Genomic DNA, 72,089 nt, shown 5'->3' with positions numbered 1-72,089 from the left:
TTCAGGGTGCTAGGTGTTTCTTTAAGATTGATCTCTATTCGAGCTATCACCAATTGAAAATTAGGGAGGTTGATATTCCCAAGTTTGCTTTCTAAACCTAGTATGACCATTATGAGTTTTTGGTTAAGTCATTTAGGTTGGCCAATGCTTTGGCTACTTTTATTTATCTTAACAATTGGGTGTTCAGGTAGTTTTTGGATTTATTTGTTATGGTCATCATTGTGACATCTTGGTTTACTCTTAAAGTGAGGAGGATCATGCCAATCACCTCTGAATTGTGTTGCAGACTCTTAAGGACTAGAAATTACATGTAAAATTTTCTAAGTGAGAATTTTGACTAATTGCTGTGACCTTTCTTGGGTGTGTTATTTCTAGTGAGGGGATTATGATTGATCCATTAAATGTTGAGACAGTTAAGTAGTGGCCTAGATCAAGGACTCCAAATGACATTAGGAGCTTCTTAGGCTTTTCTAGGAACTATAGGAGATTTGTAAAGAGTCTCATCCATTGCTACTCTGCTTACAAGGTTGACATAGTTAATGGTTAAGTTTTTATGGTTCGATGCTTGTGAGGGTAGTTTTGAGAAGTAAAAGGATAAGTTAAGTTGACTTCTATGCCAGTTTTAACCCTGCCCGAGGGTACTGATGGGTTTGTTGTGATTGTGATGCATCTCATGTAGGACTAGGTTGTGTTTTGATGCAACATGGTAAGATTATAGCCTATGCTTCTAGGCAGCTTAAGGTTCACGAGTGGAATTGCCCAACTCATAATGTAGAGTTAGCGACTGTGTACTCTGACTGAAAGATCTGGTGCCATTATCTATATGTGCCGCATGCGGATATTTACTTAGACCATAAGAGCTTGCAGTATGTGTTTTCATAGAAGGAACTGAATCTCAAGAAGAGGCAGTGTCTCGAGCTACTTAAGGATTACGACATAGTCCTTCACTACTATCTAGGTAAAGCTAATTTTATTACTCATGCTCTTAGTAGGTTATCTTTAGGAATCTTATCTCACGTTGATGAGGAGCAAAGAAGGTTGGTGAAGGATATTCACAAGCAGGCTAACTTGGGAGTTTATCTCTTGAACTTTGAGGATTGGGGAATGATTATTCAGGAAGTGGTTAAATAATTTCTAGGTGCTGAGGCAAATGAGAAGAAGGCTTTAGATCCTATACTTAAAAAGATTAAGAATGATCTGGGTCAACAAAAGGTTATGACTTTTGAGATTAGAAGAGAAGGCATTTTGAGGTATCAAGGAAGGCTGTGTGTTCCTGATATTTATGGGCTGTGGGAAAGAATCTCGACTGAGGCTTATGAGTATAGATTTACAGTTCATTAGGGTTCAACTAAAATGTACCATGACTTAAAGGAAATTTACTAGTGGAATAATATGAAAATAGATGTGGCAAACTTTGTGACTAAGTGTATGGTTTGTCAGCAAGTTAAGGTAGTACATTTGAGGCCTGGTGGGATATCTTAAGAGATAGACTTACCCATGTTAAAGTGGGAGATAATTAATATGGATATCGTTATGGGTCTTCCGTAGTCTCACAATTAATATGATTCGATTTTGGTCATTATTGATAGAATGACTAAGTTTGCTCACTTCTTGTCTGTGAGAACTAACTACTCAGGAGATTCAGGAGATAGTGAAGTTGTATAGAGTACTGGGTGTCCATCATTTCAGATTGTGGTACGCAGTTCTCTTCTCACTTCTGGAGTTTGTTTAAGAAAGATTTGGGTACACAGGTAAAGCTTAGCACCACTTTCCACATTCAAGAGGATAGACAAGCAGAGCATACTATTCAAACTTTGGAGGATATTTTAAGGGACTGTATGATTTATTTTATGGGATGTTGGGTTGACCATTTGTCTCTTATTGAGTTTCGTTATAACAACAGTTATCATTTTAGCATTCAAAAATCTCTTTTTAAGGCTCTTTATGGTAAAGGTATAGGTCTCCTATTGGGTGGTTTTTTTTCCCTGACTTTGTTCAAAAATCCATGGACAAGGTAAAAGTCATTAGAGAAAGACTTAACACTGCTTAGAGTCTCCAAAAGTCTTATATAGATTTGAGATAGATGGAAATAGAGTTTGAGGTTGGTGATTGGATATTCTTAAAGGTTTTTCCTATGAAAGGAGTTATGATATTTGATAAGAAGGGAAAGATTAGTCTCCATTACATTGGTCCATATCAGATTTTAAGAAGAATTGAGAATATCATGTATCAGTTAGATTTGCCTGTGAATTTGGCTTTAATTCATCTTGTTTTCCATGTGTCTATTCTAAAAGAGTGTGTGGCTGATCCTTCTTTGATAACGCTAGTTGAGGATGTTGGTGTTACAGATTCTTTGTCTTATGAAGAAGTCCTAGTTCAGATATTGGATAGGCAAGTTCGTAGATTGAGAATTAAGGATGTAACTTCAGTGAAGGTTATTTGGAGAAATCAAAAGGTGGAAGAAGCTACATGGGAAGCCGAGGAAGATATGAGATCTAAGTACCCAGTTTTGTTCCCCATGTTAGATGAAAGTTCTTATGGTATGAGTTTCATTTCTCTCATAGCACAATTTTAAATTTGTCTTTGGATTCTACTACGTTCTTGCTGTTTCATGCAAAAAATGTCCTAACTCCTCATTCGGGAATGAATGATCCACAGGAGGGGAGGATAATATAAGACCTTGTAAAATTTAAATGAGTTTATTTTTTACCCTCCCGCATGGGTATTATATAATTTTTACCTGAATTGTGATTTGGGGTGTTAAAAGGGTGTTTTGGGAACGTTTTAGAGTTTTTTGAAAGGACATTTTGGGAGTTTGAGGCAGTAAGTCCCCGTGATAGTGACATGCCACGCCACTATGCATTTTTCGTCTAGTTTTTATGTTTTTTCACTTAGGTCAGGAATTTTGGTCATTTTGCCCCTTAACGACTTATAAGCATCAAATTGACCATTTTCCTTTAGTTTTCGAAGATCAAACTTTATTCTTTTCTTTTTAACTCCTAACCAAGAAAGCTCAAGGGTTTAATATAGAATTCGTCATTAAAGCTCCAAATTCGATTTTCTTTCAATTTCTTCTATATTTTACGTATATTTCTCATTACTTAAACTTGAATTTTACATTGTGATATTTATTTAATTAATATTCATCTGTTTTAATTGATGGGTTTGAAATTGGGAGATTTTGATTGTTATTACTTGAATTTCATTTCTCATGTTTAAAATGGATTATTCATGCTTTAACTTATGGTTTTTGGGACTAAATTGGTGCATTATAATATTGATTAGAATGGATGAGATGGGTTTCCCCAAATTGATAAAATTTGATATGAAAATGATATTAACCTCAAACCACTTTACAATCTTGGTTTTAAATATGAATATTTATATAGTTTAACTTGTCTTTTGAAAACATTGCATTATAATAATGGATAAATGGATAACAATGGTTTTGGAATGCCTTGTGTAGCCATAGTTTTGAATTTTAAATGGAACTTGGGAGTCTAATGGTTAAAGGGACTGGTTTGTCATAATTTAATTAGTTTTCAAGCGTATTGGATGATGATACCATGTTGAAAAATGCCTTAATAAAAACTCCTTGGTTAATGGTCGGGTTTATGTGTAAAATTTTTTAATTTGGGCTCAAAGGGAATTGTGTAGCTCACCGTGAAGGTGTTGTCACGGGGGACCAATACTGAAAACCATATTATTGGTGTGGGGGTCTATATGACTATGTGTCTAGATACATATTATATTTTTGATGGCTATCTCCTTGGTTTCATTAGCCTTTCCTCTATTTGTGCAGCAAACACGCACTAGGGGCCTTCTAGTAGGGGGTCCAAAGCCATATAGCCTATGAGTGACTTTAGGACAGATAGATCTACACAGTTCAGGATAATAGTTTAACCTCTCATGTTCATAACTCTTGTCCCTATCTCAACATCATAAATATATATATGTAATATGTAGATATATATAAATGTTGTGAATGCGATTTTTGATTTAATTTTGGCAATGTTATTATTTTATCCCTTTCCCCTGAGTTACATGCCAGTACTCACCCCACTAACCATCCCTGGACACTGTATTATTTAAAGATGTAAGGTCTGAGGGCTTTTTTCTTACGCTTGTGCAATGTTAGGTGGTGTGGTATGTCTTTTAATCTGCTGTGAAGTGGTGAGCCTCCATATTTTGGAAGGCCTATCATTTCATTAATTTCTTTACTACTTCTTAATGCTTCTATCTTAGTCAGTGGCATGCCCCAACTTAGTTTTGTATTCTTGGTTTAGAGGATTTTTGGGACAAGTGTTGGGTTGGTTGTTTGTTTGATTCTTAGAACATTCATTTGGTTTATCTATCCTTCTTATTAACATGTTTGGTTGGCTTTTGCTATTTTCTTTTATGTTATCTTAAGGTAAGGCTAAGGGGGTTTTCTCTAGCATAGGGCAGGTTTGAGATTTCCCGTCACTGCTAAGCCCTGGTTTGGGTCATGATAGTAAACTACACGAAAATTACAAGGAAACTAACATAATGAAACTAAGGAAGCCATAAGGATAAACTATCCTATTCTAACTATACTCAGGGAACTTAAAACTATATCATATATTGCTGGTCAATATACAAACAAAGAGTAGAGGAATGATATACATATATATATATATATACATATACATATATATATATGTATATACACACATACATATGTATATATATATAAAGGGTCGAGGAATGAATACAGGAAATTACATGGGATGGACCCCACAGTGGGTGGTTTTGGATTTTTTTCCCCACAAGAAAAGTATTTAAAGACTAGTCTTCATTCTTTTCATCTATTAAATAAGTACATTTTTACCCCTCTACACATCAAATGTTTCCAAACATTTCATGCTCATTTGTCTCTCAATTTCTATGTTTATTTCTTCTCTTTTTACTTTTTTACTTTTCCTTGATTCTTTTTCTTTTTTTTAGAGAGAAATGTCAAAAGCCCCTCCAACCTTTACCCTAAATACCAACTACACACTTATACTTTGCTGAGGTTCTATGACCCCCATGAACTATTTTAATGTGTAATTATTTCAGAAATTTCAGATACAATCATTCAGATAATCATAATACAATATTCGTAAACTCAAATATTGGTTATCAGTATTCAGGTTTAGTACTCAGTATTTGCACGATCTCAATTACAGTCTATGCATTTATGCATGTACTCTTGCTCAGTCATACTCATGTTATTAAGTTATCATTATGCATGCATATGAACCCATGTATTTCATCCTACCTCACTAAGCATACCTGATATGGGATGGCCATGAAGATCAAAATATGTGCAAGTATGACACGAGACCATCATCCAAGAAATTATATGTATTTAAGTGTGAATACATTCCTTAAGTGTCTTAAAAACACCACAAGGCAGCTCATTTGATACACTCCAAACCCACCCACTTTATTAAGGGTAAAGTAGTCCTTTTGCCATTTTTTTTGTAATGACTATTTAAGGTGTCTCTTTAGATTTTTTTCCTTAGTTATCTTATTCTTGAAATCACTTATAATATTCAACATCACTTTCCTCTCAAGAAGAGTGTATACCACCACTTTGATATCACAAGAAATGGTTTCTTCTTGTGTTGTGTGTATCGGCTACAAACGAGAGTGCTTGAGTAAATCAAGTTCCTCTTATGTTCCAAAAGAATGTGGTTCTTGTTAACTTGTTTTGTGGAGGTTTTAGAGTATTAATACACTATTTAGTAGCTACATTATGATTTCTCATTGTGTCAAGTTATATATCTTCTTTATCATTTTAGTTTGAGTTTGTTGTTTCCATTTAGTGTCTTGTGTACGGGACTATTTGTGTGTTTGGTGGACCTTTCCATGCTCTTTTAGATACCGTTTGGTATCATTTGGTATCATAGTGAAGGCTGGTTGTGTTCTTGCACCACCAATCTTGGGCTCTTCCAGTTGAAAAATTTAAAAAAATTGTTATCTAGTGACTTGTGTTTGGCCGAGAAGTGTCTAGATTTAGGTGTTATTTTTCTTGTCTTAGTAGTTTCTGTGTTAGCTTGTTGTTTCCCTAGCACACTTGTGTCTAAGGTCCAAGATTTGAGCTTTTGTTTAGTGTTGTTGAAGGGTTGTATGGTTTGAATATTGTTGTTGTTCATAAGTGTTCTTATTGTTGTTCATAATGTTCTTGAGGTGAATATTCAACTAAAGGTGTGTTTGATTTGAAATAGGAAGAGAGAGGTGAAAGTCTTGTGTTTGTCTTGGAAATAGTTTCAAGACAATACCAAAGAGGCAAATAGACAAAGGACCTGCCAAAAAGCTTACTTACAAAAAGGGTGTCAAACCTTTTTCAAAAAGAACCAAAATGGGAAAGGAACAAACCAAAGCCAAAAAGGTGTTTTGCCATTTTGGAGCAAGTTGGTGAAAAGTTTATTGACACCTTATGGCCTTTGAAAAAAGGGTCCAAGGCTTGTGTTTTCACTCCAAAAACCGAACAAGGCCTCACCAAACCAACAATATTGAATCATTAAAGTTGGACTACAACAACTTTAATAAAACAACACCCCAAACGGCCAAAATTAAAAAAAAATTATGGGCCACATCAACAACAAAAACTCAAGTTATAGGACATTCCAATTTTCCTTCCTTGTCTCTAATAGTTTCCTTTCTATTGACTCCTACACTAGTTGGAAACTTAGTAACAACCTACTAAGTTATCAACTAGTTTTCAAGTACATTTTTGTGTCAACGTTGTTTGTGGTACTTTGCTCATTTATAATTCGTAGTTATTCTTGGTTCAAGTGCGTAAAAAACTTCCTTGAGTCTTCCAAACCGAAATCCATTCTAACTCAAGAGTAGAGTCATTCCTAAGAACTCAAGGATTGATAGCCGGCTTACAGCACTTAAAGGGCCAAGTGAGGAAGCCGAGTGTGAAGAGTGGTTTGTGCGTTTTGTAGGTACATTGGCAAATGGAACCACTACACATGGAACCCAAAACTTCCAATGCACAAACCGTGGACCAAAATGTTTTGAATACTTTTATGGCTAATCTTGAATCCTTGTCTCAGGATGTGGCTAGAGTGATTGTAGGTCTTGATAAGTTGGGAGTGTAAAGTGTAGAAATCCAACGGAATTCACGACCCTCAACTCCTCAAAACACATCCCCAACTATTACCCCCGAAGCCGCGTACAAAAGAATATACCCACGGAATGCCATACCTCAAGCCAACTATTACTCACAAGGCGGAGGCCGTAATGGACCGAGCCATTCCCCACATCACAAAATCCCATATGACAGACTTGGAACCTAAATGGCACCCTTGATTACGACTCCTCCAAACCAAAATCAGCCAATCCAAAGACATCCACCACTAAATGCTAATCTGCTATACCAAATTCCAAATGTCCAAAACCCGCCAATAGAAGAAGAGGGATTTGTTAGGGAGAATTGAAGGGGATGGTATGGAATGTATGATGATCCTTATTTAATACAAGATGGGATGAGAGGTAGAAGGGTATAACAAAGAGAGAACCAGGGGCTTAAAGCTAGGGGCGGCCAAGGTATTCGAGAAAGGGATATTGGCCTCTACACCATAAAAATGGGACTTTCGATCTTTAGGGGAGAAAGTGATCCCAAAGAGTTTCTCACATAGGAATCCACATATGAGAGATTATTTCAAGTGAATGATCTCACGGAGGAGAAGAAGAGCTGCTACGCCATTGCTTATTTTGAGGGATATGCGCCACGTGGTGGGAGTATGTCAAACATTTTTGCAACTTATTGATTGAGGGAAAACCCCCTTCTTGGATTCGGTTAAGGTATCTTATGAGGCAAAGGTACCTTCCCAAAAGCTATCAACATGAACTCCTTCAAAAATTGTACAACTTGAAACAAGGAAACAAAAGTGTGGCAACCTACTATGATGAGTTTCAACAACTCATCTTGATGCTTGGTCATAGAGGAGAGCAAGCAAGCCACGATATCATCCGTTTCAAGGTTGGCTTAAACAAAGAAATCTCAATGCATATGACTCTTCATAAGTTTAAAACTATTGAAGGGATCTTCCAAGTGTCTTTAGAGATTGAAAGGGAGTTACAGGAGAAACTGGGGTACAAGCTCAAGGGAAAATATCACTTGGGATGGCGCAAGGACAAGGATCACTCATTGAATATGGAGAAACCAGAGACCAAATTTGTCCAAGCTGATAACAAGCCTCACCAAAGGTACCCTCCGAGAAATGAAAGTAAACCACATTCTTATTCTAATTCTAAGGGTTTTTAAAGCTTTAAATGCCACAATTGGGGACACAAGGCTAGAGAGTGTCCAAACAGGAGAAATATGATACTAAAGAAGGGGATTTTACTTTCTTGGAGAGAAGGTAGGACTTAAGCCAAATGAGATTGATGAACAATATCAAGATAGAAAAAAAGGAGAAGCCGAGGAGTCCAAGGAAGAAGGTGTGGAAGATATTTGGTCATGTGAAGGTGAGCTTGAAGTGCCATGTCTTGTGGTGCGAAGGGACTTGATTACTAAGGGTTTGGTCAATTCTAGTCAAAGGGAGAACCTTTTAAACACCAAATGCCTTATTAAGGAAGTTGTGTGCTCTTTGATCATTGATGGAGGTAGTTGTGCCAATATTGCTAGTAGTACTTTGGTTGAAGTCTTGAAGTTTCCCAAAATACCTCATACTAACCCATACAAGTTTCAATGGTTGAATAAATGTGGGGAGTTAAAGATAACCCGGCAAGTGATGATACGGTCCAAGGTAGGAAACTACTTTGACGAGATGTTTTGTGATGTTATTCCTATGCAAGCATGTAAACTATTGTTAGTGAGGCCATGGAAATATGATCAAGCTACCATGCATGATAGAAGAACCAATACATATACTTTTGACTTCCAAGGCCGTAGGCCTACATTCCACCCCCTCTCACCATTACAAGTGGCCAAAGTTCATCAACACATGAGGGAGTTGGAGGAGAAGTGGAAGAAGGAGAAAAGAGGGGAAGTCAAGAGTGGTAGTGGTAAAGCAGGGAAGGCAGCAATGGTACAAAAAGGAAGGAATTCCTCACTTGTGGGACTTTCCCAAAAAGATCCCTTATTTCTCACTAACGTAGGTACTATCACTTTGCCTAGTATTGCTTTGAGTGTCATAAAAACACTACAAGGCAGCCCATTTATACACTCCAAACCCACCCCCTTCATTAAGGGTAAAGGGGTCCTTTTGCCATTCTTTTTGTAAAGGCTATTTAAGGTGTTTCTTTAGATTTGTTCCTTAGTTAGATTATTATTGAAATCACTTTTAATATTGAACATCACTTTCCTCTCAATAAGAGAGTAGACTAACACTTTAACATCATAAGAAATGGTTTCTTCTTGTGTTGTGTGTATCAGCTAAAAATGAGAGTGATTGAGTGAACCGAGTTCCTCTTGTGTTCCGTAAGAATGTGGTGCTTGTTAACTTGTTTTGTGGAGGTTTCAGAGTATTAATACACTCCTTAGTTTCTGTATTATGAGTTCTCATTGTGTCAAGTTACATATCTTTTTTATCGTTTAAGTTTGAGTTTGTTATTTCCGTTTAGTGTCTTGTGCGTATGGACTGTTTGTGTGTTTGGCGGACTATTTTTGTGATTTTTTAGATTCTGTTTTGTATCAATACCAATATATTCAAAGTACTCATAGGTGCTTTTCTTTGCGCTATAATGTCTTATATCATAGGTTCAGATGCACGGGCTCCAGAGCACCCTTAGCAGTTTAGATTCTCAGCTTTTAGACTAGTGGTGAGTCCTCATAGTTCAAGGACAAGCTTATTATTTGTAGTACTTCAGTTTTATTTTAGTATATAGAGTTAGTTGGGAGCTTGTCCCATCAACTCCACAGTTCAGACAGTTAGAGGCTTTTCACACTAAAGTATTTTCAGACAGTTGTTTAATTTTTCAGTATTTATATTCAGATTTATTTATAGATGTGAACCTTATAGCATATACTTTTGCCTATTTTTGTAATCATTACAGTGTTCGTTACACAGTTATTGTAGCAGGAACCAGTCATGGGTTAGCTTGTGGTCCTTCAGGATCGTGAGCATCGTGTGGCATCTGGGGTACAGACTCGGGGCGTTATATGCCTTGTAATGCATTTACATACATAGTTTGGTTTTGAAAATATAAAAATAGGGGAGGGAAAAGTGTTGTGAACTAGTGTTTAAAATTAACTGTCAGGTATCTTAGGATCTTTCTATTTAAGTATCATTTTTATTTTGTTTTGTGTTTTTGCCTTAGGACATGCAAAAGTTTTATATTGAGTGTGTTGATATCCCATGGAAACATGGTACATTCGATATTAAAATAATAAAATTATTCATTGACAATGGTTATTTTGTGGGATATGATGTGTGTTTTATCTGTTTTGCAGGGAATTTGTAGGAAGTGGCTTGGACTAAAAAATAGATTAAGAGGCTCTCAAAAAATGAAGTACTGATCAGGCTATGAGTCGTCAAGTAGACTTGCAACTCATATCCTAACTCGTAATGATGACAGTGGCTAAAGATAAACTGAGGAATTAATTAAAGAAATACCAAGAGTCCTAAGGACAGACGATGACTCATAGTGGGATGTCATACTATAACTAGTGTCTGAAGCATTACAAATTAATGCTCCAGTGGCTATGAGTGCAGACCATAGTAGTAATGTCTAACTATGAATTGTGGTGGGGAGTTATAAAGACAATAGACACAAGTGCCCTAAAGATGAAAAACTACTAGAGTGACTACGATTAGCAGAGTATGACTCGTAATATGACTATACGAGTAGTAGCCAATGAACATAAAAGGGAGCTATGATAGTAGGTAGCGATTTGCAAGGAGACCTAATGACTCGTTGCCAGAGACTTAACCACTACCGACTTAATTTTCCTAGTCGATTTTAATTAGGATTCCTTTGTTATTTTGAGATTCAATAAATACCCTAGGGTTAATCCTTTATTATGTTTCACACTTTTTTATAATTTTTTCCATACTTTTGTAAACTTTGATCATTGATACAATTGTTCTTGAGTTTTTATCTTTGTATTCAATTAGAGATTTTGGATTTTACTCTTTCTTTATTGTGCGATTAATTATATGTCCTCTTCATTGATTTCCATGTATTTTTGCATAAGCATAAGCAAATAATTTCCTTGACTAGGGTTGTGGGAACCCTAGTGGATTAACTACGTAAGAGAAGTAGGAGATTCATCTATCCTAGTGTAGTTGTGTGTATTGCAATCTTCTTCATATTAATTGTACCCTAAGATAGTATTGAAGCTTGGGAATTTCTTATATTTGATAACGTCCTCACAAGGGTTTTTGAGATTAGGAAAAAAAGGTTACAACAATTATTCGAGGCTATCAACCCTTACCTAATCAACTCAAGGCTCAAAAGGTGAGATTTTTACTGAAGTTATTGACAAAGGACAACAAGGTGAAACCTTGAGACTCACTTGGTGAGGGGTGAGAATTATCAACATGTTCAAAACAAAATTAATAATACATAGCTTTTCAACTTTTCACATAGAGTAATGGGTTAGGTTGATTAAACACGAGATACTTACGGAGTTAATAAGCCAGAGGGAGCACAGTCCTAGTGTTCGTCTTATATTGTTTACAATCTGAAATATTCAAGTTCGGCTACTTGTTACTATTGACTTTAAAATCCCCCCATCTACTTTTCTACACTACTCGTGGATTTGTTTATGTTTTAGAGACCACTCCATGTGTTTTCTGTGGGTTCTACCCCAACCTAGTTTGGGTTACTATATTTGACATCGGTCACAACATACTTCATTGGAGGTTAGTTTTGGGCGACCCTAGGCCTAATAATATATAACTAGAATAACTAAAGAATAATCCAAAGAAAACCATAATAAACTATCAAATCAAGTAGTAAACCTTATAATAAAGGTTTATTAACCTCAACTATGTCTAACATTCTAGAAACCTAGGGTAATAGTATTATAAAAGCATAATCAGCACTTCATCTTAAGGGTCGATTAACACTTCTAATTTCCGAATTCATAATTTATGTAAGGTCACGGTGTTCTACTCATAATCATATCCTAACATCCCTATCTAACATACAACATCATAATACACTATCATAGGAATAAGAGTAGATAGAAGCCTACCTCGATGCCGAAGCCCAAGTCCTCAAATCACCCACAAATTGTTCGTCTTTGTTCCATGACTCCGAGATATTGTCACGCTATTAAAATAGTAAGGTACACTTCATAAAGGAGTAAACGAGACCCATATTACTATATTAAGGTTTGGGTCAAAATTTCAATCAAGAACAAGCCTACAGGGCCTACAAATGGAATAAAAAAATTGAATCTGTCAAGAGGTCCCTCGAATGACAAAGAATGTGTGCCCAAAAGTTGAGCATAAATAAAGCGTAAATCGGGTCTCAAATAAACCCTTATATTTTATAATTTTTAATAACTAAATCTAAGAATTTACAACGAAATATGATGGAAATTGATGGGACAATTAATGAAAAATAACCAAGGAGTGGTAGGCTAGCTTACCTTAGCTTCAATGGATGATTTTCCATTTTTCCTCTCTTTGAGAACTCAATTTGGTGAAGAAATGGTGAAAAAATAGGTGAGAAAAATAAAATAAAAAGCTACCAAGTGCCGCTTAAGAGGATTCTTGACTGCTTACATAGTCTGGCATGATAAGTGTGAGTATAGCTTAAGCGGTGCCTAGGACGCTTAGGCGATGTCTACTTCAGTGAACATTGATCGTTTAAGTGGCCCTTGGCCAAATAGACAAGGCTGCTAAATTAATACAATGTCACTAAATCGAAGAATGTTAAAGTGGTTGCACCAGAAACCCTTTGCTTCAAATATTCTAAGGACAAAATAGACTCCGATCGGGTGCTCGGGATTCGTTTGGAACCTCGTGCACGTAAATGAACTATGATACCACACAAAATCTGATATTACTGACTCAATGGAACTATCAAAACTTTCATCAAAGATAGTTTTGACTAAATGTGGAGCCCGCACCTATTGTTCCATTTTTCATATAATCCACTCGATAGTCCAAAATGAGCCTAGAGGCCTCGGAACCTGAACCAAGGGTCTCTCTAGCCTAAAATCAATATTCTAGAGTTGATGGTGCAGTTAGAATTCTCATCTGAGTTCATCTACTAGGATTTATCATCTAAGACCAATTCCTTATTAACGAAAGTGTTGCGACTCAGACGTACACGCAAGTGCACGTGATCGTTCAAGTAATATAGTGATTCAAACAATCAAATATCATTCCCACGGGGACTAAACAACTAGAAATTTAACCAACTTCTAGTTTCAGAAAATGAGTATTAGGTGTTGTATAGTATCAAGATGATTTTGAAATTGAGAATAACAATGTAAATTAATAAACAAGAAATACAATTTTATGACTAGAGAAAAGCAAGCAAAGGTTGTAAACAATTATGATAAGAATTTCAGGGCTGAGGCTTTTCGACCAATCATACAAATCTCTATTCTTATAGTAGTCTAATTATTTATCAGGTTGTTGGTTAACAAGGTTTAGGCAACGATCTTGATCTCCCAACCTAAAATCATTGATCTATTGAATATTGCAGCTACAACTCTCGCAGAGATACAACAATTCTTCTAGATTCATTAAGTAATCTTCTTGCAATTGAACCAAACAAGGCTTCTAGGTATATTCCTATCCTAGATTCTAATTCAAACCCCTTATTTTATAAAAAGATAAGAACCTTGCTCCTTAATTTCCTTGTTCTAATCTACGATTCTCCTCTCGGATTCACATAGAAATATAAATTTATTCTAATGGTGGCCAAGCATTAAAATAGTAAGCTCAAGAAATTAAGAACAACCAAGGTGATAATCCAAAAACAAACTTATATAAAGAATATCAAAGAGTAATCATGTTCTTGACCTCAACCCCGGAACGAGAGTATTTAGCCACTCAGGTTTGATTTAAACATCAAAAACAAGTAATTAATCATACCCAAAATCAGTCTTGAAGTAAAGAAGTTCAAAAGAAATAATAAGAACCCTAAAAGAAGAATTCTGTGCTTTTTTGCCACTGCTATGCTTCCCAAAAAGTGTTTGGACTTGTGCTTACGTGTTCCTTTTATACTTGGAAAAATTTTGCCAGGTCTGAAACCATGACGCGACACGTCTCTAATCATGTTGAACCAACCAATGCATCACGTCAACATCGTGTTTCCACACTGGAATTAATCTTTCAAAATCAAAATAATTCATATTCTTCACCACACAATGCGACGCGTTGACATCACATTGTGTCACTAGAATTTGCACCTCAAAATTTGGCTGTGTCAAATCTTTAAGCATCGATGCGATACGTTGACATCGTGTTGATGCACTAGAAGTTGCACACGTAGAATTCTCTAAGGCACAAAACTTATGCATCGACGCTATGCGTTAAAATCACATCGATGCACTGGAAATTGTTCTTTATATTTTTTCTAAGGCACACATCTTGCCAGTTGATGTGACGCGTTGAGATCAAGTTGCGTTACTGAAATTTTTCTCCATTTTATTTCTTCTTTCTCGTCAATCCTCAACTTCTTTCTTTTATCTTTATGCTTGTGCATCTCCATATATTTTTGACTTTGATCCACGCAGTTTTTCTCCTCTTTATGATGTGTATCCAATTTTCTTCCAAATCCATGAGAAATTAACCCTGTATCTCTAGTCATATCGGTTAGCCACAAAACACAATTTAACGTAAAATTTAATATAATTAGCACACTTTTTGTTCTCAAAACTAGTCCAAATATGGGTAAATCATGGTGTTTGGGCATATAAATTTACTCAAGATCAGAAAGTTTCAAAACTAGAAAATAAGTCTAAAATTCAAATAAATTTTCCGATAACTGAACCGACAATTATGGTAAGTCATAAATGTTTTGTAGCCAGTATGGAAAGGCTCAAAATATCAAAAATATATTTAAATCAAGTAAATAACATGGAGTTTCACTACAACTGAATAGCAAGCTAGTTGTGCAACTTATTGTTGTTGTCTAGAATTTTTTAGCTGAAGGAATTACACCAATCACCTGAAGTATGGGGTGGTACAAAGTTTAAAGCTATGTGAAAAATTATTAAATGTACCATAGCTCCACTTTTGGGGTGTGGCACAAGCATGGGTCAATGCTAACCCAGATGGGATTGGTTTATGATTTTTTAAGGTTTTCTAAACTCTATATATACTCCCTTTCCACATTTTTAAAGATTAACAACTTATTTGGGAAAGGCAAAAGCTACGGAAAATCTCAAGAATAAGGTCTAATTTAATTTTTTTAATTCTGATTTTTACCATGTAAACTCACGAGATCTCTTCTTCAAAGAGATTCGTGAGTATCTAAACCTCTTAATTTCTAGGATTGTTGGATGAACATGAAAATTATGGCTTAAAAATTATATTATCTAATTTGTTTTTCTTATATTGAGATATTATTTATTCTTGCTTGCAATTATTCATTTTTTATCACATTGTAGGAATATTATACACAGCTTATATGTTGGACTTGAAAAAGGAAACAACAAGAATAAATAGAGGAAATAGGGTGAGTGTGTGAACCTTATAGGAAAAGGGAATGGATTTATCACTAAGGATATAAATATTCCTTGTGACCTAGCTTAGTTGATCTTGGCGATATCTTTATGAATTTGACTATTAATCTATAGTTATAGAAATATATGCATTAGGGATAGTCTAGTAGGCTTAAAGTTGTCGGAAAAAGGTTCAATATAGGTATAATTAACCTACAACTGGTAACTTAGGAAAGAAAATTACACAAATGATTGGAAAGGACAACTAGATTCTGAAAAAACCACAATGCTAGATCTTTTCTCAAATTTTAATTACAAGACAACCAATCTATGAATTGGTTACGTTCATTTTTATTTGCTTTTGAAACATACAAATCATTCTCTACTCTTGGTTACTTTCTGAATAACTCGTCTAAGAATTTAAGCTAGAAATTAATTTGCCAAATTCCTGTGAGTATGATATTTGAACTTATATCATTTATTACTTGTACAACCACGTACACTTGCGTGTGTAAAGAGATGCAATAACTATCAACTTAATTACACTGTGGCAATTGTTCTAGATCCTATGGCTCTGAACAAGTTGTAGTGAGGTTGAAGTGGATATGCTTATGAGCCCAAAATATATTTCCAACTTTTTACTATGATAATGCGACAATTTTTCTTCTTGTTTATCAACATCAGGGAGTAAGATTTCTCCTCCTGTAACATAGCCATACATAGAGATCTCTAGCATAATCTCATCCGTTTTTTCATATATCTCCTTAGTCTTCACATGGTAATTATCTCCAATAAAGAAAATTTATGAATGCTTCTTTGTTTTTATCCATGTGAATATAGGATTTATTCTGAATCCTTTTCACTTTAGTGTTTGACCAACTGTAGCAGCTTCATCATGTTTGCTTGATCTATTATAGATATTCAAAAACATAACATAATTGTTGAGTTTTTTTGGTTCCATTCCGTGGAGTTTCTTAACTGTAATTTTCCTAATTCAAAATTCTTATGGACTCTATAGGTGGTCAATAAGGCCACCCGCATATTTATAATAGACCTAAAGATGCATCAGTGATTAATGTAAAAGCTTCATGTGAAAGCCCTTTGTACCCAATAATTCAATCATACATGCATAGTGCATTGCTTGAGTCTTCACCTTGTAATCTCTATCCATTTATTCAAATATTTCCCACTCATAGTCTAATAAACTTGAATAATATCGTGGAGATAAAAATAATAGAAAAGCAACATAATTAGGTATCATTCCTTCTCAAACCATTTGCTCAAATAGTTTAACAGCCTCAATTCCTCTACCATAATTAGCGTATCCACCAATTACGATATTCTAAGAAATAATATTCATTTAGGGAATCCATTCAAAAATGTTATGAGAATCTTCTATCCTCTCTCATTTCATAGATAAATCCATTAGTTTTGTATATGTAACTATATCTAATCCAAATCCATGCTGAAGTAACCTAGCTAGAGTTTGTTTAGCATGCTTCGCTAAAGCTAATCTCAAACTCTAATAATGATTTAAAATACGAAGTGATCCATTTTGATACTAGTATATCACATCTTATAATACATACATAAAGCCTCCTCACTGTAGCCATGGAGTGCATAGCCAACAATTATAGTATTCCACTCAACTGTAGACCTTTTTTGGCATCTTATCAAAAAAACTGAAACATTCTCTATGCTACCACATTTTTTGTATAAGTCAATTAAAGAAAAAGATATTAAATGATTATCATCTTTCCCCATTTTCAAAGAACAATAATGCAACTATTGTCCCAAATAAATAACATCTAATCCTGAAGAGGCTCAAATTATTGTTGCAAAATATCCTAGAATCAACAGTAGATTCTCTTCCTAAATCATGAAAAATAACCTAAAAGCCTCTAACTAATCACCTAAATTGACTAGTCCTCCAACCATTGTATTATAAGAAATTGAGTTCCTCTCAATTATATCATCAAATGTGCTACATGAATCAAACATCATCCTACATTTTATGTTCACCGAAAACACCCTAATCCATAACTAACCATATAAAAATGCACCCGCTTAACCCATCTAATCGACCTTAACCTAATACAGACAGTTATTAAAGCACCATAGATGCTATTATCTGACTGAATATTACCTTCACATTATAATAACTCAAAAATATCAAGTACCTCATGATACCTCTTATGAAAAACTAGCTTCATTATTTGAGAACTAATTCATAAAACTAAAATTAAATCCCCAATTTTAATTACTTCTAAAATTGTTTCCCATAATTTTTTCTCCTCCTTTTAGGAATGTTTTAACATGGGCCTTGGCCTTACAAAACCATGTTCAGAAAGAGAAGCTTTGATCTAAGAAAGTGCATATCTATACCTTTTTTTGCTGAATAAGGAGCAATGCCCTGAAAGTCAAAATCTTTCCTGTTGAATATTTGGGTTTGCCATGAAAGTTTCATACCTTCCGCTGCTCCTTAGATTATCCAATGGCAATTATAGGTCCATGTTACCTCCAATTCTTGAATCATATTTGGAGAAATTGCATCAACTAGAAATCAATCAAACATCTCTTGCGTGGAAGACATCTTTCAGTTTGGTGTGTATAAAAGTGATAATGGTGAAATGGTGAATTTGTGAGATCTCCTTAACCAACTCCACAAGAATATTAGAATGAAACAAAATTCTTGCAAGTGTTTGAGAAGGTAAAAGATTGTTTTTGGTATGCCAAAAGAGAGAAATCATAGTGTTTTATTTATTTGTTTTTCTTTTTATTTTCTAGGCGTTGGGTAGTTGATAGTTGGTACATAGACGAATAGATGATCTTACCTCCTTGAAGGAAAATCTCTCTATTGCTTCTTCAAATTTTTGGCTCACTGAGGAATAAATTGATTTGGATCATAACTGTATTAGCCTATTTCAAGAAAAGGAAATATTAGACTGGGGTTCACGACCCTATACATTTAATTCTTGTCTCTCAAATAAGTTATTTTAAACATTTTTTCTTCAACATTTAAAGCAATAAATATGCACATGTTAGATTATCAATTAACTCGAAATTATTTGATGGCGATTTGTTAAACATATTAGTTGCCTATTCCCCAGTTGAATGAAAACTATCATGACTATTATGAAGATTAGTGCCAGATCGATAAAATCAACAATTTGTGTTGTCACAAAGGTAGAAAGGTTAGTACCAGATCGATAAATGTTGTTACAAAAAGTAAAAACTTTCACAGAAATATCCATTCTTTAAGTTAGTTTTATTATTTTTTCTATCACTACCCTTCTATTCTTGTGGCCCATAAGGCAATCAAAAAAGAAATTAAATTGAGAAATTAATGATAAAACAAAGCCAAAAAATATTAATAGTTTAATTGATTAACTACATGGCTGGTGTGTAAAGTTTATTGTGTACAAATAAAAATGAATGAAGGAGATATTTTTCAAACTCACTTTTTGAGTTTCTGGTGATCTTTAAAAACTTAGTTTGGAGTTGGCAAAGAAATTAATTTTTTTTTTCTCAAAAATTGTCAATATGAAGGAAAATATTTTTTATCAAATTGTTTTCACTTTAATTCATTTTCAATGTTTGATTTGTGTATGATAAAAATAAAAAAAGTTGAGACAAGATTTTGATAGTTTCAGGAAATTTTGAATACTAATTTGAAGAGAACTTTGAGTGTTAAGAAAATAAAAAATAATATCTAAATGTTGAATAGAGAAAGTGATATGGAGTACTAAATAAAACTTGAGATTAGTTAATGCTCATAAAGAAAAATAACTTTCACTCATAAGTGAGGAAATTTATTTTTCCTCTTTGTAAAATCATTTTGGTAACGAAATACTATCAAAATATGTCTTCTTTGAGGAGATTACTTTTTAACATAAGAAACACTTAAATAGATTTATTTATTTTTTGAAAATTTTGCTTATGGAAAAACTAAACAAACCATTAATAATTATGAATAAATAATAATATATAAACATACACAACTATTAGAGAAGACATGCTCTAGAGAGTGCATATAGCTCAAGTTGTGTAAGGAAAATAGAATGTAGAATAATAATGGAGTAGACCATGATATGTGGTAAAATCAGAACTAGAAAGACACTTAGTCCAGTTCGGATAAATTTAGGAGGATCATTGACTTGATACGTTATTACCTAGATGCAACCAATGGGAGTTCTGCAACTAGGTAGCTTGAAAGATTTATTCTGGAAAATAAATCACTTTAGCTATAACCTCTTCATTACAACCCTTAAACATATCACTAATCAATCTCGAGCCTCACATCGACATGTCTCCAATCAACTTTGAGCATAACTTCAAAGCCTAGGCACGTGTTATTAGGTATCCTTTTTAGTGCTAACTTGTATCTTTTCACAATAAAGCAATGAGTCGACGTTTTTGCATATAAAAGAGCATTATAAGAAGAAGAGAACGCATCACAAAAGTTCAGAGTTCCAAGCAAGCACAGTTAGGAAGAGATAAGAGATTAATATTTATAATCTCTCCGGAGAAGTGACTACACAGTTATTTTTAAGAAAATAGTTTCCTTCGTATAACTTGTTTTTAGTTTTTTATTATGTAATATAAAATAAATTTTTTCATCCAGATGAAAGTACGTAATAAATAAGATATTGTTTGATCTCTTGGTCTTCCTCATATCTATCACACATAAATAAGAAAAAAGGTATCTAGTTTTTAAATATCAATTTCATTTCATAAAGAATTGAAGTTCGTCTTGGGAAATATATATATATATATAAACAAAATTAAAAGTACCAGAAGAAGAGAAGTGAAAAGTTATTGAGAAACCACGTGGTAATTTTAGGACAAACTTAAAAAATATTGTAAAAAAAATTTTCAAAATGAATGATCAAGTATTTAGATTTGAACTACATTATCCTTTTTGAAACAATTTTTTTTCATTATCTTAAAAGTAAAAACTCATACTTGAAGAGTTCTAATAGACATTATTATTTCAAACTTATCTCATTTAAAATTAAAATGCTATAAAATATAATTAAATATATTTTATGTACATATAATAATATTATTAAAATAATAATAATAACAATAATTAATAGTAGTGATAGAAGTAGTAATAGGTGTACGTAGTATGTAGAAGACAACAACTACAACAACAATAGCAGCAACAAAAGCAGCAACAACAATAACAGCAACAGCTACAACAACAACAACAACAACAACTACAATAACAACAACAACAACAACAACAACTGCGACAACAACAACGACAATGACAACGACAACAACAACGACAACAATAATAATAATATCAAAATAATAACTAGTGGTATATCGCCCGTGCTGAACATGAGCCCAATATTTATATCTTATTATATTAATTTATGTGAATTTTTTTATTTTTAATATATTAAAAAAACAATGTTCTTTTATGACTTTTAAAACTAAAAAAGTATTTTATGCTTTATTTATTTGTACTGACTAAAAATTAAAATTTTGATCATTTAGATCTTAGCTTATAACTATGTATTTAATTTTTTTATTTAAATTCAATCATTTAGATCTCAATAAGTGTACTACTTTAATACTCCCATTTTGACACAGAACCCTAACACAGGCCCAACATGAAGGACTTATTATAATACCTCGCATTTTTGTACTAATCTATGAACCATCGTTCTTATGTCTATAAGCTATAATCCAAGTGATTACCTTGTGGATATAATTTTTTAGATCTTTAAACTCATATTTAAAGTACTATTGAGGTTAAAAATGTTCATAGGAGTCACTTAGAGCCAAGTAGAGCTAAGATCCTTTGATTCATCCAAAGATTGGTATTTAATTCTAAAAGCATCTACTTTAAACATATATAACTTGTTATAGATATGAAATTTTTGTTCTTAAGTCCCACCAAATTATAGATAACTGAATTATCTTTCAAACGATACCAATTTTGCAAAAATTCGATGACTGAGCCAAAAGTTATGCAGTTTTTTGTGTGAGGAAGTAAGCCGACGCAATAGCGACACGACGCTTCTAGATCGTGTTACGGCACTATTTTTCATGCTAATTCAGTTTTTTTATAGGTCTAGGAGCATTTTGGTCATTCCCCCTCACCCTAATCAATTTATAACATAATATTTCTGCCCCTAGAAGCATGAAATTTCTCCTTTACTCAATTTTTTTCTCAAGAACAAGATAAAACAAGGTTTCCACAAGATCGAGAATTCCAAAGAACAGATCAAGATCCGGGTTTCATCTCTTAGATAAGATAATCTAAGGTATGTGGGCTTTGAACAAGAAAATTTTTTTAGTTCTTGTGCCCAAAGAACTTGTATTTTATTAAAGATTTTGATGATTCGCAAGTTGAGGTTTATACCCAAAGTATCTTGTTTTAAGTTTATGAACTTGCAAGTGATTTAAGCTTTGAAATGCATGTTTATTCAACCTATTTATGATTTGAATTGAGTATTTATACAATCAATTGCATATCCCTATTGTAAATTGCTATTTTAAAGTATTTCCAAGATAGTTGTCAAGAATTAAGCTTCATTATGAAATCATGATTTTATATATATATATATATATATATATATATATACACGCTCTAAGTCCAAGGATGAATTTTTGAGACTATAAAAGTATTTTAATTCTATTATTTTAAGCTTAAAATTTATTATGTTTTGTCATGATTTCTAAGTATGTTTATATTTTCATGCTTATTGCTGAAATTTCCAGATTTTTAGTTGATTCATCAATAATTATATTATCAAGTATCAACCTTTTGGTATTTTAACATAATTTTGAAGCATGGTCTTTATGCCCTAAGATTTAGTCTCGATATATTAAGAAGATTATGATTTTAAACCTCTCAGATAATTGTTTACCAAGTTTCAAAAAAGAAAACGATCTTTTGATTCAAAGCTAAGATAAGGAATCCACATTGTTCATAAATTTTGAGTTTTAAATAAGAGAAGCATAATTTGTCTTGATTATAAACCCTTATGTTATTTTAAGGTGGATTTCCTAAAAATTTTCAGCAATAAGTATGGGAGTAGTATTTAGCACCGAGTTGAGTTTGATTCCAAAGGTTCATGCCCCGAAACTATGTGCCATCATAGGTTTATGATTTGCCCATAGTGGGCTAAGACAAGTGTTCACTTAAGTTAAGGTTCTATTCCAATAGTAAGGATAGAATAGCTCTCCCTAACGTGGGCAACACGTTGGACTCCATGTCAGCTCATATGGTTTATATTGGTTAGAAGAAACTCCGACAGTCTCCCAAAGTTCTAAAATCCCTAAGATTCAAAAGAAATCCTCTATTCTCCTTAAGATAAAAGTATATGTTTTGAAAGCTAATGTTTTAAGATTTTTCAAGTTCCCAAAGTTTTCCCTAAAGTTTCGAAAATGTCCCCCACTCTTGAAACAAGCCTATTGAGTTAAAGTTTTGAGATAAAGTATTTTCTATGTAGAATGAATTTTAGATTTCATTTAGTTTACAACATTTGAGAACAAAAAAAGAATGCATAATTTAGAACAAATGTAATGACTCACGGAATTTATATTACATGCTTTATTATATCAGGATTTACGAGATTTAGATTTCCGATTTACTCAAGCTATGTGAGTCATTTACATTAGCATGCATGATTTTATAAAGATTGATGATATTGTTTAGTTATTGGATGCACCCCATATACCTAGTACATCCTCAAAGTAACGATCCACATATATGTCTATGTACTACATTATCTCATAATGTAGGTACAAGTTGTAGTATGTGTAGTCAGAATCAGACAACTGCAAAATTCCAGCCAGCAGATGATGAGTCCTCCTATTTTGGGGGCTCCTGTTAGATTTACTATTGTTATTTCTTTGTTATTCTTATGTATTGATTAGTGATAGTTGGGGTCACATCCTAACTAACTATAGTTAGTATAGTAAAGGTTTCACATATTTCAGTTAGAGTTAGTTCTATAAACGTTGCTTTTTAGTTTTGTTTTGTATAAGCAGAGTTGTATTGTATTCATCTTAATGTAGTTTTGTATAAATCAAGTTCATAAAAGATTTATTTTCTACACTTTCCTTCAAATTTATGTCTTAATCAGTTGCTCATGAGTTTTTTAAGTATAAGAATTAGCTTGGGATCACTTGTGGTCCTAAGCATCGTGTGACATCTTGGGATAGATTTTTGGGGTGTTACGAACTTGGTATGAAAGCACAAGGTTCACATGCCCTAGGGTGTCTATGAATTCTTGTCTACTAGAGTCTTGCAGAAAGGTATGGAGATGTTTGTACTTTTCTTCGAGAGGCTATAGGGAATTTTGGAAATGTTTCACTTCTTTCAAGTTTCAAATTGTGCTATAGAAAGGTCATCTAAGAAACTTATACAGATTCTCATCTTGCTCTATTCAGACCACCTTTTCTTTATTTTCAAGGTAACAGAAACAGTCAAGCTTAAATCTTTACCGATAGAGCTTTCTCAGATAGCCCCTACAGATAGTTATGGGATTGTATGCAGGCTCAAAAGTATCTCATCAATGCTTTCAAGTCTCAAACTTTGAAGAACTTCATTAATGTTCATGAAAAAAGTACACTAAGCCCAAGTCAGATGTGATTTTAGATTATTTCTCAGAATTCATAATGTTAATCTGTACTCCCCCATCTATGACTTATTCTTGATATAACATAATTAGCAAGTTCCATTCCTTCCCCAAATAGTGCTCTCAGATTTACTAGCAGAAATTTTAGAAGTCACACAAAGGGCTTGAGAGGAGCTCCCTAGTGTGTTAAGTTCCTTAAGTTGAAAGTTTATGTTCTCACCCATAGGAGTTGTATATTCAAGACAAAATAAGATATGTATTCAGATTTCTCATTATTCCTTCAATACTAATAGTGCTCATAAGAGGAGATAGTATGAATCTAGATTATTGAATAGAGTTTGCATTAAGGGATATTGCAACCTAGATTGTTATGATTCATAAGTAGTAGAACCTTCTTATAGTTGGAAGTATGGGTATAGAAGTATAGTGATAAGAAAAGTGGGAATGACGATTGATATAAAGTATAGAGATAAGCTTATGAATGCTATTGATTTTTACATTATGGTAATATGTCCTATTGTGTTCGTTTAGTGGGGGTAGAGAATGAATTATTAGTTAAGGTGAATTATTATTTTCTTGAAGTACGAAAGGAGTTATAAATGGTATTTATTATGTTTTAAAGGTATAGGGTATTAATGAAGTATTTGGTGGTTTAGTATCATTAATTTAGACCTCCCCTGGGGTTTCAAAAAAGAGTTTTAATTAAAACTTATACAACTCTGAAACAAGTTAAGTATATAGATGGGTGAATAGTAATAATATGTAGAAGGAGGATGTGTTAATGGATTGTAAATAAGATAGCACATATGATTATGACTGATTACTATTGTCATTTAAGGCTTTAGTGGAGTAGTGTTTTTTGATGTCTTATTTGATAGCTTTTAGGCAAAAATGGTATGTACGGTGGGTTGCTAAATCATGTTTAGCATTAGACCTTAAGTTTGAACAGTGGATGGTTATCTAGGTGGGTGTAATAATTTCTTGGCTAGTATGACTAGTTGTATGGAAGTGATCTAGTAGGCTTAAACCATGTATGAAAGAGTTTGAGTTTTATTATTCGTCATTAAGTATAGTGTTGCAAGTATAATGTATAGCAGTATGCCCAAGGTGATATGGGGTTACTTTATTTTTTGGAGATTATTACATGTTGTGTGTGGTTGGTAGTATTGTTAAGTTGCTAAGTGAAAGAAGGCTAGTTATATGGTATATGGTGTTATAAATAGCTAAGATGTTTTGATTGATAATGTTGGGCCTTTTGATATGATCTTGATTTCATAGTTTAGAGAAAAATATAAGTTTTGAGATATGATATTCGCAGAGTATGAAAAAAGTTAGTATGGTCTAGCAAGGGTTTAGAGATATGTATGTTAAGGGTTAAAGTCTAAGTTGGTGAGTGTTTATGTTATTATACGATGACTTTGGGGATACAGAAATATAAGAGTTGAATCTCAGAAGGAGGTATTAGCTTTGGGTGTTATAAGTGAAGGTGTATTCCTTCAGGGTAAGTTTAGTTTTATGTGTATTGAATTTATATCCCAGACTCTAGGTTAAAGTGATTGCAGTTTAGATTAGAGTTTATATAGTGGTTCACAAACTTAGAATGATGGCTTAAAGCTAAGGGGGATATGATAGAATAAGGAACCAAGCCAAGCTTTCAGATTCTAGTAAGGGTGCAAGTATGTTGTAAAATAGACGTAAGGAAGAATGACGCTTAATCCATTCTTGTTTTAGTAGTTTACTTTAGTTATTCTGATATTTAATCATGCCTTATATGTCAGTTCCATGATCAAAGTTCATGTTCATGCACATAATAGAAAATAATATATATTTCCAATTCCTAGCATAAGCAATTCCAGTTCACTCGATAGTATAGATTATGTTCCATGACATCATAGATTCTAAACTCTAATCATGCAGATCATAACTTATGTACTCATGCTTTATAGTATGATCAGTTCACATAAGTCCTGCTATGTTCCTAATGATTGGCGAGATTCATCTTATAGCCATGTATGCCCTCAATTCAAATTACTTTGAAGAATCTATGATATTGATTCTCTATCCCCAGGCCTCAGTTAAGTGTTAATTTTTGTATAGTATCCTTCGATGCTTGAAGGTCTCATATTCTAACCTTTTAGTGACTTCTCCTTAGGTAATGATAGTGGTGATGAGTAAGTGTTTCTTGTTGATGAAAGATCATTGTATACTTATTTTAGCTAAGGCCATATGTGTGAAGTAATATTGAGGCCAAGTCTTTGATACATGTTGTGGTTAGTTGAAAGTTGTGTGTGTATATTCTTGGGATAGTGTGTGGGAGTTATTGTGAAAGAGGTTTAGAGAATACGAGGAGTATGCTATTATGGCTGTTTGTTTAGATGCTCATATTTGGTTATAACAACAGACTTGAATGCCATGTTGGTGTATAAGTAGATGAATATGGTGCACTTTAGTTTCCAACCTTCTAGACCTTGGAATGTAAATCTTTAAGTAAATTCATGATTGGAATTGTCAATAGCACATGTCATGTAAGTTTTAGATTTTTTGGGCGAGGTTTGAAACCTATTTGGAAGGTAAAAATAGTGAGCCAACGCGATATGGCCACGACACATCATGTATCGCATTGGTAGGGAGCAACATGATGCATCACATATCACATCGGTAGTCCAGTTCAATTATGGTGTTATATGTAGTACCCCGTGATTTTGAGTTAGGCTTGACCATGGTGAGAGGACTTAGTTTAGTTTAGACCTTAGTAGATAGGTTTATCAGTACCCATGTGAGAATTAGAAGTTGAATTAAGTGAGTATGGTATTTAAGTAGAATAGTATGGTGAGGGAGTATTTGAGAAGAGTTACTATTCTTGAAAGTAAGAAGTTGCATTTCCTAAGGTCTAAAAATTCTATCCTAGCTTATAATCTATATGTTTATGTTCCAAGCTATACAGTTGTATCAATGTTGTGATTTTGTAGTCAGATCTCTTGTTCAGATCATGCTCAAAATTCTTTGCTTCCTAATGTTAATAGAATTTCGTAGAAGAGTGTTGGAGAAATACTTCATTTGAGTATGGGCAGTCAGTATGATCCAATTCATATAGCCTGCATTTCAGTGTAGCAGTCAATCAGATAAGCTCCTATAGATTTCCAATTTTTGGATTTAGTCTAGCCTTACTACCGAAGTTTCCTGAGTATTCCCATTCCAGGAGGTCATGGGTTTGCATCCATGTAAATTATGAAGTCAGTTCAGCATACGCATCATGCATCACTTTCAGTTTCGGATATTAAAGTAATGATTCAGTTCGTGAGTATCCTGTGTATCATCTCAATCTTTTCCGAGTATTTCAAAAAAATCAGTATCATTCGGGGATGAATGATCCCAAGAGGCGGATATTGTTATACTCTGAGTTTTCATGTTATAAACCTCTCATCTTTTTCTCACGAGATCAGATCCAGCGTAAAGTAATGGTTACTCACAAGTTGACACTCTCGTTTCTATCTCAGCCATATAGCTATTTTTTATTAGACTTCATGCACTCGCATATCAGTTGAGTAGCTTATTATTTTTAAGATTCAGCTATTCAGTTTATTTAAGTTCTGCATGATAGCTTATAGCCTCAGATTTCTCAGTATTTTCAGCTTTATTAGCCAAATTCGAGGATGAATGTTCACAAGAAGGAGATAATGTAATACCCCGTATTTTTGTGCTAGTCTATGAACCATTGTTCTTACATATATAAGCTATAATACAAGTGATTCCCATGTGGATATAAGTTTCATGATCTTTACCCTCATGTTTGAAGTACTATTGAGGTTAAAAATATTCATAGGAGTCACTTAGAGCCAAGTAGAGCTAAGATCCTTTGATTCATCCAAAGATTGGTATTCGATTCTACAAAGGTCTACTTTAAACATGTGTAACTTTTTATATACATGGAATTTTTCATCTCAAAACCCACCAAATTTTAGATAACTGAATTAGTTTTCCAACAGTAGCAATTTTGTAAAAATTCGATAATCGAGCGAAAAGTTATGCAGTTTTTTGTGAGAGGCAGTAAGCCGATGTGATAGCGACGCGATGCGTCGAGATAGCATTACGACACTATTTTTCATGCTAATTCAGTTTTTTATGGTACCAGGGGCATTTTGGTCATTCCTCCTTACCCTACTCCATTTATAACATACAATTTTTGCCCCTAGAAGCATAAAATTGCCCCTTTACTCAATTTTTCTCTCAAGAACAAGATCAAACTAGGTTTCCTCAAGATCAAGAATTCCAAAGAACGATCAAGATCCAGGTTCCATCTCTCAGATATGATAATCTAAGGTATGTGGGGTTTGAACAAGAATAAATCTTTCGTTCATGTGCCTAAAGAACTTGAATTTTATTAAAGATGTTGATGATTCGCAATTTGGGGTTTATACCCAAAGTATCTTGTTTTAAGTTTATGAACTTGCAAGTGATTTAAGCTTTGAAGTGCATGTTTATTTAACCTATTTATGCTTGGAATTGAGGATTTATACCATGAATTGCATATCCCTATTGTAAATTGCTATTTTAAAGTGTTTCCAAGATAGTTGTCAAGAATTAAGCTTCATTATTAAATCGTGATTATTTAAGTACATATATATATATATATATATATATATATATATATATATATATATATTTATATGTGTGTGTGTGTGTGTGTGTGTTTGATTTAAGTCCAAGGATGAATTTTTGAGATTGTTAAAGTATTTCAATTCTATTATTATGAGCTTGAGGTTTATTGTGTTTTGGCATGATTTCCAAGTATGTTTATATTTTCATGCTTATTGCTGAAATTTTCAGATTTTGAGTTGATTCATCAATAATTACATTATCAAGTATGAACCTTTTGGTTTTTTAACATAAGTTTGAAGCATGGTATTAACGCCCTAAAATTTAGTCTTGATATTTCAATAAGATTATCATTTTAAGCCTCTCTAATAAATGTTTACCAAGTTTCAAGAAAGAAATCGATCTTTTGATCCTAAGCTAAGATAAGGAATCCACATCGTTAATAAAGTAAAAAACTCATCATGGTGTCCCATACCACTGGAGAGTGCACCAAGGAATAATTCATCAATGTAAATATATATACGACACACTTCTCAATTTCCATGGTTATCCACATTTCCCATCAACGGTCAATTGCCAACAATTATAATCATCAACCATTTTCTTAATTACATAACATATACCAAGGTACTAATACCCATAATCATATCACTTTTTAGAAAACTATCTCATCGATATACTCGATATACGCACTACTATTAACTAACCAATATTCGTTATTAAACTACTAATTCGCTAGTCATCAAAGGGCCTCTAGTTATTAGCCTAACTGATTCTTTACATAATCTTTATTCATGGGATAGTAACTAATAATTATTCCCTAATCAACCAACATACAACATCTAATTGAGGTTCTCTATTAGACCATAGACGCATTTAAAAAATACTCATTTCTAATCAACATTATAGAACTAATCTAAATCTTGAAAAGGGCCACTAATTATCATTATACTCTTATATATCCAACCATTAACATCTTTTAGTATCTAGAATAATTAATATGCAAATCCTCAATTAATAGATAAACGACATCATAACTTAGTAATCAATATCATTAATCTTCACCTATACTAACCTAGTATCTCCATTAGCCACGTAGCAACCACAATTGAATATTTACCATATTTTAACCAAACAAGGTTCACTAACTAGAATTATAGACTTCAAGCCGTCAAGTAAGATAGTCACTTAGTAGTCAACTAGTCACCACATAACTCACTTAATAAGAAATATACCTTAATTAATTTATCCAATGATACTAACTAGATGAATCCTCAAATACCACACAATATCGCATTTACCAAATTGTCCTAATTCATTATTTGGCATATCTACTTCTACTCACTATTCAACATTAGCAAAAACTACACCGCTAAATAAGTGATTAGTATCAAAGAATCATAACCGATATCCCAATAATAGCATCATATCTTCAAAGCACATACGAATGTAATCATATATGGGCATAACTACACATAAACATATATAAACATGTTTACCATACGAATATAAATATCTCCTCCGAACTTACCGGGCATCATCATATCATCAATATATCTTCTGAACTTACCGGGCATCATCATATCATCAATATATCCTCCAAAATTACCAGGCATCATCATATAATTAATATATCCTCCGAACTTACCAAGCATCACCATATCATTAATATATCCTCCAAACTTACCGGGAATAATCATATCATCAATATATTCTTTGGACTTACTTGGCATTATCATATAATCAATATATCCTCTAGACTTACCCAAATCACCACACATATAAAAGAAAAAAAGACAATAGTAAATGTAAGCCCCATGGGGGATAGAGTGAAAGAAAAGCAAAGAAATACATATCGTCGTACTTCATCATTCATTATCAACACAATATATTAATATGTGCATGAAAAAATATATCTATATGGTATGAACACTCACTAATTTACAGGGCTTGACATAATCATTAGCATTTTCAAGTACAAAGCCTTAATTGTATCTTCTAGAGCCCCTTTTTATTAACATTTTTCACATTAGTAGAACAAGAAGATTATTAGCATTAATATTAGCTTAATTACAAGGCTTGAATGTATTATGAGATAACATACTCTAAGGCCCGCATGGTAATTTAGTCAATTAATTAAGTGATAGCATATTCATTGGTTCAATCGATAAGACAATTCATTACTATCCAAAATTATCACTAATCTAGCAAGTAATCATGCAAAACATTTTCAACACCAACATCATGAATAAACTATTTACCAGGGTTAGCCATTATATTGCCAAAGGTATATTCTATGCATTTAAAAATTATCTAGGTCTCTACTAAAACAACAAAGTCCAAACTTAAGGCGGGTCAAGTTCCGCTTCTAATAACCTAATTTTCTCAAATAGTCTAACTTCTACCTAGGACTAAGCTAAGACATCTAAGTCATGTCATAAAGGTTTATCAATCTACACTAATTCTAAGGTACAATTCTTTCTCAAGTATTACTCTAAATTCAGCCCAAGCTACTAGGGAAATTTTCATAACTATACACAACTAAGTTCAAGTTACTATTTAACAATAGTGATAAGTTCACTTTTATCTAATTAGAGAAACTAGAGTATTCTCATGCTATTCATAAGATAATAAGTCCAACTAACCAAGGCTCTAGACTATAATTCAAGTATTACACTTTATGAGTTTCAATAGCCTAAGTTGTTCAACTAATGCAAAACACTATCATCTACCACTTCAATACTTAAACCCCCAATCTTATCAAGATATCAAAGCCATACTATAATAAAGATCAATCTAACAAGAAGTAAGGCTAACCTACCTTAAATTCAAATATAGCTCACGAATTGGTAACCTTCACTTTCTATTTTCTTAAAGCTTCTTCAAGGAGACAAGCTATCAAAAACATAACCTATGCATCATTATTATAAGGACATCAATACTATAATACCCTGGGTTTTGACCCTTAGAAAATTTTCTAGAATTTTTGTCACTGGACCCAATACGACTCGAGGGTATGAGTCGTATGTTGGGGTATGGATGGTAAGTTCCAGTTGTATACTGACCATGTTGGTTGGTAGTATGGATTTTGGTTACTGGAATGGATACAACTTAGGGGTACGAGCAGTATTGGTGGTTATGGATCATTTGTTTCTTTAACTTAATCTTTTACTTGGTAACTTAAGTTTGATCTGAGTATGAGTGTCTTACCACGAGACATAAGCCAGGGTGTGAGTCATACCATGGGCTCGTATGGTGGACAGAGTCTGAATCTTCCTTGATCATAAATCTTAAAAGGGTATGAATGAATGGTATGGATCGTATTCTTTAGATACAACTTGGTTGGATGAATCACATAATAGATAGTGTGTGATCCCAAGGTTGAGGGTGGGGTATGACTCGTGTGGGTCAGTCGTATTCGTGTGATGAGATTTTGGTATAACTTAAGTGGGGGTATTCTGGATATTTTCCCAGTTATCCTAATAGGGTCCCACAACATTCAAAAATATTTGGAAGGTTATTTACCCTATTATTCCATTCATTAACCCTTACAAACTCTTCTAAAACACTTTATAATTTTTTCAAGAGCTTTTAGGAAAGGAAAGCTAGGGTTTCAATTAAAGGATCAATTTGGGGCTTTCTTTGGTTATTTCTTTCCATAATAATCTTGGTTTAAGGCATTTTCTCTTCCTTCATTGTTACTTCTAATGAAAGGCGTAATTTTTGTAAATGTTTTCATGATTTTATTGATTGTATAATTTTGGCTTTCAAATATGATTTGGTAGTTTTGATATTAAATGGTTGGTTATGGTTTCCCATGGATTTAGTTATGCTTTTATATACATTAATGGTGTTTTTGGATAATTTAATAGTATGGGGATGGTTTAAAGGTAATTGGAATTGGTTTTGGTCATATTATGCTCCCAATGTGTTTGTCAAAATACTTATAAAGATATGTTCATTGCATTGACTACTTTTAATAGAACTCTTGATTGTTTTAAAACTTAGTAAAAGCATTGTGCATGGTTTAAATAGCTTTTAATGGTAAATGGATAATAGTTATTCTTGAGGGGCACATGGAACCCCCCATGTGTTTTAACATAGTAAATAGAAGAGCACTTGAAAGTCCCCTTAAACCTATATTTGGTTAGCTATGGATAATACTTGCTAGTAAAGATTGGTATGGTTATACTAATAATAATGGCCTTGGTTAACAAATGGATAATGGTTTGGTTATTTGGAAATTGGTTTTAATTAGGCAATAATTGTAGGATGTGTAGCAAACCCATAAAAGCTGGAGGTCCCAAGGGGACCAAAACTGAAAACTCATATTTGCTGAGATAAGGTTGGTCTTGGTGACTGCGTGCAAGATGTCACTCTATATTTGGGGGATGTACTAGTCATCCCAAGTTTTTCTTCCCTGATCGTGTGGCTATACATACTGGGGCCCTTTCAGCAGGAGGGGCCGAACCCATATAGCCCATGGGTAGTTTAGTATAACAAAGCTACACACCTTAGGTAAAGGTTTTAAGGGCATGCTAAACTTGGTCCCTTTTCCCAACATGGTTATATATATATATGTATGTTAGTGTGCATATGAATGGTTTTACTTAGTTTTATAAATGGTATTATTTTATCCTTCCCTGAGATCATGTTAGCAGTCACTCGCTAAATTCATCTATTAGCGGTTGTATACCTAAGATATGTAGGAAGCAGTCTTTCTGCTCCTCCTACATAGTGATTGACTTGGGGACATCATTTGATCTAAAGTGGTGAGCTTCCATCCTTTTTGAAGGCTTTATTTCATGTTATGGATATTTCTATACACTTTGATTTTGTTTTGGATATTGGTTTTAGCTATGGTTGGGGGCATATACCAACTGAATTTCATTACTCTTTTGTTTAGAGGCTTTGGAGTACTTCTATGGTTTGGAATGGGCGAGATCAGTATTGTTGTCAGCCTTGGCATTAAAATAAGCTGAAGGGATGACATTATTGGAGGAGATTATTGGTTGTTCCATCCTATTTCATTTTGGGACTAATTATATTATATTTTAGAACATCCTTGGTTATGGCCCTTATTTTAGTATGGTTTGGTATGGTTGGATTATTGGTATGGGATAGCTAGACTTGGTTGGATCAGTCACAGTTGTGATCTACTCCCAGAGTCATTATATGAGTTGTTACACTGTCTTGTTACATTCTTGAAATTCAGCCATTTCAGGGCAGGTGGTTGGAGGTTGGGTTGGGTAATGGGGGTAGTCTTCTGTCCTGGTTAGACTTAGGATACCCATTACAATAAGGTTCAAAGGTGGGTTATGTCAAGTTGGTATCAAAGCCAGGTTCATGTTGAATTGGGACTCCATAATGCCATGTCGAGTAGAGTCTCTTTTAGGGGTGTATTATACACCACACTCACAAGGGCGAGGCTACAAGAAATTAAGCAATGGTTTACTTTCTTGGTATTCTATTTCCAAGTTTGGAGTCTCAATCTTGAAATATCCTCTAATCCTTATTTGTTCGTCTATCAGATCAAGCCTCATAGATTTGGAACACAAGAAAATTCTTCTATCCTATTTTGGGGTAATATTGAAGGGGTGCATCCTACTTCTGGGGTTTATCTTCAATCTCACAGTTTTATCCTTGATAGTTCTAGAATTCCACTAGTTGCTACTAGTAATCCTTAAGGCTAGGTGACTAATACAGATTTCCGTTAGTCTATTTATGTTATTGCTCATCTGGTCACTACTCAGGCTAAGTAAGGTGTGACTACTACTTTGTCTGTTGAGGCCATAAGGGTTGGCCAATTTATGAAGATGGGTCCTCCCACTTATTTTGGATTGCAGGTAGAGGAGGATCAACAGGGCTTCTTCGATGAAATGAAAAATTATATTTTAGGTGATGCAGGCTACTAATGTGGAGGGGGTAAACTTTACAGCTTTAAAGATATTACATATCAGTGGTATAAAGAGTGGTACAGGGATAGGGGTGATGTGGATGAATCAGTCTTGTGGGATACTTTTTCTAAATCCTTCTTAAATCATGTCATTCCCCAAGAATTGAGGAAAGTAAAGATGGAAGAGTTTCTGAACCTCAAGCAGGGGAGAATGTTTGTCAAGGAATACACCTTTAAGTTTCATTAATTGCAAAGGTATGCTCCTGATTTAGTGGCTGACATGTGGGAAAAAATGAGGAAGTTCACCTTTGGGTTAAATCGACATTTGAATCTGGAGAGCAAGACTGCCTTACTGATTAAAAATATGGATATCTCTAGGTTAACTATTCATAAGCAACAAGTGGAGGATGGAAATAGAAAATAAGCAAAGTTTTGAAATAGGCAGGGTAAGAGGAGAAGTTTTTTTGTCTAGGGAGGTGCTCAGTCTCAAGGTGGTCAAGATGGTGGCAAATGGCAGAAAGTAAAGTGGGGAAATTTTGGTTCCTACTCTTCTAAAAGTAGTTCATACCATTTGGGCAACAAACATTATCATGGTGGTGAAAATTTCTAGGTGCAGGGTGCCTAATCTTAGTTAAGTGGAGGTCAATCAATTTCTTCGTGACCTCCTTGTCAATTCTATGGTCGTCCTCATTGGGGTTCGTGCAATGAAGTAAAGGAAAAATGCTTCTCGTGTATCTAGGTAGACCATCAACTCAGGGATTGTCCAATTAATAAGGTTGCTATAAGGGTGTGTAAGATACCTGTGGCTTCATGTTTTGCTCCTACACCTGGTGATGTTTTATCTGGTTTTGTTACTGCTCCTGAATCTAGTGTTTGTCAAAAAAGGTTGTATGTTTTGGCATCTCGAAAGGAATATGAGGTATCACGTAATGTTGTTACTGGTATGTTATAGCTTTTCTCTTTTGATGTATATTATTTTCTTGATTTGGGGCTCACTCTCTCCTATATGACTCCTTATGTGGCTGTATCTTTTGGTTTGATCCAAAAGTTATTTCAGATCTTTTTTCTATTTCTACCTAGTAGGTAACTCGATTATTTCTAAGAGAGTCTATACGGGGTGTATGGTATCTGTTGGTGGCAAGCAGACCTTGGTGGATCTATTTGAATTGTATTTTGTTGATTTCCATGTCATTTTAGGTATGGATTGGTTGCAATCTTGTTACACATCCTTAGATTATTGAATCTGTAAAGTTTTCTTTAGGTTCCCTAGTGAAGCAGTTATAGAGTAGGGAGGGGGAAGAGGGGGTGGGTGTTTCTTTAACTCCTAGGGGGAGGTTTATTTCTTATATTAGATCTCGGAGGTTAATCTCCAAAGGTTGTCTTTATTACATGGTCTAGGTTATAGCTTCTAACTCAGAAGGTCTTTCTTTCCAATCAGTTCAAGTGGTTAATACGTTTCCAGAGGTCTTTTCGGATGATCTTCCTGGTGTTCCTCCGGATAGGAAAATAGAGTTTGGCAATGATATAATTTTGAACACTCATCCAATTTCTATTTCTCCATATTTAATGGCTTTGGCTGAGTTAAGGGAACTCAAGGAGTAACTTAAGGATCTTTTGGATAATGGGTTTATTCTTCCTAGTGTATCTCATTGGGGAGAACCGATGTTGTTTTTGCGCAAGAATGATGGTTCTCGTTTGGATGTGCATTGACTATAGGCAGTTTAACAAGGTGACGGTCAAGAATAAGTATCCTCTTCCAAGGATAGATGATCTATTTGACTGGTTGCGAGGTACCAAGTTTTTTTCTAAGATAGATCTTCGGCATGGGTACAATCATCTAAAAATTAGGGAGGTAGATATCCCTAAGACAACTTTTTATACTCGGCATGGGCACTTTGAGTTTTTGGTAATGTCATTTGGGTTGAGTAATGCTCCAATGGCCTTTATGGATCTGATGAATAGGGTTTTTAGTTAGTATTTGGAACTCTTTGTTATTGTGTTCATTAATGACATTCTAATTTATTTGAAGAGCAAGGTAGATCATGCTAATCACCTCCGTGTGGTGTTACAGACAATTTAGGAACAATAGTTATATTCCAAGTTCTCCAAGAGTGAGTTTTGGTTGAATGATGTAACTTTCTTAGGTTACATTATTTCTAGTGAGCAGATCATGATTGATCCGTAGACTGTTGCTATAGTGAAGAAATGGTCTAGACCTATGACTCCATCCGACATTCAGAGCTTCTTAGGTTTAGTCGGGTATTATAGGTGGTTTGTGGAAAGATTTTCATCGATAGATACTCCTTTGACTAAGTTAACTCAGAAGAAAGTCAAGTTTTCTTGGTCAGATACTTGTGATTGGAGTTTTGAGAAATTAAAGGATAAGTTGACTTCATCTCCAATTCCGACTTAGTTAAAAGGAAATGATGGGTTCATGGTTTATTGAGATATATCTCGAGAAGGTCTTGATTGTTTGTTGATGCAGCATGGGAAAGTAATTACCTATGCTTTCAGGAAGTTGAACATGAGAGGAATTATCCTACTCATGATATGAAGCTATTGGTGGTTGTGTTTGCTTTGAAAATATCCATAGGAATTATCCACTTGTCTGACAAGAAAGTGGATGTTGGGAAAAAAAGTAATTAAGATGAAATCCATAGGTTTTCCCTTTGGGTTAATGGGTTGATGCCTTAACAGGATTAACCCTAATGAGAGTATTATTGAATAATTCATGAATACTTTAAGTTTGAGAGAAGTAAAGGGTGAAACACCCATTAGGTTGAGAAACACTTGGGTAATTTTTAGAATTCAATAATTCTTGCAATTGAATACTCAATTTAGAATTTAAGCACAAACGCACAACCCTAACTGTTTGAACATCTTGGTGATAATAACCCTAGTTAATTCACTCTCATTGAAATTACATCTATGTTAACTCGCATTAGCTGGAATTTTGTGTGACTAGAATATGAAAGAACTCTGTTAACACTTCAAAACTCCCTTCTACCCAGGAATCTTAGATCAATAGTCTAATAACATTCACAATAGTTATTAAACACGATATTCCTTGTGGGATTCGACACCCAACCCAGTTGGGTTCTATATTTGAAAATGATCGCTTATTCTCTCGTAAGAGAGGTGTAATTTGGCGTATCAAATTTTGGGGCCGTTGTCAGGGAATGCGGTTGTTAATTAAGTTTGTGTTTGTTAATTGACCTTTGGTCAAGTTTCACAAATTTTACTTTGGTTTGTTGTTTCTGTTTTGTGTAGGGTAGTTGTTGTGTATTCTAAGTACACAGAGATCGGGTGCACCATTATTACTAATACATCCAGAACCGCAACTAATTAGCAGAATGACAGAACCCGAAGATGCTGACAGACTCGCTACGTTGGCTAGAGCTCAACTAAATTAGCAAAATAATGACCAGCAGGCACATTAGCCTAATCCTGATTATGATGATTTTGGGGATGATGACTTGTTAGATCCTATTAATCGAACATGTTTAGAGAATGTAGCCACATTAGTGAACAAAAATGTAAAAAGAAACCATCTTTTCAGGGCGAGACCTGATTGCCAAGATGTTCAATTTGATCTTAATGATGATGAAGAGAGAATGGACGGAGTTGGTTCCACTGGAGCTATTATTCCTCCACCTCTAGCACCAGATCAAAGTTTAATATTACCAGTATAATGATTCAGCTCTTTCATCTAAAGGGGTTGTTTGGTGGACTCCCTGTAGATGATCCCAATATGTATTTAGTGAACTTTGTCACTATTTAAAAGTCCTTTGATAACTTGGGTGTAGGAAAGAATGCCATCCGCCTGTATTTATTCACATTGTCTGTATCTGGGGAACCAATATGGTGGCTTAATGAGATGACGCCCGATTCTATAACCAACTGGAGGCAATTGAAAGAGGCTTTCCTAGAAAGGTTTTTTCTTCCTTCCAGGAGGGTATAGTTGAGGGATGAGATCAACACCATTAGGCAGCTCCCAACCGAAGCCCTTCATGAGACATGGGAGAGGTTCAAAAATAAGCTGACACAATGTCCAAACCATAATATAACAGATATTCATCTGATGGAGACTCTTTATAGAGCTGTGAACTCTATTACGAAGCCAGTTGTTGATACTGCTATAGGGGGATCATTTGTTGACCTCACTTTTTAGGAGGCCTCGAAGATTCTTGATCGGGTGGCCAAACAAAGTAGAGCTTGGCATACCAAGGAATCTGTGGTATCAAGCCCTACTGTGTCTATTGGCATGACTGCAAAACAACGTAAGAAAGAGGAAAAGCGTGATCAAGATGCAGATAGATCTTTTAACCAAGAACTTATTATCTGTAAGGATTGAAAAAGTGAAAGTTGTTGTAGCCAAAGGTAGAGATGATTCTGATTCGAAAGAAGAGGCTAACTATTTGAATAACTAGGGGGTTTTCCAAGGCAATAGCCAAGGAAATAAAGGTCGAAACTACTACGATAAGGCTGGTTACAAGGATAGGGAGTAAGGAAATTAGAAAGGTAAGAATGACAGGAGTGGGCTATATATACCTCCTGGAAGTAGAGATAATATTGCAACTAGCTCTGGCAAGATGTCCGTGGAGGACATGATGGAGAAACTATTAAAGGGAGTTGAAGCTACCAACTATGGAGTGACTACCATGAAGAGCGATTTGTCTTCTGTGAGTCAGTTTGTAAACTCGCACTCTACCACTATCAAGCAGTTGGAGCAATAAATGATCCAACTATCGGAAGCGTTGAATCAGAGAAAGATGGGAACATTGCCAAGTGATACCATTCATAATCCGTAAAATGATGGCTCTTTTATGGGTATCACTACTAGAAGTGGTAAGGTATTGGTGATCCCTCCTATGGGTAAGCCTTTGGTTTATATTATAACGGATCATCCGGTGGAGTCTGGGAAATTGGATGAGGTTAGAGATGACACAACACCCAACAGTCAGTAGGTTGATCAGTTGGAGAAGAATAAGGGAAATGAGGGTGAAGTGGTGGTTACCACTTTTCTAAAACCACCCCTTCTATTTCCTCACTGGTTGAATAAGAAGGTCGACGAAACAAAGTTCAGCAAATTCATGGATATACTTAAGCAGTTGATGATTAATCTACCATTGGTTGAGGCATTAGAGCAAATGCCCAGGTATACAAAGTTCATGAAAGACCTCATCACAAAGAAGCAGTCAGTTAGTTTTGAGCTAATGGATAATCTTCATCATTGTGGTTCTATTTCCACAAGGTCTCTGGTGCAGAAAAAGACAGATCCAGGAGCATTTACTATCCTATACACTATTAGACCTCTTGACTTTGCAAAAGCTCTATACGACTTGGGAGCTAGCATCAATCTAATGTCGCTGGCTGTTTACAAAAGTTGGGTTTGGGAGACCCTACACCCACTAACATGCAACTTGTGATGGCAGATAGGTTGGTAAAATAACTCGTTGGTATTTTGTATGATGTGCTGGTGAAGGTTACTAGTTTAATATTTCCTACAGATTTCATCACTCTGGATTGTGAGGTGGATTTCAAGGTGCCCATAATCTTGGGTCAACCTTTCCTCACAACTGGAAGTATGCGGATTGATTTACATGCTAATGAGCTCTTATTTAGGATGAATAATAAAGTGGTGTGATTTGATGTATGCCAATCAATGAAGCAGCAGAAAGAAATGCATATGTTTTCCATTATGGATGTTTATTATGAGGAAGAGCATAAAGTGCCAATTGTAGAGAAATTTGCTGTTGAAACATTGTTTGTCGTGTTGATGAATTTTGATTAGTATGGTATAGAAGATTATGAGGAGAACTATCTGTGCCTTAATGGGCATGGAGTCTTACTCATATTCACCCAAGAAGTTGGATTTGGACTTAGAAAATTGTCCAAGTCCACCTGCTTAGCCCTTTATAAAAGAAACACCTATCCTAGAGCTGAAAGAGTTACCCAGTCATTTGAGGTATGTGTTCCTGGATAGTGGGAATACATTACCTGTTATTATTGTGGCTGACCTGGGTGAATAGCAGGTGAAAGTACTTATTTTGGTGCTTCAAAGATACAAAAAAGCAATAGGTTGGACTATTGCTGATATTATTGGCATTCCCCTTGGCCTCTGCACTCATAATATACGACTTGAGGAAGAATGTACTCCTACCATTGAGCATCAATGCCAACTTAACCCACCGATGCAAGAGGTGGTTAAGAAGGAAATTTTTAAGTGACTGGATATAGGAGTGGTTTATCCTATTTCGGAAAGTAAATGGGTAAGCCAAGTTCAATGTGTGCCCAAGAAAGGGGGCATGACTGTTGTTGCAAATGAAAAGAACGAATTGATTCCTCTCGGGCCTATGACTGGTTGAAGATTTTGCATGGACTATCACAAACTAATCTCATGGACTTTAAAGGACCACTTCTCAATGCCCTTCATGGATCAAATGCTTGATCGGTTAGAAGGAAGGGGATGGTATTATTTCTTAGATCTGTATTGCTCTTGAAAATCAGGAGAAGACGACATTCACATGCCCGTATGACACTTTTGTATTCAAGTAGATGCCGTTTGGGCTATGTAATACCCGCTACCTTCCAAAGGTATTTGATGACTATTTTCTCAGATGTGGTTGAGGACACCTTGGAGGTGTTAATGGATGATTTTTATGTGGTTGGAGATTCATTTGAGCTATGTCTGGTGAACTTGAGTAGGGAATTGTAGAGGTTTGTGGAATTGAATCTTGTACTTAACTGGGAGAAATGCCACTTCATGGTGAAGGAGAGCATTATTCTCGGGCATAAAATTTTACCAAAACAGATAGAGGTTGATCGAGCCAAGGTAGAAGTTATTGAGAAGCTACCACCTCCCATCTCTGTGAAAGGGGTGCATAGTTTCCTTGGGCATGCTGGCTTTTACCGAAGGTTTATAAAAGACATCTCTAAAATTGCAAATCCACTCTACAAACTTTTAGAGAAGGAAACTAAGTTCTTCTTTGATACTGAATGCATTAAGACATTTGAATGCCTTAAGAGGAATCTGGTTGAGGCCCCTATCATTGTTGCACTGGACTAGTCAAAACTGTTTGAGATAATGTGTGATGCAAGCAGTGTTGCCCTTGGAGCTGTGCTAGGGAAAAAGAAGGACAAATTAATTCATCCAGTTTATTATGCCAGCAACGCACTAAATAGAGCTCAGAAAAACTACACTGTCACAAAGTAGGAACTTGCAGTGGTGTATGCTTTTGAGAAATTTTGGGAATATTTTCTAGGTACCAAGGTAGTGTTACACACTGACCAAGCCACCTTGAGGTACCTAATAGAAAAGAAGGATGCTAAACCAAGGTTGACTGGTAGGTATTTCTGCTTCAGGAATTTGACTTGTGGTCAAGGATCATAAGGGATGTGAGAATCAAATGGCTGATCACCTATGCAGACTCAAAGGTTAGTAGGTAGTAAAAGACGCGCTTGAGATTGATGATTCCTTTATTGATGAGAAATTATTGGCTGTAGTGCTTGAAAAAGTACCTTGGTATGCTGACTTTGTGAACTATGAGGTAAGTGAGGTGATACCAGAGAATCTTTTCTTTCATCAAAGGAAAAATTTTCTCGATGATATGACCCATTACTTTTGGAATGAGTCATATCTTTTTCGGTGATGTGCAGATGGTATTACTAGACGGTGCATCCCAGAAGTAGATATGCTGAGTATATTGGAAGCAAGCCATGCTTCCCCAGTTGAAGGTCACCATGCCAGTTATTGGACTGCAAGAGAAGTGCTTTAGAGTGGCTACTATTAGCCCTCTTTGTTCAAGGATGCTTCTGAGTTCGTAAAGAGATGTGACCAATGTCAAAGTCAAGGGTCCATCTCAAAGCACCATGAGATGCCAGTGTCTAAAATGTTGGAGGTAGAATTATTTGATATGTGGGGTATAGATTTCATGGGGCCTTTCGTGAGCTCATTTTGGATGAAGTAAATACTAGTTGTTGTTGACTACGTGTCAAAATAGGTCAAGGTTGTGGCTCTGGAGGATAATGAAGAAAAGCGGATTGTTGCATTTTTAAAGAGAAATATCATCTCTGGCTTTGGGGTACCACATACCATCATAAGCGATGGAGGATCACACTTCTGCAACAACATATTCAGAGCCTCCTTGGCAAAATATAGAGTCAAACAACATAAGGTGGCAACTCCATACCATCCACAGACCAGTGGGCAGGTAGAGATCTCTAATTGGAAAATCAAAGTTATCTTTGCCAAGACTGTAAATGCTAGCCGAAAGGATTGGTCTAAGAAGCTGGACGATGCCTTATGGGCATATCGAATGGCTTTCAAGACACCCATTGGCAAGTCTACGTACCAATTCGTATATGGCAAGGCGTGTCATTTGCTGATTGAGATAGAGCATAAAGCGTTATGGGCACTGAAATAGCTTAGTCTAAATTGGAGTGAGACATTGAATATGAGATTGGGGCAACTAAATGAGATAGATGAGTTCCGTTTTGGAGATTTTGAAAGGGCAGACTTATACAAGGAGAAGATGAAGAAGTATCATGATCAGAGGATTGAAAAATGAGATTGCCAGAAAAATGACTTGGTGCTTCTGTTCAACTCAAGAATCAAACTGTTCCTAGGTAAATGTAAGTCCAAGTGGTCAGGCCCATTTAAAGTTAGTCAAGTCTATTTATCTAGAGTAGTCAAACTGGAAAAAAAAGATGGAAGTGTCTTCAAATCAATGGGCAATGAGTCAAACTTTATATCAGTCCAAAAGACTCGATAAAAAGTATTGCTACTTTCTATCTCGGTGAAGTCTGAGTAATCAAAGGTAACTAAGTCATGCCACGATAATAAATCAGGTGCTAGTAGGAGGTAACCCACATTGTGTTTCTTTATAGCATTAAGTTATTTCGTTGTTTGTTTTTGTTGATTTATGCAAGCTGAAGGGTTTGTGGAAGTGTGCAGGTACAACAGTGTAGGGAAAACAAAAGCTAAAGGAGTTTTAGGTGACCGACGGATCACCCGATGGGCCATCGTATATTCGATGAACCGTCGCATAAACCATTACTAATGTGTCACAAGGTAGGTTCACTGGATTAGGATGATGGTTTGACTGACGGACCATCGCATAGGCGATGAACCGTCATGCAAACCATCACATTTAACCCTATTTCAGTGGGTCGAGTCGGATCGGGTTAAATTGCCAAATTTTTCATTCTTATTCGACCCAAATGGTTTTAAATAGGTAACGTGAAGCGATTGAGTACCTTCCAAACTATGCAACATACCTGAATTCTTTCGTTCTCTATGAAAACTTTCCACGACCCTCTTTCCCACCTATTTAAAGCCTATCTTCTCCTTGTTCTTTCAATCACAAACAATAAGAGTTCTCCACAAAAATAAAGTGTCATACCATGTCCTGTGTTTAGAGTACAATTCAAGGGAATAATCAAGTGCAGCAATGCTAAGGTATGAATTTTTCTTTACTCATTATGTTACTCAACACTAAGAATCAAGAAAGCATGTGAAGGTTGTAATGGTAAAGTAATTTTCTATAAGCTTGAGTTCTTTTGTCTGTGGGTCTAAATAAAGTTGAAACCTGAAAAAATCCTGGGTGAAGTCTAAGTAACCAATGGAACAACAAATGGAAAACTTTGGATATGTATTATTGATAAAAATGCCATAAAAATAATCCTTAAATGAAGTGTCTGCAAGGTGTTCAACAAAATGCCGAAATGAGGACTGAGAGTGAAAATGGCAGGCGACGGCCAGAGCAACGGACCATCGGATAACCAATGACCTATTGCCTAAAATTATCGCCACTTCCTCAAAAACAATGTAAGTGGAATGACCTCGATGGTTTGGGTCGACGAATCATGGCGGGACCGATGGACCATCGCCCTAGCCATGGTTGGTCCATAATCATTCTTGTTTTTGGGTCTAAGTTCGTGAACTGAAATGTGTCACTTGTAAGTACCAAGTCAAGCAAATTACCGAACACCAGAGGTAGAGGTAGAGCCAATGGTCCAGGCAAGGGCAAACACAGTTGAGAATGCACCGGAACACAACACCCGACGCAATTGCCAGGTGAATTCTTCATCCTCCCAGTCTGATGAGGAGGGTGAAAGTAGTAGCAGAAGCAACTCAAGTTCAATTTTAGTTACAGACGGGGTTAAAGTACCTAACCTCATCCAAGAGAAAAGTCCTGAACAAGCAGACCCAAATTTGGTTCGGCACAAGGATCTGCATGTGTGGAAAGCTATACGGTGGTAGATTGAGGGCGCCAGAGAGCATTTTTACAATGGGTTGGCAACAAAAGATAGGGTAGCCATAAAGTGGGATATTTTTGAAAAGCATCAAATTGTGACCACGACCTTGCACGAATACCCAGAGCTTGAGTGCCGATTCAATTAGTATGAACTGGCACGAATAAGTAGGCCACCGGGGACCTATCAACCAAGTCTGGTCCATGAATTTTTCGCCAATTACTTGGCGTTGCTTGAGAAAAACTGTCTTCCAGGTACATCAGTTGCTAACATGAACAAGAGGAATACTTTTCCTATTCATAGAGTTGATATAGATATTTTAGAGCGAACGCTGAATAGATTCTTATTTGGAGCTGAATATCAGATACCTCGGGCAATACCAAACTTGGAGCATCAGTTGTTTACATGGACCTAAAAAATGCCTTCGTTATCCAGGATACTAACAGAGGAAGGAGATCCTACATGGTTAGACATCCCCCGAGAGAAGATATCCAAGTCATCCCTGATAATGCTCAAACTACACTCTTGAATGGGTGTAAGTAATCATTTCCAATATAAAACTCAACTAGTTTAGGGTCGAATACCATAGGGAATCTGGTGTGAACTCAAGTCGTTTGCGATTTAATTCACTGATAGTTTAACGTTTCCTAAAGTGGGGGTTAAAGTTTCACAAATAATTGTTTGTCACTTTAATTTCGATGTTTGTAATCAATATTTTATGAAATAACCAGAATTATGTTCACTAGGGCTTACGATGCATGACAGATGCTAAAGTGTCTCAAGATTCTCACGGTGGTTAGGATAACAAGCAATCTTTATCAATGATATGCTCAAATGTCTGTCGACCTATTTAAGCGTCTAATTTTCTAATCCTCACAGACTTAGAAATTGTTATTCACTGTCCAGATTTTACCTCAGGTTAATCAACCTTGTTGCAGCGCTGATTATTAAACGAAGTATTTTCGAGTCCTTGTTGATAATTCACTTCCTACTATATTTGATTTCTTTCTCAAGCAAATCAAAGCAGGTGTGTCTACTGTTTACAACCAACAAACGTTAATTAAAACTTCAGAATTATCAAGAAATCCTAACACCTATTGAATCTTGAGTATTTAGCACCTCATCATGACCTTAAACCTAGATCCCATAATTCAGATTAACAATGTTTTGCCACTCATGATGGAAAGAAAGAAACACATAATTGAATTCATAATTGAGAAGATTAACTTACAAAGATGAATAATAATTAGTAAATCTTAGATTAGATCACAAAGGAAAATACCTAAATTAGTTGTATTGTTTGAATCCAAAAATATAGAGAAAGAAATGTCGAAAAATATTCTCCAAGACTCAAAGTATCAAACTCTCTTTAGAATAATGATGATGATGAATGAATCTCCCTAGAAAACCCAAAAACAAAGCTTTAAATAGTTCAACCTAAATAAGGAAATAAAATTAAAGTTGAACCTTTTTCTTGGAATAGACGACGACATCCATGACAGCTTATTAGGAGTCTGACAGCTTATCACAGTTATCGTCAGCTCCTCTGTACTTTTGGTTTCTGCTGTCTAAGGCTGACAATGATGTTGATGCCTTATCACCAACCTGATGGCTTATTACGAACGTCATCACAAAAATGTTTTCAACTCTCATTCTCTATTTAAAGCTAATGGCATCCTTGACAGCTTATCACTAGGCTGATAACTTATCATGAACATCATCTGCCACACTTGTCCTTTATTTTGCTTCACTTTTTGGCCTTTTTATTCCATTATTTTTGGTTCTCCTACATCTCAACATTTACTACAAAAAATCAAAGTAAACTAATCAAAAATAACTAAAGTTGCTCAAGATCTTAAAATTATTTAGAGTCAAAAGCCTCAAACGTGTTAGCATAGGATCACATATCAACACCCTCAACTTAAAAAATTGCTTGTCCTCAAACAACCATAATATAACTCAGAGAATACAAAGTACAATTTGGTAGCTAACTACTCATAATAGTTCATAATATATTCATCATCTCCAAGGTCAGTCAATTTTAAAGCTCACTATTGATGTTTTGAAAAACAACCATGCAATTCACAAGAATCAAGATATGGCAAAAATTCAGCAATAACAACCATGACATACCAAGATCACACTTATCTGAACAGGTCAAAGACTAGCAACATACACAGTGTGCCCTCACAATAAAGAAATCCCTTTTTCACTCATATCAGAATTCAAATACATAAACAGAGGGATAAAACAAGACTCACTCTCAGACTGAAGTTCCAAACACTGCATGTCAAATGCCATAGGCTTGCCCTTATAGTCAGTACTCAAGTTTTTAGACATGTTAGTTAGGATCAATATAGTGCTTTTCTTAAGCTTATAACGTAGTCTAGGGGCTGGTATGATATTTATGGATATTTTAGAGTGACTATGCCTCCTTGACACTACACTAAGCTCTCGGGGTTTCAACTCTCAACCATCTTTTCTTCCTTTCTTTTATTGATCAGACATACTCAAGATGGATACGGTCTTTTCAATTATCACATTATCTTTTTATCATCTTTTACATAGCTTTCTCATTTCTTATTTCTTTTTCACTGTACCCAACTTTTTATTCTTTTCTTTTATTCTTCCTCTCTTTATACTCATTTTGTATCACGCACCCCTATGATAGACATCCTCAACTTAGGCTATTTGCCTAAGTAAAGGTGCACAGTGTCCAAGGAGGACTGGGGCCAAAATAGGTTCATTGTGATATATATGGGAAGGCGAGAGGTATCATAGAAAGAAATAGGCTAATTAGGCTCTAATAGGAATCAAGAGATATTCTTCACATTGGGAAGGTCATTTAGGCTAAAAGTGGACTAATCATCAAAAACGGCCTATGATCCATTCCTAACTCCTATCCTATGACCATGGCAAGACTAATCGGGCAAGTTCTAGATTCAACACAACAGGAATTGAGTAAGACCTTACACACATATGGCACACAAGTATCTTACATATCACTACTTATCTAGTTCATGTACTTGTTTAATAAAGGTTATTTAGTTGCCAGACTAATGCCACAAAAACATGCACAGTTGTCACAAATGGATGCAATTCATATAGTAGACAATATATCAGACCAAGGGAGAGGTACTCAAAAATCACAAAACAAGCTAACTGCCTCAAGTACTTATATTACTCCTAATTATCTACAAAATATGCTACAATAACAAACTACCCTATACCCTCAACTTAAAATAAAAAATAAACTACTCTAAGGGTTAGGGTATACCTGAAGGCAATCAATCATATGGATCCTAGGTTTCTGACCCTGCTACTACATCATCTGTTGTCTTCTCTCTATCGGGAGCATCTGGCTTTGTAGTTGTGGGAGCCCATCTAGATGAGGCACCTGCAGCCCTAGCTCAGATGGCTATCTCCCATTTCTCGTTATCAACTAAGGACTTAATTTTTGCCCTTTTCAGATCCTCATTCTCCTTCTTCTTTCTTTGCTTCTTCTCTACTTTTCGCTCTTTATCACTGTTGGGCCTCTCTATCTTTCCCTTACCTTTCTTTTCACTTTTCTTCTTCTTTTTATTTGGTGAGTCTTCAATGAGGTCAAGCATTGGAATTTCTTCCTAAGATTCATGCATGGCCTAACCTGTTGGCATCATAAATTGGTGTTGCTACAACACCCCAACATCTGTCTTTACCTTGTCCAATGCTGCTCTGAATCTAGCAAGATCATCCCCTGACATGTTTTTGCCCGCGCATTAAATTGATTCTCCAAATATACAACCCGCTCAGGAAAAGTCACAAAAGGCTCAAGGGCAGCCTTGATTCTCTTGTCCACTATAGCAGCAAACTGTTTAGAAAAGCATATTGATATGCCTCACACCACTTGCCTTGTTTATCCACTTTTTGGATATCGACCGGATGAAATACAAAACCTACTACTGTTGTAGGAACTGAAGGGATAGCTTCAGTTTTAGGCACTGATCCTTCTTGTGCTGAAGAAGTTGGCTGCACAGCCTCAGAATATTTTACTTCCACATGAGGTGCTGCACTGGCATCTGTAACTGAAGGGTCTGCTGCTACCTCTGTACCTTTATCAAGTCTCAATCCTAGCTTATTTTCATCATACTGTATGGGGTTGTGAGTCTTTCAGGCAGGAATATCATCATCAACTCCTATAATCTTTGGCACATTAGCAGCTCAGCACAACTCTATGATAAGACAAATCAAAGGGTAAGCAGTGTCGGTTCTCGACATTCTAATCTTTATCTCATCAGAAATGATTTCCATAAAATTTAGAGGAAGGTTCTGCACCATGCTCGCCACTAGAATAGCTCGGTCATCACCCACAATGTTATCTCTATCAGTGGGCATCATCCAGATACGCAATATACTCCACCAAAACTTTGCCTCTTGAGTGAAATTAGACTTACAGATTCTTTCATTTTTATTTATTACCCATGCTGGTTCTCCTTCAGCTATGATGTTGGCCAACCACGGACGTTGTTTCTCTCGGTTACTAATCCGAGCATAGACTGATGGTGCAGTGGGCTAAGGAGTGATGTTGGGACCATGCAAGAACCTGTTTACGGTTCTGATTAATACATCAACCCTTACGCCCCTCACCTGCACTCTATCCAATAGGGGCCAGTCTACTACTCTTTCACCTGGCCTACATATGTTTTCCAACTAAGCCTAGAAGTTCACGTAGAACTCGCAAACCAGTGCAGAGAAAAATGAACCTCCTTTTTTTGTGGTTTATCCCAAGCTATACTACTGGAACTCTGTTCCACTTCAGGGTACCTGCTCAACCCTCTGGTGATAATCATCTTTTCTTCCTGAATTACGCTCTTAGGACTCCTTCTATCAGTTCTGCAGAGCCTAGCGGTGAAGATGCTCTCGACCCTGGGAATTTTCCACCTAATATTATCTCAAACTTTAGGTTTCTTAAATTTGATAAGTGTTCCCTGAGATGGAGACTCTTTATCATCTTGTTGTTCAGTAGACAAGGATCCAGATTTTGTTCCCTCAGACTCAGACTCCTTAGACCCTACCTATTCCTCTTCTTCAGATTTAGCATAGTCAGACTCATGCTGTTTATAACCCTCTTGCTTAGAGGCAATATGTTCAGAAGCTTTAATTTTTGATGGACTTGTAGTCTTAGTATCATCACTATCCTACACTTTAATGGGTAGATATGGGGAAGGTTTCTTTTGACTTTGCTTCTTTTTTTGCTTCTTGAGAAGGGGTTCCTCCTCCTCGTAATGAGATTCCTCATCGATGAGGTTACAACGTACACTTTCTTTGGTCACTTTGTTTGGTGCTTGGGTCTCTTTCTTTTTTTTTTCTATTTTAAGGTTCCTATAGCAGTAGAAAAACCATTAGTTATTCCACAAGAGCACAAACACAAATACATTAATCATTTTGGCTTATTCATGCTTCAGGTTCCAGGTATGATGATAATTCTTGATAAGCCATCACGACTGTGATAGATTATCAGAATTGTTGTCAACCTTAGGTAGCACCTTCAAAATTTTAACAACTTTTGACAACATTCCTGATAAGCCATCACAATTGTAATAGCCTATCAAGAATGTCGTCAGCTCTAAACAGAAACTACTTCATTCTTGTCAGCCTTTGACCACATTCCTGATAATCCATCACAATTGTAATAGCCTATCAGGAATATCGTCAGCTCTTATCAGAACCCACTTTTGATTTTGACTCAATTTTTCATCCCCATTATTTCTCAAAATCCACTTGAATTCCGAGTGTGAGTTGTCTTTTTAAACGTTGGGCCAACACAGCAGACCCTAGGTGTGATTTTTAGCTCCTTTCCAAGTTGAACTTGGTTCAAGCATCTTAGTGACTTGGGTTGTCCTCTATTAATCACTTACCACAAGAAAAGAAGAGTTAAAGTTAGAGTATACCTGATGGGGGCCCTTAATCTGATTACACACAGAAGAGGAAGTAGGAAGTAGGAAGAATCTCTTGATTGTGAATTGCAAACCCACACACAAAGGAACTTGTTTTCTTGAAGTGTTTTGAAAAGAGTAGGAAATAAACTAAGGAAAGAAATAAACTAAGAAAAAGAATTAAAACTAGCGGAAATTTGTAAAGGTTCCTATGATAGGTCAAGTTGGATTTGATTTAAACTAGGCCCAAAATTTAGCTTTTAAGGCTTTGGGCTGATGATGACTTATGATGGCTTATCACAAGTGTGACAGCCTATCCATAATGTCGTCACCCCTAAGCAGAGGTTGCCTCAAGTTTGGCTTATCGGATGATATTTCTAATAGCGTATCACAGTTGTGACGGCTTATTAAAGATGTCGTCATGTCTTTTTAGCTGACCTCCTTATTTTTTACCTTGTCTGTACTAAATCCTAATTATAAAATTAAAACCACTTAAATATAAAAACTTTGGGTTGCCTTCCAATAGCACCTGATTTACTATCGCGGCACGACTTGGTTGTCTTGACTACTCAGACTTCGCCAAGACAACCCATTGATACCCCTTTGCTATCATCATAGATGACGTTAACAATTGATAAAACACTCATCTCATATTGCTAAGTCATAGATAATTGTATTTTGAAGCGTGTTTCTTTTTCATTATACCTGAACTTTAGCTCGTTCAACTCCATGGCTACTAGAACTCTCCCAGTTGCAAGTAATGGCCTACACAAGATGATGGGCACTTTAAAATCTACTTCACAATCTAGAACCACAAAATCAGCAGGCAGCACAAAATCGACTACCTTTACCAACACATCGTGCAGTATGCCCACAGGCTGCTTCACAGATTTATCTACCATTACCAACCCCATATTTGTTGGGGTAGGATCCCCCAAACCCAATTTATTGTACACAGCCAATGGCATTAAATTTATACTAGCTCCCAGATCGCATAGTGCTTTTGTGAACTTCAGGGGGCCAATAGTACATGGGATGGTAAATGCTCCCAGATCTTCTTTTCTCTATACTAAAGACCTTGTAGAGATAGCGCCACAATAAAGAAGATTGTCCTCTGGCTCATGGCTAACCTTTCATTTCTTAGTTACAAGGTCTTTCATGAACTTCGCATAGCCTGACATTTGCTCAACTGCCTCAACCAAAGGTACATTAATTGTCAATTGCTTGAGCATGGCCATAAATTTGCTAAATTTTGCATCATCAGCCTTTTTCTTCAATCATTGAGGAAAGGGAGGTGGTGGTCTTAGAATAGATTTCAACACCACTTCCTCTTTCTTCTCTTTTTCTTTCTCCAAAGACTCAACAGAACTATCCAGCTTCTCAAGCTATATTAGTTTGCTTTTTTCAGATTTATCAACAACCACCTCACCATCTATAGATTTTTCCACAAAAGGGCCAGGTAAGATCTTACCACTCCTAGTGGTAATCGCCATACATGAGCCATCATTCCGCTGATTCTGAACTGTATCACTAGGTAAAGTACCACTTTTTCTTTGGTTTAGTGTTGCAAAAAGTTGGCTCATCTGCTACTCCAACTGCTTGATAGAAGTAGAGTATGAACTAACCAACTAACTCAGGGTAGATAATTCACTCTTCATAGTGGTTACCTCCGAGTTGGTAGCTTCAACTCTCTTAAATAATTTTTCCATCATGTCCTCTATGGACATCTTGCCAGATCTAGTTGGTGCAACATCCCGACTTCCAGGAGTAACATACAAACCACTCCTATTATTATTGCTTCTTCAATTTCCTTGCTCCCTATATTTATAATCAAGCTTTTCATAAAAGTTCTGACCTTGATTCACTTGGCTATTACCTCGGAAACCCCCCTGATTATTATCATAATTTGTCTCTTCATCTGCATCAATAGCAACAGTGCACTGAGATTCCACAGCCTTAACCTTTTTAGTTTTGCCTGATAGTAAGTGCTTGGTCAGCAAGTCCATCTGAGTCTTTAAGTGGGCCATGTCTTGGTCTTGCTCCTTATCCCTTCTGTACTGCTTCACAATCATACCACCAAAAATAGTTGGGCTAGCTACCACAGAATCCCTGGTATGCCAAGCCCGAATCTGTTTGGTCATTCAACTCAGAATGTCTGAAGCATCTTGAAAAGAAAGGTCAATGAATGAACCACCTGCATCATTATATAAAATTTGGCTTTATCACAAAGTTAAAAGCTTTGTACAAAGTGTCCATCAAGTGCAAGTCCATCATATTGTGGTTCAGACATTGTGCTATCTTCTTCTTGAATCTCTCCCAAGTTTTATAAAATGCTTCATTCGGGAGCTACCTGAAGTTACTGATTTTTTCCCTCAACTGTACCCTTCTGGAGGGTGGAAAAAACCGTTCTAGGAACACCTTTTTCAACTATCTCTAGTTGTTTATAGAATTAGGCCTCCCCAGACAGAGATAATGAAAACAATCTCAACTGGATCACATTCTGGCTTACTCCCAGATTATCAAAAGATTTGCAAATAGTGATAAATTTCACCAAGTGGATATTCAGATCATCACCAGGCAAGCTCCAAACAACCCCTTCAGATTCAGGAGTTGAATCATAGTACTTGTTATTCTGAATTTTGCACCAGGTGCCAATCGTGGAGGAATGATAGAACCCATTGTACCTACTCCTTCCGTTCCTTCTTCATCATCATCAACCTAATAATGGGTAGGCTATTGACCATGCCTACCTCTGACTAGACGGTTTCTATTGAAATTTTGCTGCACTAGTGCAGAAATTTGCTCAGCTCGCCTTGGGTTTTGAGGATTCAGCATATCCTCATCACCCGAGTCTTTATTATCAGGGTTTGGATGACGTACTTGTTGACCCTGGTTCTGTACGTTCACCTGAGCCCTGGCCAAGGCTGCCAGTCTATCAGCCTCTTGCTGTTCTACCCTTCTCTAGATCAGCTGAGGTTCTGGATTAATTTGTAATAACAGTTCTTTGGAACTACTTATTTTTGGCATAAACAACAAGAAACCTCCAATAAACAAAAACAACAAATAAATGCAAATCTAGGAAACCTAACTAACAGTCAATTAGCGCACACCACTTTTACATATTCCCCGACAATAATGCCATTTTTTATAACGCTCAAACTACACTCTTGGATGGGTGTAAGTGAACGTTGTCAATATAAAACCCAACTAGGTTGGGGTCAAATCCCATAAGGAATATGGTGTAAACTCAAATCATTTGCGATTAAATTCACTGATAATTTAACGTTTCCTGAAATGGGGGTTAAAGTTTCACAAATAATTGTTTGCCTCTTTAATTTTGATGTTTGTAATCAAGATTTTATGAAATAACCAGAATTATGTTCACTAGGTCTTACGGTACCTGACAGATGATAAAGGTGACTCAAGATTCTCATGGTGGTTAGGATAACAAGCTATCTTTATCGATGATATACTCAAATGTCTCTCGACCTATTTAACCATCTAAATTCATAATCCTCTCAGATGTAGGAAATCGCTATTCACTACCCAAATTTTATGTCAGGTTAATCAACCTTGTTACAACGCTGATTATTAAACAAAGTATTTTTGAGTCCATGTTGATAATTCACTTCCTACTATATTTGATTTCTTTCTCAAGCAAATCAAAGTAGGTGTGTCTACTGCTTTCAACCAACAAACATTAATTAAAACTTCAGAATTATCAAGAAATCCTAACACCTATTGAATCTTGAGTATTTAGCACCTCATCACGACCTAACCCTAGATCCCATAATTCAGGTTAACAGAGTTTAGCCACTCATGATTCAAAGAACGAAACACATAATTGAATTCATAATTGAGAAGATTAACTTACAAAGATGAATAATAATTAGTGAATCATAGATTAGATCTCAAAGGAAAATCCCTAAAATAGTTGTATTGTTTGAATCCAAAAAGATAGAGAAAGAAATATCAGAAAATATTCTCCAAGACTCAAAGTATCGAAATTTCTTTAGAATAATGATGATGATGAATGAATCCCCCAGAAAACCCTCAAACAAAGCTTTAAATAGTTCAACCTAAATAAGGAAATAAAATTAAAGTTGCAGCTTTTTCTTGGAATAGACGACGACATCTGTGATAGCTTATTAGGAGTTTGATGGCTTATCATAGATGTCGTCAGCTTCTCTGTACTTTTGGCTTCTTCTATCTAAGACTAACAATGACCTTGACGCCTTATCACTAACCTGACAGCTTATCATGAACGTCTTCACAAAAATATCTTCAACTCTTATTCTCTGTTTAAGGCTGACGACATCCTTGACAACTTATAACCAAGCTGACAACTTATCATGAACGTCGTCAGCCATACTTATTTTTGGTTCTCCTACATTACAACATTTACTGCAAAAAATCAAAGTAAACTAATCAAAAACAACTAAAGTTTCTCAAGACCTTACAATTATATAGAGTTAAAAACCTCAAATATGTTAGCTTAAGCTCACACATCAGTCCCTAAGTTTTAAGGCCAAGTTCTAGTAGGGAATTATGAGGCTGAGGTTAATGCCGACATGCGGTGATGACTGCCTAGAACTCACTAGAGCTATGATTGTTGCTGCTTTGATTAAGGGAATGACAGTGGATTTTGGCCACATTATTAATAATGAATTATCCTTTTGCACTCACAAAACTCACACTGTGCTAACATTCCCATCCCTTATCACAGAATTGTGTAAGCAGGAGAAGATACCTTTGATTAATGGAGTTGATAATAAGATCCAGATGACACATAAGTAGGTTATTAGAAAGATGAGGGATAAGTCAACGTTTAATTTGCGAGTTAATAGGTCTCCGGGTCAGCAAACTCAATCAGAGCTAGTTCCTGAATTAGTAGAGGGTCCTTCACGTATGCCATTACCACTTATTACATACGTACCTCCTGCTAATTCTATAGGTTCAACTTTGATGCCCATGGGTGGAACTGTAGATTCTGCATCATTTCCACCCTAATACTCAGAATACGGCTGAACCGGAAAACTTTTGCAAAGTATGTACGAGCACAAAAAAGAATTTAAAATAAATTGGCTATATGGGGGATAGATTTAAAACCCTTTATTAAGAGAATTATGGAGGAAGAAAACTGGATTTTAAGGAACATCTAGCTATGAATGGACAACATGGAGGAGCATATCAATAAGAAATTGGATAACCTGTCCATTCCGAATTTTGCAAAAGTGATTGATAAAGTGAGAAAACTCTAGGCTGATGTGGATAAGATAAATCAGCAGCCACAACAAACCACATTTGATCCTGTTCAGATTGTAAGTGATGAAGATAAAGGCATTGTTGATTTAATGGGGAAACCAATCAAAGATAAGGGTAAAAAAAGTAGCAAAAATAAATTAAAAAAATAAGAGAGCTACAAAGAGAGCAAAGAAGAAAAGAAAACGTGCAACCATTACACCAGAAGAATAGCAAGAATACCAAATGTAGAAGGCGATAAAAAAGTCAAAGAAATTAGAGTAGAAGAGAAAGAAGAGAATGCAGGATGAAGATGTAAGAGTTTCTACAAGCGCTACCCTAGTCAGGGGGAAATTTCAAACATTGTTAGATAGGTGATACCTCCAATTATGGAGGGAGAGATTTTGAGTTCCCCTACCACTATAGGGGCTAAAATTTCACCCGGTGAGGATACTGGAGCCTCACCATACTTCACCAATGCCTCAGATGAATAAGAGGCACTACAAGTATTTCCATTCACTTGTACTTAAATTATATGCATTGAGGATAAAGCACTATATTTTGTGGGGGTAGCAGGTACTTGTACCGTGGGGTTGTATTAAGGTATTGCATGTTCATTTTTTTTCATTTTCATGTTCTATTGGTAATATTGTTGCATGAAATAAAAGTTCCATTCCTGTTAGCACCTTAGTGTACATATATGGATGACAACTGATGGTGAAAAAATTTTGTTTTTTATTTTTTGTATAATTAATTCCTCTTACCAAGTAGAAAAATATTGTACAACCATGTGTAACTGTTAGTGGCATTGGAAGTTATGAAGAAAAACTTATATATATGATTTGGATCTTGAAAATTAGTAGGATAGAAATTAACTCAGTGCCTGTATAGGTGAGTATTTGTGTAGTTCTGACATAAGTGTTACGCCTAGAACTTGCCTGGTTCATCTGATGTTGTTGTCTGTTTTGACTCAATAAGAGGGGATAGTAGGCTTTCTTGTGTTGTTAGTCCATTTAGCCAAATGATTGACCCACCAAAAACATTATGTTCTCTTTGTCAACCCTGTTGAGCTGTGTTAGTGTTTTTTGTCCAAATAAGTTTGATTCACTTTCTACAAGGTGTTAAGTACTTAGCTTTGGCCCTGGTCCAATTATAGACATTCTGCACTTTAACTTAGGCAAATCACCTAAGTTGAGGGTGGCTACAACTGGATTATTAGCAGCCTAGGAGGTTGAGTTGAAAATTAATTTGAGGGGTAGCATCCTGCCCTGGTCTAGTTAGCAATCTAAATAGATATTGTGCACCTTAACCATCAGCATTAGCATAAGTTGAGGGTGGCTGATGTTGTGTTCTCAAATATTAAAATAAAAAAAATAAGAGAGTTATGACAAGAGCATTGATGAATGACTGGAATGAATGAAAGGGTCCTTAATTCTAGTAAGTACCTACCAAAAAGGGTAAAGAGAGTGAAATTCTTGTACTTTAAGTTGCTTACCCAAATGAATAACCTTCACCGAGCCTAAAACCTTATTACAACCCTTAGGAAGTCCTACTTGATCTTAGCAAGTCAATTATAAGAGAACATTAGATGATAAGGGAAAGCTTATAGGTGTAAATTGTGTTGGTAACTTCTTTTTTGAGAGTGAGAAGCTTAATTTTGTCCACAATTTAACTGTGTGATGTGAGGTGGTCTTCTTTGGCTGTGAAGGCGTGTTGAGTTATATCTATTCTATTTAGTTCTTTGGGGTGTTGTATCTGTAGCTGTGAATATGTTTATTAGTAGTTAATGCCAGTAGTAGATCCATGTGTGTTGAGATAGCATAACCAAATAGGTAGTGGAATGATTGTATAATTTTGTTTGTTTTACTGTGAAATTCCCATCATGATGTAATTCATATATGTATTCGGGTGTTGAGTTGCTTGAGGAGAAGCAATTGCCTTAAGTTAAGAGTGTTGATGTTCCAGCTTTTCATGGAACATTTTAGGCCTTTTCCGTAGGATAATTTTTGTTTTTAAGCAACCATTATTGTATTTAACATGGTATTTTAGTGCTTTCAGTATAAGGACTAAGTGTGAAGGATAACTTGGACAATCTGGGGAAAACAAAGGTAAAATGACAGCGACGGCTTAGGTGACGGACCGTTGACCTTCCAAAAATATGTCTGTCTAAACCATCGACAAAAAAAGCAAAAGGCATAGACTATGGACATCCTGCAATGATCCAGGTGATGGACTATTGGCCCCACGATGAACCATCGCCAAGATATAGAACGCATTATCAGTAAAAGTCCTACGACGGTCCAGGCGATGGACCTTTGACTTATGATGGGCTGTCACACTACCCGTTTCCCAGAAGAAGAGCATGGAGTCACTTGACACATAACAATGGTGCAGGCGACGGACCATCAGACTTGCAATAAACCGTTGCTTGACCCGTCTTCCATAATATGGAGAATCTGAGTTTTAATTTTAAAACCACAGTTCTGGAATCATATAAATACCAACTATTAGGGTTTATTCCACATCTTTTTCATCAGTTTTATACTTTATCCTTTAGTGAGAGCTTTGTACTACTTTTCATTAACATTTGAATTTAGAGATTGAGATCTGACTATTAGTTTTTATATTTTCCATTGAAGATTGAGAAGAACAATATTGTGACTTTTGTAAGTGTCCTCTTGAAGCCATTTATGAAGATTAATATATCTTTGATTTCTTATATGGAGATGAGTTTCTAAACTCCCATAAGTAGGGTTATGGGATCCTTGATGTAAAGAACTATCTGGGGTTGTGCATAGATTTGATTTCTAACATTCATCAAAATTGCATGAATGCTTCTTCAATATAATGACATCTCTTGGTTGCAAACTTAAGAAGTGAGCCCATGAACACCACTTGTCTAACAAGAAAGTGTATGTTAGGAAAAGAAGTAATTCACATGAAATCCATAGGTTTTCCCTTTGGGTTAATGGGTTAATGCCTTAATAAGATTAACCTTCATGAGAGTATTATTGAATAATGTATGAATCCTTTAAGTTTGAGAGAAATAAAGGGTGAAACATCCATTCGGGTGAGAAACACGTGGGTAATTCTTAAAATACAATAATTCTTGCAATTGAATACTCAACCCAGATGTAGGCCATATTGAATCAAAGACAACCTGGAACTTTTCCTAGTAACACGATTTAAAATACAAATAATGGTGGTCACTTGAATACCATAACCACTCGGAGCGGTAAATTGGAGGATATACTTCGGGCATGTATGATTAAATATGGTGGCAATTGAGTTGATCATTTACCTTTGGTAGAGTTTGCTTACAACAATAACTATTATTCTAGTATTAAGATGGCCCCTTTTGAGCCATTATATGTTAGGTGGTGTAGATCTCCTATTGGTTGGTTCGAGCTTAGTGAGGTGGATATGTTCAGTCCAAATTTGGTTTATCAGGATATAGAAAAAGTGAAGGTGATTTAGGATAGTCTTAAGGCTTTCCAAAGTTTCCAAAAGTCATATACAGATGTTAGACATAGAGACTTAGAGTTTGACATTGGGGATAAGGTATTCCTATAGGTATCTCCCATGAGGTGAGTAATGCCCTTTAATAAGAAAAAGAAGCGCAGTCCACGATTTATCAGTCCTTATGTGATTTTGTGGAGAGTTGGTAATGCTGCTTATGAATTGGAGTTTCTTTCTAGTTTGAGCTTTATTCATCTGGTATATCATGTCTCTATGTTGAAGAAGTGTCTTAGTGATCCTTATTTGATTGTTTTTTTGGAATGGTTAGATATCTCAAATTCTCTGTCTTATGAAGAGGTCCCAGTTGAGATACTAGATAGGTAGGTTTATCGGTTATAAACAATGGGTGTGCCCTCGATTAAGGTTCTATGGAACCACATGGTGGAAGAGGCTACGTGGGAAGCAGAAATGTACATGATGTCTAAGTATCCATTTTTCTCTCCGCTTTGGATATTCATATGGAACATATCTTTATTTTCTGAGTTTGTTAAAGAAAAGGTTAAATTTCCTTGCATCTTTGTTTTTCATCTTAAAGGCAAGAGTAGAGGATCTAAGGGGTATAAGTCGTGCATGCACTATCTTGTCCATCATTTGAGGATGAATGTTCCTAGTGGGGGAGACTAAAACAACCTAGATTCTTGGATTCCAAAACCTTAGAAAATTTCCAAGATTTCTGGTCTCTAGATAGTAGAAGACTATGGGAAAGGACTTGTACACTAAGATATGAGTGGTATAGGTTAGTTGTATATTGACCAATGTTGGTTGGTAGGTTGGATTTGGTTTCTAGTATGGATACGACTTAGGTAGTATGAGCCGTATTAGTGGATATGGGTTGTCTGGTTACTTTACTTAATCTTAGGCTCGGTAACTTAGGTTGGATCAGAGTATGAATGGCTCACAAAGAGCTGTAATCCAGGGTACAAGTCGTACTATGGACTCGTATGGTTAACAATGTTCAAACCTATTAGGATTGTATTCTGCTAGGGGTATGGGTTGAGGGTACTAGTTGTATACTTAGATACGACATGGTTTGGGGTAATTTGTACCTTCTATTGTGTTGGGTCCAAGGGAGATGACCTGGGGTACGAGTGGTGGGTACCACTCATATTGGAGGGTATATAGTTATGGATAGTCGCACCCCCCTAATAGGATTTTTAGGAGTTTAAGTCAAAGGCAATCTAGATATTTCCCCACTTAACCTAATAAGTCCCTAGGACTTATATTCCTATTGAGAGGTTATTTTTCCTATTATTCTATTCATTAACACTTAGAAACTTCTCTTAAATGCTCTATAATTCTCTATAAGGCTTTTGGGTAAAGGAAGGCTAGGGTTTTATCTTGAGGATTAATTTGGAGCTCTTGTTGGTGATTTCTCTTGATCATTCTCTTGGTTTAAGTCATTCTATCTTCCCTTATTATTTGATTCACTTGTAGGCATTGTTTTGTACAATGTTGTCATGGCATGATTATTGTATAGTTTTTGGTTTTCAAATATAATATGGGAGTTTTGGTTATAAATGCTTGGTTATGGTTTTTCCATGGTTTAATTATTCTTTTATTTGCTTTAATGATGGTATTGGATAATTGGTTGCATGTTAATGGTTATTTCATAATTCGCTTTGGTTTTGGAAATACTATGCCCCCAATATGCTTGATAAAATGCCTATAAGATTGTTTTCACTTTGTTATTGGATTTTAATGGAACTTATGCAAGGTTTAAACTTGGTAATGGAACCCTAAATGGTTTAAATGGCTTAGAATGGTTAAATGGAATGGTTTGGGTTTAACAATCATTCTTGTAGGGTAGAATAGAATACCCCAAGTAATCATACTAATGGAATACTTGTGGGGTACATGGGACTCCCTCAATTCAATTGGATAATGTGATCTATGGGTATATATGAATCCCTTTGTATCAAAATAGTTTGGCTAAGGAAGATAATTGCAAGTTACAGTTGGTATGACGATACCACTAAGTATAGCCTCGGTTTATAACAATGGTTTGATTGGTTGGAAATGGTTTTAATTAGGCAATAATGGCGGGGTGTGATAGCTAACCGTGAAGGTTGGAGTTCAATAAATAAACACTAGAAACTCAAGTTTACTGATATGAGGGGTAGGCCATGGTGAACTTATATGATACTATGAGGTACAAGAGAATCGTCTAATTACACAGTACATATGTATAATGAAGGGTAAGGGTACTTGGGAATCCCTTACTTTAATAGTATCTCCAAATTATGTGGCCACATACATCAGGGCTCGTCAGAGGGTTACGTTGGACCTATATAGCTCATGGGTAGTTAAGGACGGTTAAGCTGCAGATACCCAGGTAACTGGATTCAAATGCATGTTAAACCTGGATCCTTTCCCCGGCATGGTTATATATATATATATGTACTAATTGTATGCATATGGATGGTTTACTTGGGTTTTTTAAATGGCATTATTCGATCCATTTCCTGAGTTTATGCTAGCATTCACCTACTAACCCATCTTTGGGTGTCTGTATCCCCACGCGATGTAGGAACCAACCATTCTACTCCTTCTACTTAGCATCCAAACATTTAGGGTCAGCTTTTGGATTGAAGTGGTGAGCTTCCATCTTTCCGAAAGGCTCTATTTCATGGATATTATTTCGTACTTTTGTTTATTTATGGATATTGGTTTTGGCTATGGTTGGGGGTATGTCCCAACCAGATTTTGGTATTCTTTTGGTTAAAGGCTTTTGTGGAATTACTATGGGTTGGTATGAGTGTGATTGGTATTGGTGTCAGCGTTAGTATTGGCATTGGTATTGGGGCTGATACTGGTGGAATAAATTTCTCATTGTTCTTTCTTTATATGATATGTTATAGAAATTGGTTTGGTTATTATATGGTTGATCATTTTATGGTTTGTCTTAGTTACCAAATAGGTTTGGGCGGCTGGACTTTGTTGGGTCGGTCTCGGTTATATCCCTAACCTTGGTGTTGGACTATGCAACAACATAATCCTGCTATGTGTTCAAAATTCAGCCAACTCAAGGCAGACTGCTAGAGGTTGTGTTGGGTAACGGGGGTGGTCTTTGTTCCCAGTCAAACTTGGGATGTACATTACGACAGGGCCTCAAGTTGGTTTATGTCAACATTCTGCACCATCTCTATCCAGAGCGATGCCGGTTGGTTTGATAGTGATCTCACAGGCCATGTGGGATAAGGTAATGAAGAGATTGGCCAAGTTAAAGGACAAAGTCCAGAATATAGAAAGGGTTGTGAAGCCCTGGGTTGAGACTAAACTAGCAAACCAAGATAGATAGGTATAGGGTCGGTTGGATTTGATGGAGTAGCGGATGACTTGACTCCTAGAAAGTGGCCAAACCCCAGGTATTGAAAAGGTTAAACCAGAGATGGAAGGGATCAAGAAAATGGTATATAAGCTGTATGATTGGCCATCCATCCCAGCATATGTAATTATGGAAGATACACCTGAAGTATAGGTTGAAAACATATGGGCTATTTTGGAATTGAAGTAGGAAGGAAGAAGAGAGAGAAAGAAGGGAAATCACTGGAGTACAGAAAAAGATGCCTTAAAGAAAGTGAAGAAAGATAGCATACTGAGTGAGCTGGACCGAGTTGTGATGGTCCAGGAGATGTTAGCTGGTGTCAGTATCTCAAAATTAGTGGTGAATGATACTAAGGGGATGGTGAAGTAGCCCTAACTACTGATTTACCACAAAGAGCACCATCCCCAACCAGTGCCACGATTATGGAGCTAGTCCTGGCAGTTGATGGGACTATAGTTGAGGATAGTGGGAATCAACCTAAGGGCGCACCTCATGATGCTATATTAGTTGGCACCTTGAGAATCTAAGTATGTTCCCAATCCCTTATATTACATTTTTAGATGAACTGGGGACTGTGTATAGGCTTTCAGTTGGGGGTGGAGGTGTACCGATATCACCACAGGCTATACTGGCCATATTTCGAAGCCCGTGGCCAAAATCTGAAAATTTTTAGAACTGGCATGTTTCTATTTTTATTGATGTTTCTGTTTGTTGTGTACATGCTGGAATAGCTGAAAAAGGTGGAAAATTTGTACTTGTGGCAGTAGATATTGTTTTGAATAACTATGATGAAATTGTTTGATTTTAAAATAATTGTGCTAGCAGATTGATACCCTTCCTAAATTTGATTGTTAACTGTGTGATGATGTGTTTGTGAAACGATTGAGAATCTGATAATGGAATTAGGATTTGGAATAGAATAATTATAAAGAACAATTGCATAACTGGATATGTAGTACTTAGCAGTATAACCCTATGTATGTGTGTGTGAGATTCTACTTAGCTCCCGGTGTGTCAGAATCTTGAAATTGCTCAGTTGCTCTTACCTAGGGTTTAGGATAGTCGATTAGGAAATGATCATAGGCTATTCTTGTTTTGAGTCTACTCAAGCCTAAAGGCCCAACCAAATATGATATGAATACATTGATCCTATGTTTTAAGCCTTAATTGACCCATTTCTTGTTTACACTGATTTCACCTTCCTGTTTTACTACAATGAACCTATTTTGGCCATCGTCCCCCTTGGACACTATGCAACTCAACATAGGCGAATCTCCTAAGGGTGAATATTATAGGGGTGCATAGGAAAAATGAGTGTGAAGAAAGATGTGTAGAAGGGAAAAAATAATAAAGAATTGGTGCGGTAATAATAAAAGAAAACAAAAAAGGAAGAAAAATTGAAAGAAAAGAAAAAGAACAGAAAAATTAAGTGAGAAAATAAAATTACACTTAGTCCAGTAAGAATATGCTCTACAGTAAAAAGGGAGACATAAGGGCGGAAATAAAAAGAAGAAAATTGTGGAAAAATCAGTAGAACCCTAATAAAGTGTAGTGTCAAGGAGGCATAGTCACTAAAAATCCTAAAAAGATATCAAACCAGCCTCTAACCTACGTTACAAGCCGAACAGTGTCTTTTAGTAATCTTGTCCCGACTTTTTGGAAAATCAGGAAAAGAGCATATGGGCAAGCTTATGGTTTTCTTTATACACTGGAAGATACTTCTTTGTGAGCAAGAGCGTCTTTTGTTATGTCCCTGAATAAATTAATTGATCTTAATTGAGTGAATGAGATTTGTTTGACTATTAGCGCACATGGGTTATGTTGTTAGGCTGCTAGATTGTTTGGTTAATGTGGTTTTTGTCAATGCCTGGTTTTCTGTTACTAATGTAATGCCATCATTGGATTCCTTCATGTTTATTAGTGTGCCAACTCAAAATACACAGTCTGATTTTTGCAAAGTTACAATTAGAAGGGGGAATAAAAATCTTGAAAAGTCACTTCCATAGGTATCTTTGGATATTTCTATTTAAGCATCGTTATTGTGGGTAGTAGTTTTGGTCTTTGTGTTTTGCCTGAGGACACACAAACTTTGATATTGAGGGTGTTGATGCGTTGTGGAAACACGATACTTTTGATGCTTAAAACAATGAATTTATGCTTGCACTTAGGTTGTTTTAGTAGATATAAAGTGGTTTTGAGATTGTTGTAGGTGAAACAGGTAAATAAAAGTCTTGGAATGAAATCATAAAGAGAAGATGTTAAAGAGATAAAGTCCACAGATGATACGAGTCAACTTATAAGTAGTCAACACATCATATAGCTAGTAGGTTGACTCATTGGCACAATAGAACCAACGGCCAAGAAGAAATGCTAAGTGAAGAAAAGATACAACTCAGTCATACGAGTCGTAAGAGAAGGATACGGGTCGTGAAATAAAACCATACAAAGAATAGAATACAAATTTTTATTCATAGTTGAATTTGCAGAAGAAGATGAGTTGGAAGTCTGAGTATGACTCGTATAATCCAACCATAAGCAGACTAGTCTCTAAAGCTTAGAATGATTATGTCCCAGGTGGCAATGAGTGAAGTCCACAAGTCTTACTTTCAAAGTATGACTCATGAGCATGAGCCCTAAAGATAGAAAAAAATTTAAAGCCCTGGAATATCAAACACTTGAGAACATTCGAGAGGCACTGTATGACTCATAAGAAGACCTTACGAGTGGACGATCGAGTCGTACTTTGTACCGACTTAATTTTCCTGTTCTATTTTTATTAAGATTTTTGGGTTGTTTTGAGATACTATAAATACCCTAGGGTTTATCTTTTGTTAAGTTACACTCTTAGATGTTCCTTACATTATTTTACATACTTTTACAATACTTTACATTATTCTTGATATTTTTGGGTTATTATTCAATTGAAGACTTTGGATTTTATTATTCTTATTCTTGTGAAATCAATTACATAAATTCTTTAGTGATTATCATGGATTATTACATGAATATGAGAGGCTAATTACATAACTAGGGTTGTGGGAACCTGGCGGATTAGCTATGTAAAAGAAGTGGGAAATTCATCTATTCTAGCATAACTTCATGTGTCTTAATATTCTTCGTATTAATTAACCTCGAAGCTACTAAAAAAGCTTAAGGATTCCCTGTATTCATTAATGTCCTCACAAAGGAGTTTAAAATTGGTAAAATAGGATTAAGACAGTAATTTGAGATTCACGTCCATCTTATATTCTGCCATCTCATTTGATCAACTCGATACTCAAAAAGTGAGAGTTAAACTGAAGTGATCAACAAGGAGAAATAAGATGACACCCTAAGACTCACAAGGTAAAGGGTGATATTTATCAATACGTTCAGAAGATGGTTGATAATACATAGCTTATCAAATTTACACGTAGAGCAGAATAATAGGTGGGTTGAACACAAGAAATTTATAAAGTTGAAAATCCAGGGGGAACACATTCCTATTATTCGTCTTCTATTTTCTACAAACTTAAATAATTCAAGTTTTTGTTACAACTTACAACTGATTTCAAAATTCCCCTATTAACTTTTCTGCACTAATTGTGAATTTTGTCAATTTAAGCAACTATTCAACATTTTCTTTGTGGGTTTGACCCCAACCTAGTTGGGTTACTATATTTGGAATTGACCACAACATACTACTTTGGAGGTTAGTTTTTGGCGACATCACCTTCCTAAATGGAAACCTGAAAAAAGAAGTCTATGTCAAACAACCTCCAAGTTTTATAGATTCAGATTTTCCTCAACATGTCCTTAAATTAGATAAAGCTCTTTTTGGTATGAAGACAACACCAAGGGCCTGGTATCAGAGACTCTCAAAGTTTCTCCTGGAAAATGGCTTTAAAAGATGAAAAATAGATAATACTCTATTCTTATAAACTAGAGGTAGCAGCCTATTAATTGCCCAGATATATGCTGATGACATAATATTTGGACCTACTTTTGAATCTATATTTGAAAAAGTTGCTAAGATAATGGGGAGTGAATTTGAGATAAGTATAATGGGTGAATTGAGCTTCTTCTTAGGCCTGCAGATCAAGCAAACTTCTCAAGGGACAATTATTTGTCAAGAGAAGTACTTCAAGGAGCTACTGAAGAATTATAATATCGGAGATGCAAGTCCAATTGATATTCTAATTGGAACCATCTTAAAAATGGACAATGGTGATTTAGGGCCTTCAGTGAATAGAATAATGTATAGAAGGGTCATTGGATCCTTACTATATCTCGCTGCAAGTAGGCCTGGCATTATTTTCAGTGTAGGAATGTGTGCCAGACTTTAAGCATGCCCAAAGGAGTACCATTTGAAAGATGCAAAAATAATTCCTAGGTATCTAAAAAGGACAGGGGACCTACTCCTAAACTATCTATCAGGAGACATTTTTGACTTTGTGGGCTATGCTAACACTGACTATGCTGGATATTTGGTAGATAGAAAAAGAACTTCTTGAATGGTACATTTTCTTGGCCCATCCTTAAATCTCTTGGGGATATAAGAAGCAAAACTAAGTTGCTCTATCTACTGTTGAGGCTAAATATATTGTTGATACTTCTTATTATGCACAACTATTATGGATCAAGCCACATGGGATTGTCTGAGACACTATCCCTCTAATGTGTGACAATACAAGTACTCTAAATATAGCCAAGAATCTAGTACATCATAAGAGGACTAAGCATATTTATGTAAGGCATCACTTCCTAAGAGATAATGTTGAGAAAAGGGCAATCCGCATAAATTTCTGCAAGACTAAGGATCAGATAATAGATATCTTTACTACGACACTTCATAAAGAATAATTTCTGTAGAACAAGATGAAGTTAGGCCTGATCAAAATGACCTAACTTACCATATAAATCAGTAGTTCTCTATAAAATTGGATATGATTAGGAGACATGTATCCTTGGTAAAGTATGTATTTATTAGTCTAACTCAATATCATATCTTTATAGATATGCACACATAGGAATAGGTTTGGAAAAAAATAGATGAAGTATGCACAAAATTGAGAAGTCACTCAAAGAAAGAGAGGGACCTGGTCCCAACTCTCAAGTTAGTATCGTGAATGTGCATATTTCTCTTCTTGTTCTGATAGAAAAGGCCACATCCTTTCTCTCCATGCTAAAAGCCTATTTTAGGTAAAATTGAATTCAAATTCATCTTTAGAGTAACTCCATCAACCCTACCCTACTCAACTACCCTAATTATCTAAAGACAAACCCTTTCTTCACTTACCTCTCCAATAAGGATCCATCTTTGAAAATAATTATCCCTTTGACAGTGTGAAAGAAAGTTTAGATGGTCCATGAAACAATCAAATAAACCCAATAACAAAAACCTTCTAAGTAAATTTTTAAAATCCTATTAAAAGGCTTTGGATTTCTGAGGGACCTGGTAACAAAAGAAAGAGAATGTCTGATGATAAACCTAGTAGGGCTTGTAACAAAAGTGAAACAAAACTAATGCTTGAAAAAATAAAAAATTTTATGAGTGTTGGTGTAAAATAAAAAAATGAGAACTTTGGTATAAAGGAATGATGAACTCAAGATGAAGGGTATAATTCTAATCAATGAGGCCACTGATCTTCAATCGTTACACTATCCTAAGATGAGTGACTTCTCCAAACCTTCTCCCCAAATCCTCCATATTCTTTTCTCTAACTTCTGTGGCTTTTTCTCTAGAACTTGAATTGTAATCTTTGCATAGAAATGATATATAATTTGTTGAACATGAATGAGTCCTTGATTTTGTGCTCTTTATCTGATTCTACCTTAAAAATATTCTTTATGGCAGTATTGCCCCAGTGGCCACAAGTTAAATAATTTATGCTTACTATTACTCTTAGTTTACTGTTAATCTTTTTCAATAATGCCAAAAGGTGGAATACATACTGATCTCATGTAGAGAAGGGTGTTAATAAGTACCAATAAAGGTGTTACAGGTGTTACAGATAAGTAGGCATGATAACAGAGGAAAAATGATTTTTTGGGATAAAATAGTGAAGGAGGAAACAAATAAGGTACAATGACAAAGGAAAGAAAACATTTGCTTAGAGTTTTTGTAGCAAATGACAATAAGGGATGAGATCCCTTGTTGTATTACGTTAGGGGGAACATTCATCTTCAGAGTGGTAATCAAACTGATTAATTATGATGGATGTGTATTAATGCTCAAAGATATATAGTTTGTTTGTCATTATCAAAAGGAGGGTAAATTACTATCTGGAGTTTTGATGATGAGCAGCTAACTGTAAGGGACCAGGTTCCTGGATGTTCATGGTACAGTACAGCTAGCATGCGTGACTGCATAATTTTTTCCTCTTATATAAAAAACTTGTAGGTTCTACTTGTACTAATTAGGATAGATAGTCCAATGATATTTAATCCCTAATCATCACTCATCTATAAAAAGAAAGAGTCGCTTCCTTATCAATTGGTTTTTTATAATTAGAAAGAGTAAAGATAGGTAAGAACCCCATTTAAACACTGCTCAAGTTATTCATTTATTATGTATGCTTAAATATAAATTGCTCTTCAGTGAGTTCTAATTTTTACAAGAATTACTCATGCAATAAGAGTAATGAACTTTTTCATTGAGTAAAGAGTTCTTAGGTAGAGTTGCCTAAGTTTTATACTAATTAGAATTAATCAGTGAAGAGAGTCCTTGGCAGAGTTTCCAAGACGAGCTTGCAGTAGAGTTAATACAAAAGATAGGAACTTAGAGTTAGGTTCAGTAAAGGTTGTAATCAAGAGTTCGATTATAGTGGATTTAAAGGTGCTTGTGAGGGCAAGCCTTTGTTTTTCCCTTCCTTAAGCAAGGGGGGTTTCAATGTTAAATTTTTTGTGTTGTTATATTTCTTGCACTGCCTTGATTTTATAGCACCTCATAGATGCTTTACTATTCTATCTCTTACGATTGACTTTAAGGGACCTCGTCCCTAACTGTGTTGTGCAACCATCAACGGTTCCAGCAAATATCACATCACTTATCAAATAGTTGGCAAATCTGCAAATAATATAATTAATTCTTAGGATGCAACTAACACCTGTTTGATTTGAAAATATCATTGTAACACCCTAGATTTTGTCATTCAAAAATCTCAAAGCGTTGAGCACCCTAACTACGACTGACTATACAAGTCATAACGTCTCTATATGGGTCTTCTAACCCAAACTATACACTAACTAGTAAATACTTCCCTTCTATCTTCCTTGGTTATGAATTGATGTATAATGAGTCGCCAAGACTCTATATGAATTGATGTTGGTGTATTTATGCATTCTAGCATTACTATTCTAGCCTATTTAGCCTTGTTTTAAGGATGATTCACATGATTAATATGTTCATAATGAGATAAATATGCATATCAGTGTCCATGTATGCGTTTACAATGTTTAATAGTGTTTCTAAGCAACTTTTGATTCAAACTGATCATTTAGAGTTCAACTGAGAAAATTAGTACGACTAGCTTGAGCTAGGTGTTTGTCTAGTCTATCGTGTTGATTTATAACGTGTTTAATGAGTTAATAAGGTTTTTATTGTGAATTTATATGTGAAACAACTTGTTGGTAAAGTTCAAGGGTCAATTACATCAAGACAAGAGTCAAAACAATAGTTAGAAATCAAAGTGAATGAAGACTATGCTTAGCTCATGTTTCTCATTTACCATTTTGGATGTTGTGTTATTTTGAGATCTAAATTGATGTTTTTGATGCTATAGGATTCTAGTAGAATGGATTATAATGATATATGAAGGATATACAAGCTTTGAATCAAGTGTAACAACTTAAAAAGGGTCGTAAATGAACACGGAAGTACAAGATACAAGTTGGATGTAATTTGGACACCTGAAATGTATTAGGCAAGTGTAGGTGAATATAGCATCACCTAGGTACCTGCAACCCACCACTAGATTCGGAAGGGACCTAAAACAGTGATACCTTGCGACGAAGGTATGTCGTAACCTGCACACTCTCTTTTAAACCTCGCGACCGGACTTACATTCTTGTTTCAAGCTTGTACGATGTGAATTACACTCCAATTTCTGGATTGCGCATCGTGACCTCCCTATAAGCACGGGCAAAGGTTTCACTACAACTCTTATTTTACCTTGGACTACTTGGATACTATAAATACATCTTTCTAAACATTATTATTCACTTTTGGACGTCCTTAGAAGATATTGGAGGCTACTACAACTTCTCTTTAGGTGTTATCATTCTTTTATTTAGTTTCCTTATGGTTTTTATCATCAATCAAAGGGATGTTTTATGAATATTTCCATTAAATGTTAAACTCATTTTTCGGGGTTAAGGCCAAGATCATGACTACTTTCGTTTTGAATTAAGTTTGTTGAATTGTTTATCATTATGGTTGTTTGTTTATCCTTGTTTTAACTATTTTAATAATTAACTTCCCTTATAATATATTCATTTTCAACCTTGTGATCTCGAGAGGGGGAATGGGAAGATAGAACATGCGGATAAGAAAGGTAATGTTCGTAGTCTTTTATAAAATAAGGATTTCAAATTAGCATCTAGGACAGAAATGTACCTAAAAGCCTTACTTGATTCAAAAATAGGATGATAGCTTGAATAACTTAATTGTATTATTACATCCCCTTTCAATCATGTAGTTTTAAGGTCCAAATTGCGTAAAAAATTAGAGTTCGGGAGACCATGATCAGGCGATTAACCCTATGAATCAACTACCACAATAAGCAATTTAATGAACAAAGTTCAATGGCGTAATGATTGTTCTTAAGCCTTAAAACTAGTTCTTTATCCATTGGTTGTCCTAAGTCATTACTTTTCCACATTAGTTTAGTTTACTTTTAAGTTATGATGTTGGGTGTATTTATGCATTCTAGTGCCACTATTCTAGTCCTTTTAGCCTTGTTTTGAGGATGATTCATGTTCTATATGAGTTGATAATGAGATGAATGTGCATATATGTGTTAAATCATGTGTTTAAAATGTTCAAAGTGAGTTCCAAACAAGTTTGTATCTAAAAGTTTCAATTAGAGTTCAACCTAGAAAACTAGTGTTACTAGCTTGAGCGAGGTGCTTACCTAGTTTATCTCGTTGGATAATATTGTGTTTA

At 35.5% G+C, this 72,089-nt stretch overlaps 1 pseudogene; it reads right to left on the bottom strand.

The window, feature by feature from the left end:
• Positions 1–16,073: 16,073 nt before the first annotated feature.
• Positions 16,074–51,773, bottom strand: LOC107876487 (annotated as a pseudogene).
• Positions 51,774–72,089: the final 20,316 nt, after the last annotated feature.

The sequence above is a fragment of the Capsicum annuum genome, chromosome 7, assembly GCF_002878395.1.
Source record: "Capsicum annuum cultivar UCD-10X-F1 chromosome 7, UCD10Xv1.1, whole genome shotgun sequence".
Classification (NCBI taxonomy): Eukaryota; Viridiplantae; Streptophyta; class Magnoliopsida; order Solanales; family Solanaceae; genus Capsicum; species Capsicum annuum.
Note: the sequence above shows the minus strand (reverse complement) of the source record. Positions and strands in the feature narration are given on the sequence as shown.